This window comes from Falco rusticolus, chromosome 4, assembly GCF_015220075.1.
Source record: "Falco rusticolus isolate bFalRus1 chromosome 4, bFalRus1.pri, whole genome shotgun sequence".
NCBI classification, from domain to species: domain Eukaryota; kingdom Metazoa; phylum Chordata; class Aves; order Falconiformes; family Falconidae; genus Falco; species Falco rusticolus.
In genome coordinates this window covers 111,040,843-111,112,001 of record NC_051190.1, presented here as the reverse complement: position 1 = coordinate 111,112,001, position 71,159 = coordinate 111,040,843, and the positions used below count along the sequence as shown (strand labels likewise).

The 71,159-nt window shown below is 40.4% G+C and overlaps 2 protein-coding genes across 3 annotated transcripts; both read left to right on the top strand.

Annotated features, from left to right (window-relative positions):
• The first annotated feature begins 5,923 nt into the window (after window positions 1–5,923).
• Window positions 5,924–17,043, top strand: FAM221A (family with sequence similarity 221 member A). 2 transcript variants are annotated; one of them, XM_037387131.1, is made up of 7 exons: window positions 5,924–6,071; window positions 8,178–8,351; window positions 8,826–9,016; window positions 11,298–11,504; window positions 12,339–12,449; window positions 13,106–13,194; window positions 14,921–17,043. In XM_037387131.1, the coding sequence occupies exons 2-7, from the start codon at window positions 8,302–8,304 to the stop codon at window positions 14,975–14,977; spliced, it is 705 nt and encodes a 234-aa protein (XP_037243028.1). In that variant the 5' UTR covers window positions 5,924–6,071; window positions 8,178–8,301; the 3' UTR covers window positions 14,978–17,043. The 2 variants fall into 2 exon arrangements, with proteins under 2 accessions (XP_037243028.1, XP_037243027.1); XM_037387130.1 differs by lacking the exon at window positions 5,924–6,071 and adding an exon at window positions 6,429–6,564.
• A 2,034-nt stretch (window positions 17,044–19,077) lies between these two features.
• Window positions 19,078–58,518, top strand: STK31 (serine/threonine kinase 31). Its single transcript, XM_037383855.1, is given in 27 exon segments — window positions 19,078–19,210; window positions 19,477–19,505; window positions 20,962–21,060; window positions 22,081–22,155; window positions 22,910–23,068; window positions 24,713–24,848; window positions 24,851–25,067; window positions 26,920–27,088; window positions 29,113–29,234; window positions 30,095–30,248; window positions 38,525–38,614; window positions 38,616–38,648; window positions 42,940–42,970; window positions 42,973–43,041; window positions 43,044–43,117; window positions 45,367–45,507; window positions 46,551–46,670; window positions 47,183–47,250; window positions 47,252–47,312; window positions 48,305–48,403; window positions 49,354–49,434; window positions 49,792–49,917; window positions 52,203–52,278; window positions 52,281–52,315; window positions 54,286–54,354; window positions 58,302–58,486; window positions 58,488–58,518. Coding segments are annotated over 27 exon segments (2,682 nt in total).
• Window positions 58,519–71,159: the final 12,641 nt, after the last annotated feature.

Genomic DNA, 71,159 nt, shown 5'->3' with positions numbered 1-71,159 from the left:
CTGCCTTTCCTATCAACAACAGTAGCAGGAATTCGTATGTATGTTCTACACTGCAGCCTGCTTTATAGGGTATTTTGAGAGGTGTGGCAGCCCTGCAATGGAAGGACGTCGTGTGAAGGACCCAAGGGCTGGTGAAAAAGAAAGAGAAAGCCTACAGCTCACCCCAGGCGCAAAGTGCTCAATAGTATCACAACATTTGGTTGTGTTGCCAAACATTTAAAATTTTTTTTACAAGGAATATTTAAATAGTATTTCTGCTGTGCTGCAGTTTTTATGATGCAGCTATGTATTTCCCATTTCAGATGACAAAACAAATCCCCCCCAAAGTAACCTGCTTCAGGTTTTGTGAAATACAGAATCTCCTTGAGGTTGGTTGGTTCTTATGCTGGATTTGGTTTGGTTTTTGGGTTTTTTTTGCTTTTCTTTTTCTTTGGAGGGCAGGGGGGCATATAACCTCCCTTATATAAAGAACCCCTGATCTGGGGTGGTGTTTGTTTTGCTTGTGCTCTTGAAATCTTTTGGCAAATTATCAGACTTGAATTTTTCCAGCTATAATTTGCCTCATGAGTGTTTACCAGCTGATTTCACTAGGTGATTGGTAGTATGTCTGTGCCTGTGAATGACTGTTTAATGTAGGCAGCAAAGAATGGCCAATATCCACTCCCAAACAAAAGTACTAATGAAGAAAAATGGAAAGAAAATAGTATATTGATTGCTGTCTAAACAGCTAGAAGCACCACAGTTTTCAAGTTCCACAACCAACTAACTGGCAGGAAAACATCTTAGGGAAGATTGCCTTGATTCTCTAGTTCTTTTTGTTGCTTTCCTCATCTAAATATAATTTTTGATTCTCACAACAGTAACCTTAATGTAATTAAGATATCCAACCATTGTCTCTCAATCATGTGTGAAGAAGAAAAAGTGCAGAGTGGTGCCACATTAAAGAACCTTTGAGATGAACGGATGGACAGCTAGACAGATACTCCACTGAAACACGCTGACACAACTCTTAACAAGCTGATTATCCACTGTTGGGATCACAGAAGTTTGCTGATCTGTTTTTAATGAAATAATTTACAAAAAATACAGAAACATAGCACAAGGATGTAGAGGTTTTTGTGATCAGTGTGGTGAAACATCAGTATCCTTGGCACCCAGTATTATGTCTAACATATTGCACAGTCGTCTGTTTTTCCAAGCAACTGCTAAATACTTGGTTTTCATTAACACGATCATTTAAGGAAGCTGCCTAGAAAAATCTGAATTCTAATTGAAAACATTTAATAATGCAGGGGTTTCCAAACTGCATCATGTCTGTGATGTGTGCAAGTTGCCTAAGTGACCGAGCGCCTCCTGTGCCGGTACGTATGCTGAGGGCAATCGCTGCTGTTGTGGCCTGCCTTTGTGGGAATGCAGAAGCACAGTAAATTTGGGAACTTCTAAAAAAAGTTTATTTGGAAAAATGATTACATAAAATTTAACATCTCAGTTTATTATGTTTTCTTGAAAACCTTTTAATTCCTTAAAATGCTCAAATTAATGGAATAAGCTAAATGTCTAAAACATTCTTACTTAATTGGTGGGGTATTTTTAAAGGTGATGTACAGTGTCAATCGACATCTTTAACAATCCAAATATGACCCTCCTTACCTAACGATTGTGTCCTTTCATTAGTTTGTGCTTTACAAAACAATGCAATCTGGTATCTGTGGGGTTCGATCTAATATATTTGATAGTATGCCTTCTTCAAAGGCAACAGTGAAATGGGAGACTTCTTTTGATAGCAGCTAAAAAAGAGAGTTGGACTTTTGCAATGTCTTTCATGTCAAACAATTACTGAATTGATATTTCACTAAATCTCAGTTCGTCTGGGTGTTGAATTAAGAGTATGGATTTGATGTTTGCCCGACAGAGCCCTTTCAAGGACTTATACTGAAACAGTTTTGCAAAGTCAAAAATAGATGGTTTGTTGAGGTGACAGATATAACAGATTCAGAATTGCCGTTGATAAGTACACTTACTGTGTTAGTGCGAAATATTTTAAAGCTAACTAATAATTAATAGTTCACCCAGGTATCATCCACAGTATAATGTAGGCACAATTTCTTACTGAAAGAGGTATCCCTGCTAATGGGGAAAGGAGGAGGAGTCAGACATGTCTATCTGCCCAGCAGTCAGTGGAGCATCTCCTCTGAATGAGGTGTTTGCAAGGGACCAGATTTATAGATTTATACTCTTGACGAGGTGGGACTGAGTCGTTGTGCCATGTACTGATAAGCTTCTAAGAAGGCTTGGTGTGTTGGGGGGTGTGTGTGTGTTTGAGGCCAGCGTTTGGTATAGGGGCATGGTTACTCTTCTATGCGGCTTCAGTGGTTGCTCCTCTAGCTGCACTGAAGCAGCATCGGGTCCTATGGCCTGCACCTCACTCGAGAGGTCCCTCAGTGGCTCTGATAGCCGGGCCTGGCACGTGCCGAATGTTCAGCTGTAAATCTCCATGCCTGTTCTGTGCTTTGGCCAGATAAGCAAGTTCCTCAGCTCCTGCCTTTGTTTGAGCCTGGTACAAGAGAAGCATGCTGCTTAATTCACGTTCGTGCTCACCCAGTGGAACAGTTTTCTGCAGACTCATGGTCACTCTGTATTTTCAACACAGCAAGCCTGCGAATTTTCCACTCTGGGATGATGCACACTTGGGCTTCGTTTTAAAAACCTAAATGATATTTTTAAACAGATACAAATGCACAAGTGAAAGAAAAAAATGTCACATTACTTGTGTACATGAAATTGCATCACTTACCAGCGGAATCACATGGTACTGAGTTATCTTATCTGTAAGTGATCTTAATTGCTGCAGATTTCCCAGCTAGGTTTGTGAGTACCTCCAGCAAAAACCTTTCATTATTAATTGACCCTTGCTTGCATATGAGCTTACATGTTCCCTGTGGCATTCATTCATCAACTTGTTCAGTAGATGTCTAATCATGTTCTGTTTCTCTGAAAGCAAAACTGAAGAGAAACATGCTGACACTTTTAAATGTCTATAAACTAGGGGTAATAATCAGTAAACTAATTTTTATTGTAGCATAATGTATGGTCACAGTTTATAATAAGTGAGTACTGCTTGCATTTGCCTTTAAGTATATCAGAATATTGATAACAAACGTGGAGGAGGAAACAATTTGATGGAAACTGATTCCATTATTCCTTACACCAATTCTTCTTGTTTTCAGAATAGTTGATCAGAGATATTCATTGACCAAATGCATGGAGGTAGAATAACTGACTACTACTTCAAAATGATGACTTGAGGTCTAAAATATTAAAACAGTTATTTCTAAATTATTTATTCTTGCATTAATAAATTGGCTATCTGCAATTTACATAGGTATTTCACTGAGATGAATTTTAAAGCACTTGTCAGAAAGGGCTTTAAAAGACCCTTTACGGGTCACACATTTTATTGTTAACAGAGGGTGTTGAGGGAGACTGTCAACACCCTACGTAGCATTAAGCTGTTGCCTTTGATGTGTAGGCAGCACCTTAGGTCTCACAGAACTGTACTGTTAGTGAGTGTCCATATGTTCAACCCACTTTGGTGTGTTCGGAGATCTTGGGCCAGCAGCATCCGTATGCTACATCACAGCCATAGGAGGTAAAACATGCCATCTGGATCTCTGTTCCTTTTACTTACCTTGTGGCATGGCCTCTTTACAGTAGCAGAAAGCCTTCTTTTTTTTTTTTTTTATTCCTGCTATTTAAAATTATTCGATAGTTTCCATGGAAAATCTGGTTTGACTCAGTCTTCAATGAATTTTATTTTGGATGTCCATTAACAATGTCTTAGAAGGGATGAGAGACAGGAGAGGGTTTTCTGAACCTAAAATGTATTCCAGTACTCATGCTGTAACAGTAAAACAGCGAGTGCTTTAAATACCTTTATTAGCTAAGAACTCAATTGCTCAATTACAAAGTCTTTCACCTTTTCTATCTGTTCTCAAGTCTATGAGCACAAATTTGGATCTAAGCAGATGCTGGGGTGCTAGTAAGATGAACCCTGTCTCTATTGCAGAAAACACTTGCTGTGATCAAATCCAGGAATAAATCCTCAATTCTTAAGATGTGAGGTAATTCATAAGACAGGTCCCCCGCAAAAAATTACTTTTGGTTTCCCTAGTCCCAATACCTTCTCGCCGACTGCTCACAGGTAATCTGATACTGAAGTACAGTATAGACGAACATTGGCAGCCCTTGCCAAAAGCTGCCTTGTTCAGAAACCTGGCTCTGCTCTCCAAACCCAAACTGTATCTGAGGACTGTTTTTAACAAAGATCTTGCACAGATGAGGTATATCAACCCATGATGTGGGAGCTCTGTGTGAACAAAGCTTGCCAGAGCTCCCCCCAACTTTGTTGGCAGTGCAGGGATCTCTGGCACCAGGGAAATGTGCACACAGATAAAGTATCTCAAAGATCTTCAGTTTTGTGCAGCTCCTGTGCAGTAGTGTGTTCCTCAGTACGTTCCAGGTCCCTGCCTGCAGAGCTTCTTGTCCTGTTTTCAAGGTCCCCTTTCCCCCATCTGCTTCTCTTTGGAAGTTTTGGTCACAGGAAAATTTTTCTTTTCCCTGGAGAAACAATCCTGACTTTTTGTGTGAGGTTTTATTTTCCTCCACCAGCTTCCTTGAAGATGCAGTGACAGCTTGCTCCCATCTTTTCTGCCTTTAAGAGGAACCTGTTTGTGTTCAGACCTCGGTGTGACACAACATGTGTGTTGTATCGTGGTGCTGCCTGCACTGCTGAAATTTCTCATACGGGACAAATGCCCAGACCATGTGCCCTATCACCTTATTCAGATACTGCTGGAAACCCACAAGTCTCCTGTTGTTTCATCTTTCTGGGAGGAGAGAACGCTGCTTTGGCCCTTGTGATGCTTCTTTTCATCTTCTGCTTCGCTGCTGGTGGCTTGTCCAGTGCAAAACAACCCAGAGATTTCCTTGAATTGCTGTACCTGTTTTGACAGGTGCCTGTCATTTCATTGATGAAAAATCCTGCTCTCTTGGGCCTCACTTTGACAGTCTGAGGGCTTGTAGCTTATGCTGGCACGCAGAGCATGATTTAAATACCGATTTCCCAAAGCTAAGACAAACCTACTAGAGCTTTTGCTCACCTGTGCAGTCACCCACCACCTTGCTTTTATCGAGAGGAAGCAGACTGTTTACACAGTGCAGTATGATTTAAAGAACGAAGTCAAAATTTCTTAGTGACTGAGTATCGTTTATTGGCAGCACTGGATGCACGGGGGATCCTTCTGCCTAACGTGCATGTTTAAAGTAACGAATTATCTTATATTTATACAATAAAACAACGAATATTCAGTTAATACATATACATATTCATTACCTAATCCCGCCTACTCTCACTTTGTATGTTAATTAGCTTATCAGTCCTTTGCGCTTGCGCATATTCCTCCAAGAACTGTGGGCAGGGGTCTTTGGGAGGAAGGCCGTAGGTCTTCCTCATGGTGTACTTTTCACCTTTTGCCTGGTATGTGATGATCTTGCAAGTTTGCAGTGTTCTTATGGGTCTGAGCTAGTTTATGTCCTTGTTGACCATCTGTTTCTTCTTGTTTCTTTTAGTCGCTCCCTCTAGACAACTTATAAACAGGCCCCTTGTTAGAGAAAGTTAAAGAAACAGACTCCTTTCATCAGTTATTTCACTAATTATTTCTTTCAGACTATGGTTACATGACCTAATGACTATACCTACATTCTTTGAGTAAATATAAGTTCTTAGCCTTGGTACAGGGCTGTACAGAGAATTTCATAGCAGCTTCTGTTGTGCAACTACTAGTTTCATTAGGATAATTTTTTATATTCATTATATTTTAACTACAAGGCTTACTCTATCCTAAAGTGAATTCATACAATATCAAGTGTCAGAAAGCAGCCTGTGGTCTCTTTACTACAGCTGCACCCACGCCAGGGGAGCTGTTCCAACCTGGTGGCATCGTTTGCGGCACCGGCAGAGGAACTGGGACGTGCCGTGGAAGAACCACCTTTGGTTACAAGTGTTTCCCCAGGTTGGCCGCCTTTTGTCTTCAGCACTGGACACAGCATGTGTTTGGTAATGGACGTGCGCCAAGGAACGGGGTACGCGCCCACAGCCGCCCCTCGGCTCCCCACCGCGCCCGCGGTGGCCTGAGGTTCGGGGGGGGCCGGGAGCAGCAGCAGCAGCTGGGGTCAGCGCGGGTGCGGGGGCAGGCGGGAGGGCTTGGGGGGGCCGTGCCGGGCCGTGCCGGGTGGGGGGTGCGTGACCGGTCGCCGTGGCCGCCGCGCACGGTGCTGCCGTGGCCGCCGCGCACGGTGCTGCCGCGGCCTCGCAGCTGCGGGCACGTTCCGCGGGCGCGTCCCCGCTGTGCCGCTGCGCTACGTGCCGCTGCGGACGCGCAGCCGCCCCGCCCGCCTCCCGCCGGCCCCGCACGGCGCTGCAGAAGCCCTGCCGGCGGCGGGGCTGGGCATGGAGCGGCTGCGGGTGGAGGCTGCGGCCTTGGAGCAGTACGCGGAGTACCGGCGGTGAGCGGAGCCCCGCGCCTCGCCCGCCGTCGCCGCGGAGGGGGGAGGGGGGGGCGGGGGCCTTTCCCTTCCCCGCGCCCTGGCGAGGAGGTGGGATCGCACCCCGCGCTCCCGGAGCCGCCTCTTCGGGGTCTGCTGCGGCTTCGTGGTGCCACACGCCCCCACCCCCGCCATTTGCTGGCGAAGTCGGAAGCGCGTTGCCGGCCTGCGCCCGGTGCCCGAGCGGCCCTCGGTGGGGGGGGCGGCATCGCCTCGCCAGGGGCAGCCGCGGTGGCCGGTGACCGGACCAGCCCAGCGCGCCTCGCCCGTGTGCGGCGGCTGGCAGGCGCTGCCTGCCGGGGAAGCCTGGGCTCGCCTCGCCTCGCCTGGCCCGTCGGGGCCTGCGCACCTGCCGGCCTGGCAGCGTGTCCCTGGTGTGGCGTGGGGGGGTGACGTGTCAGCTGTACCGCCCTGCCAGGGAGCACAGACTTTTGCACGTCGTAAACCAAGTTTTACAGCGTATAAACGCGTGTCCTTAGACTCGCGTGTGTCTTTGCTAATCTTGTTGTTGCTCCTCCTGAAGAGTTGAGCAAAAAAATAACCATGAACTCGGTCGTTATACTGAGATGGGGTCCTAATTTAGCTTAGGAAAACCCTGAGGAGGACGCAGGAGGTAGGCACAGTGGTATTTCTTACATATGTAGTTATGCACTGCTTCAGCGTGTCGGCTGGATTGACGTGCAAATGACAGTGACTGTTGACACGTTATACTGGTGCTGTATGGTACTGGCAACCTACAAATTCACAGGATATTTCACAAAGAAGCGCTTCTGAGGTATGTTTTAGTCCATCCAACAAATAACGACTGAAATATTTACAGACTTTAATAAACTGACCTTCAGCATAGTTAAGTGCTGCAATTAAGTCTAAATTGTATCATACAGATTTTTACTTAAGTGTCTTCAGTTGTCTCCATAAATGCAGAATTTGGACACTGCTCCAGAGTTCTGGCTATTCAATGACCTTGAATTTAAACCTGCCTGCCTGAGGTGTGGGGCACAGCTGCGGTCAGCTTTATGTACAGAATCTGGCTTAGTCTTCTTCAAATTAGAAGACAGCTTGGCTGTATTGTTTATTACTTTGATGGCAGTGTGGTTATCTATTTGCAGTTAAATAATCTTACGGTAGGCTAAGATTAGGTAACTTGATAGAAGTCTGCAGTACAGTTAGGTGTAGGTGGGTGAAATGACTTGCCAGAGGTCATGCGAGGAGTCTGCGGCAGTGCTGGCTGGTTACACAACCCTTGATGCCCATTGCTTTTTCTGCTGTATGAAAAGGAGCTTGGTAGTTTGCTTTATTCATTTTTTCCTTCTCTTTTACAACACTTGATTTTCAGTCTGTCAGAGCAGATTTTTGAAAAGAGCAGCATTCAAAAAATTTCATTAAAGATCAGGTATAGATCTGTTAAATGTATATCACTAGAACAGTATTTTGAAGTATTAGATTACCTTTTTCTGCATTTATAACAGAAGTGTTGTTACACATTTGAAAAAATACCTTGAGAAACCTACTTTTATTGTCCTCATTTTCTTTTTTTGGGGGGTTTCTTTTATTATGTTATTACATGTTTACAGAATTGTGGGTGGTGATGATGGAGGAAAGCTCTTTACCCCTGAGGAATACGAGGAGTACAAAAGAAAAGTATTACCAGTTCGGTTACAGAACAGGTTGTATGTGAGCTGGAGATCACCAACTGGCATGGACTGTAAGCTTGTGGGGCCAGAGACGCTGTGCTTTTGTACTCACCGGTAGGCATCTTTTCTTTTTTTGCACTGTCATATTTTTTTAAATCAGGAAAATGTAGAATGTTTCCAGATACATCACAGAATGGTATAAGGAAATTAATTTAAGGTCTAAGGGCTGAGAAAATTAGGGTTTAAATCATAAGAACTGTTCTTAAATCTAAATCTTAGTACATTTTTTGAGACCAAAATGATTTTGTAGTCTTCAATAAATTCAGCTTTGAGCCACGAGTTCCTCTGAGTAGACCAGATTGATTCTGATAGTGCTGTCAAAATGAAACATAAGGATCTGTGATATTTAGTAATGAATGGATGTAAAGGCACCTGATATTATGCATTTAATTGAAAATTAACAATTACCAGTAATGAATATGATTATAAGATAACACAAAACAGAACTTGTAAGATAAATTATAAGACTTTCAGTTTTCTGATAAATACTAGCAAGGTTATAAGAGTTACTGGTTTTGCCTGTTCTAGGTACAAACAACACAGAACGGACTATGAAGTGATTCCCAAAGACCGTCCTATTTGTGTGCCTTGTAGAGTGAGCCGTTGCCTGTGCCAGTCCTATCACTATGTCCCTCTAAATGGCACGCAGCCCATCCGTTGTAGATGTAAACATTTTGCTGATCAGCACAGTGCAGCACGTGGATTTTCATGTAACTCCTGTAAGTTACTGATGTGCTCGCAGCATTCTTTGCTAGGAAACTTCACAGGACCAGCATGTTAGGGATCTGTATTCTCCCCAAAGTATTAGGTATGTGCTACACTTGTCACTAATGCGTATTTTGGTCCTTGCGGAAGGATGGGAAATGGGAAGGAAGACATTGCCTTTTGCACGGGAGGGTTTAAAACAACATCCTTAGCTTCCCCAAGTCCTGTGAAGGAGCGTAAGTTTTTGAATTATTTGGTTAGGTGCATATGGAGACAGCAGCCTGAAGTCAGGCAGTATGAGAGCACCCCATGTGCGGTTTGTCCCTTCCAGTGCTGCGTGCACGTGACTCTTCTACATGAAATTGGTAGTTTGAGAGAGAGAGGTGATGATCTTCATTCCTCTATTGCCCGGTTGAATATAACGTTAATGTATTTTTCTATCTTTTTCTGGACTCAATAAGAATTAGCGCTCTGTTCCCAGATAGTACTATTGTTAGCAGGCTAACAAAGCAGTTGCCAAGCATACAGAGTGTGAGTCAAGAAATGCAAATGGAATGGAGTTTCAAGTAAAAGGTTTGAGAAGGCATTAAGAGGAAGCTTTTTGCTTCAGTTGTTCGAGTTTATTGTAATGGAACAGCGGTAATTATTAACCATAGAGGATAAAAAAAAAGTGCATAAAGATGTTATAGCTTGCAACCTCAAATTACATAAACAAGATTTTTTTTTTCTACAGTTTCGTACCTGGAGGTGGCTCTTCATAGAGTTTAGTGAATTTCTTTTGTGAAGTTTGTCTAATTTGTGTAGGAAAAACCATAAACAGCTTTTGCTGGATGAGAATCATATCCCACAGAATAAAACATGAAATATTTATATGACAGCTTTTCAAGGATTTGCTCAAAGTAGTGTGGAATTCTTAAATGTGCAATTGGGCAATTCAGACTGAATCCTGAGAAGAGAGTGTTTTTAATAACCGTTTACATTATGCACTTTTTCTAGCGTTCCTCAAAAATACAGACACTTCTGAGGGCTTTACAGATCACACAGAGAAGTACCGAGACTTCTATTTTGAACTTGTGTTGTTTTAGTGTACTCTTATTAGTCTAGCCCAGTGCTGTATAAATGTAATGTGATAGATAAATTATAATTGAAAAAATACTGCTGTTGCACTTTGTATAGTCTATATACTTTATTCTGTATCTAAAGACAGAGTAAGAGCTTTGTTATTATGAAGTGCCCAAAATTATATGAAAAAGCCTTTAACATTTCCAAGAACACAATCCTTGAACATATTACACAAGACTTAAAAAAAATCTTTCTTGGGGCTCTGCAAAATGGACTGTAACTGGGAGTTGGAAGCAGAGTAATTTGTGTAATGAAACATTTGCAAAATCAATTCCTCAATTTCTTGTCCACATCATTGCTCCAGCAGGGCTTTGATGAGAGTCTTGGCTGTAGCTAGGGAAGATACATCACCTCTCTGTGTTTCTGAATGCCACATGCCATTTGTATAACTATTTGAATTACATCTTGTGGCTATGTAAGCTTAAAAAAACCCCTGAAAGTCGGTCTAATGGTACTCTTATGTAGAACCCATTTTGCTGTTGCTGCGGCCTCTATTTACTACCAAGATAATTTTGCTACTTGTAAAAGACATTTAAATTGTTATTTGTACCATAAATTGTGATTTGAAGTTTTCTGGCCATGCAGCGTTGACATGTGCTGCACGCCTTTGGAAGTAATACTGCCAAAATGCTGGCAGGTTGCCTTTGTTACCCAGTAATAGATACGGGGTTTTTATTTTTCTTTTTTATTAGGGGAGAGATAGAGGAGGGTGTTGCTAATGGCAATGGACACAAGTTGCAACATAGGAAATCCAATTAGATACTAGGAAAGAAATGTCTGTTCTAAGAGAGGACCAACATTGGTCCAGGCTGCTCAGAGAGGTGGAATCTCCATTCTTGGAGGTACTCAAAACGTGACTTAATGAGACCCTGAGACTGGGCAACCCCTATGATCTAACCCCCACATTCATCCTTTCTCGTGTTTTATACAGCATTTTCATACAGCTGGATGCTTTTGCAGTGAAGGAACTTGAGATTTTGAGAAGATCAGTTTAGGGAAGCACTGTTTTGTCTGCAATGAGGTATAAATTTTGCTTAGGGACATAGTTTAGTGATGGACTTGACAGTCCTGGGTTAATGGTTGGACCTGATGATCTCAAAGGTCTTTTCCAACCTATATGATTCTAAATTCCATTATCATCTCACTCATTAATGTTATTTGTTTGTTAATTAGGTTCCAAGTGTTCGGGCTTTCATAGTTGCTTTACCTGTGCATGTGGTCAGCCAACATATGCTCATGAAACAGTCGTGGAAACTAAACAGGAGCGCTTAGCCCAAAGGAGGCCCGTGGGGCAGGATGTTCCTTATGCTGCTGTGGGAGGACTGACTGGTTTTAGTTCACTAGCAGAAGGCTACCTGAGACTTGATGACAGTGGAATAGGTAAGTGCAGCTGACCTGAGGTGAAATTTTAATTCTCCAACTAAGTAGTTTTGAAAAGTAGTAATTCAACACAGATTTTCGAAGTTCAAAAGCGAGCTGGATCAATAGCAGTAGGTAGGACTTAAGACAGATTCCCCCTCCACCCCACCCCCCAGCAGTCCTTAGGTGCAGAGAGATCACTGTGACCATCTTGTCCAACATCCTGTAGTGAATTGATACTAAAACTCTTTGTCAACAATTCTGGTGTTCAGCCCAGTAGCTTCTGGTTGAATTGGAGCATATCTTTTAGAAAGAACTCTGTAACTTCTGGGTTTTTTTCTCTTAATACTTCCATGTTATATTTATGTTAATCCTTCAGCCTAATACTGCCCATTTTTTTTTCCCAAACTCAAAGGTTAGTAGCTGTTCAGCATAAAAAAAAAAAAAAAAAGGAGGTAATTTGTAGAACTTTATTTTTGACAGGCATGTTAGTTGGCCTTGATGCCTCTGCTGCTCTGTGATTTTGTGTTGTTTAGTAATGGACACTCTTTGTCCTGAAATACTGTTTTATTTATTATTGCCATGTACTCATTATTTCTTTTTTAAATTCTGGGCTGGTTTCCTGGATTTGTCTGAAGTTTAGAAACTATATCATAGCTGTAGTAATTAAAGAAACAAAGCTTTTAATTTCTTTTGAAGCCATCCTCTCTAACACTTTTATTAGCTCAAGTTTCTGGGGTCTGCACTGAGTGTTGTGGATATGAACCTGTAGCCTTGTTTTGACTTCATCATGTATATTCTTAATACATCTTGTGAAGTTATTTTTTTGTTTTCATTCAACTTCTTTTCCCACAGGGGCTCCTTCTGCTGAACTTTTAGAATCCCCCGTTACCAGCATGGATCATCCATTTCTAAAAGCATTTGAGGGACCTTCTAGTTCTGCTCAAACCACCTCACAGATAGCAGGTGCTATATTAGTAGTATAATACTGATTTACAAAAAGTATTTAATATAAAATTAATCAGCTTTGTTTATGAGTTGAAGCATGCCTAGGGCTAAAATCAAGGTTAAAATTAGTATTGAAGCCTTGTTATGTGAAAAGTTAGTACAACATTCATGTACTTGAAGTGCTTAGAATAACTGTTTTGTTACTGCTTGTTGGTTTTGCTCATGATGTGCTTTTTAACTTTTTCTAGCGTTTGGTATCGTCTTCATTAATGGTGTCACTCATTGGATTAGTTTTTTAAATTTTCAATTCCTACTAGAAGCTCATCATATCTGAATGGATTGTACATGGTCAGCACAATCCTGTGAAACTGCTTTCTGTCAGAAAGTCTTTTCTGCATGGAATTATGGATCAGTTATGCTTATTTTATGCCCCTTATTTAGTTGTAAGAATTTAGGAATTAATGTAACTGTTGAACTCCTCCAAGACTATTTATAATAGCTGCTAGCCTGGACTGAGGAGGTTACTCTTTGATCCCAATTGCTGGGCTTTGTTACTTGCCTGTAAAGGTGGGTTCTTATTTTAGATGTGTTTTGCCAAATGTAAAACATAAGTAATGGAGTAGCAAGTATCATTAATGAAAAAAGTTTGGTGGTGTTTCCCTCCCCCCCCCCAGGTGATTCTGGTGCCACAAGGCAAGTTTCTCATGGAAAGCATTCAGAAGATGATGACATGGCTTACTTTGAAAAACGTTATCAAGAACGGGCAAGTTACTACATTTATCTTAATTCAAATATATTTTCACAAGAGGATGTCTAAAAAAGATACATGTATGATTTAAATGGCATATAAATGCATTGTATAATTTCTGTCTGAAAAATCACTAGCTTCTTAAAGTTTGAAATACAATTATGAGCTATCACAGGACTTCAGAGGTCAGTCATGTCTGGGATGGTATTTACCTTAACTGGGCAGATTTTTATTGAAGTAACTCACGATTACAAAAAACCAAAATATTTTACATGCGAGAAAAAGAAACAAGAAGATTCACAGAAGGTCTCCTGTGACATTTAGGAATGTTTGTTTGCTACCTTGTTTATAAAACTTTTATTATGTTCTTTTCCTTATGAGTGTCTGAGTAGTTGGGCTAAATCTGGTGTGTCTGTCTTAGATGATCTGAATCACCCCCTTACAGGTGCCTCCTCCACCCCACTGACTATCTTAAATTTAAATGCCCTGTGGTGTAGGTTACTTAGATGTTTAAATACCTATTCTTTCACTGCATTAGCTTCTTAGTTCCACCATCCTGGCTGGAAGTATGTCGTGACTGTTTATGAATTCTTTTGTAAGGCAATGTTGCATAATTAAATTCCAAAATCTTAACTGCTGTTATATTTGCTGCTTGCAGCCAGGTGTTTGTTAATGAGAAAGCTGTTCTAGCTTTATGAAATTTTAAATTCTTTATTTTGGAAACTATCACAAAATATGGTAGGATGTTACAAATGTAGTATCAGTTTATAAGAGAAAATATGTTACTTTCAAATCCAAATTGCTGCATTTCTTTTTTCCCCCAGGATTTTGATTTCTTTGCAAAAGGTAGTAGGAATGTCAGATAAAAATGTCAAGCCTGCCCGTATGGAAAAATGTTTGAAAATGAGTTCTTGTGTAGACCAACAACAGGATTGCTTAGCAGAGAGTTCATTTGTAGACATCCAAATCAGGACTGGGACCTTGCTTCCTTCTGACACTATTTTATGGGGGAAAAAAAGCATGTTAAAAATACTATTTTATTTTCCCTTGCATTGTTGGTAGCAACATGATCTCTTACGTTAGATGAGATGCAAAAGTCTGTGCATCCTTTTTATATAATTGCTCTAAATAGAATTTCATTCACTGATGTAACAATACTTGAGAACAACTGTTGCTTCTAAAACCAACAGATATATTTGTTTGGATTAATAGTCTTACTGCAAAATGGCAGAGTTAAATGTATATGTGTTGGTAAATCATACCATGCTGTAAGAGCCTACTTTGTAGAAAAAAATTGTATGAGGGAAAGACACTGAGATGGCTGTTTAGCATCTACCTCAGCAGCAAACTCCCTATCTGATTTTGTGCATGCTGGTTAGTCTGTGTCTGTTACATGTCTGTAATAAAAGTTCTTTACCTTCAATTGACATAAAGATAAACCCATGACCATTTGTGAGGCGTGTTGGCCTTGAGGGATACATAGATACCTAGATTGCCGTTATCAGAGATAAAGGCAACCCTGGTTTGAATAGGGGAGGAGCTGTAGGGTTCTGGAAGTGCTCCTATGCCCTATGATGCAAAAGTAAGCAACGCTAGGTTGGGCTGGTAATAATCTGTAGCTCTCCCCACTGCATGTATTACTCTGGAAAATTTGGGACTGGATGTAGAGATTTAATATCACATTGGTAGCTGACTTGCAAATTAATGTTTGAACCATTGTTGGTGTCTTTCTTTGTTACAGCTGAAAAAGGAGAAGGCTGCTAAACGGAAAAGTCCTGGGCCATCAAAGAAGCCATGAGATTAATAAATAAACATTTATTATATGGCACCGTGTTAATCGTTGTATTGAAAGTATTTTTCACTGTGCCTACCTACATACTTGTATTTCTGCATTTCTTTATTCTGTTGTTTTGTTCTATTGCTGAAATTATTATTTTTTATTTTTTAGTTATCTTCTAATAAAATTGATGCTTTAATCAGTGTGTTTCTAATCTCCAGAATTGTTAACAGATACTCCTTTGAGAACGCAAAATCATATTTAGAGACTTACAGAACTCTTATTTAAGATCTGAGAGAATAACCATGTATTTAAGTATTACATTGTGTAAGGGCAAAGAAAAATATATCTTATTCTTAGACTTTTATTATTTGTCCTTAGAACTCATTAATGGATTTTTGCTTGGTGGGATTTGTTCTGTTAATACTGACATTTTAGTCTTTACTTTAAATCTTTTCTTTTTCTGTCTGTTGGTTTCACTGCCTTTACATGAAACTCAAACATACCCTTCTTCTTTCATGCTTCTCTAGGCTCTCTTCTTGCTATTGTATAAATGTTTTTACATGTGATATTTTGTACGCTTGTAAACCCCGTTTCCACACGTAGCTCCTCACTAGCTACTTCGAAGGCATGCTGCTTGTGTACTCTATCCCAGATTTCTCTGGCGGTACCATTCTCCCGATTCCGTTTGTTGATACTGTACATAACAATGATTCTATTACACTAAATTTCTGAAAACATTAAGTGGAAATGGATATGGTATTTATTGCATGTAAACAAATAATTATATAGTGTGTAATACAAACTTATTTATCCAAGAGATTCTCTTTCATCATGTCTAATCCAACACAGAGTCCCTCAAGAAGGGAAATGTGCTTTTGTATTCTTTGTCCATAATCACAGCTGTGGTAGCATAATGTTGTATTAAAGGTAGTGGACAGGGAAATTTAAAATTTGATAACTTTGTGTGGTGGTTTAAGTCTGCAAAGAGCAAGAACTTGGTACAGAATAACTGGCAGAGGCTGCAGTTTAGGAGGCAAAAGCAGAGCCTGAGCTGGCTTTGTGAGTGCCCTTTGAAAACAGAGAGGTATAAGGCAGTTTGTCCTTAAAAATGCTTGAAGGCATCTCTTGGATTGAAGACTTTTCAGGCGGTATGTGTGTACTGAGTCTTTATAGCAAGAGCTGGGAGAAGCTTACAAAGCTCTTCATTCCCATCAGGGAGAATGCTTCTATGTGCCAGCTTAGCAGAAGGGGTAAGGCTGAAAGCGTTTGGTGCAGGGCAATACGCTTTTTTGTTTAGGTATCAGCTGTGAGAGGGTAGGAGAGTTCTTGGGAGCGCGTGCAGGTCATACAGTGGCTGATGGAGACGGCTGGAACCCCAGTGAGAAAGAGATGGGTCTGTTGCCCAAATTCAAAGATTGAAAGAGGCCATTTACCTTAACTCTGACCTGTACTGCCATTACTACAGATGCCAGTCAGAGAGGTTGTAATCTGTTACTTTAATTTAAATGCATAATATATCAAAGTGTCTAATGAATGTTTTAAAAGTACTTTACCTTTAAATTCTATGCTCTTACATACTGCTTTAATTTAATAAATAAAAAAATTAACGTTAGCTCCCTCTTCTGGTCCAGAAGCAATCATTTCTACAGATCCTCTGCTTAGTCTCATAAATAAGTGGGGATTTCACAACAGAATTACAAGAAACAAATGTAAATAACATTGTTAAAAAATTATAGTAAAAATGTTCCTATTTCAGTTTTCTAAGCTTGTAATAATCTCTCTGTAGTGAAAGTTTATTTGTCTTTCATATTTATCCTCATGGCTATACCCGTTGGGCAATACAGTTCCAGAAATGTATGTGTGTATTTCAGAGATGTAAGTTTTTCACAGCAAAATACTCTTATAGACAGAGGTTTTACTAGTTACAAAAAAACCTGTATTTTCTGTTTCTTTTTGTACTGATAACTTTCACTTTTAGGAAATAACATATTGTGCATTTAATGACATTTTGAGTTAAAAATACTTGCCAGTTTTAAATGTTTGCTTTGCCAAATGTAGTCTTACTAACTTGTACTTTGATCATCGTGAACTGGTTTTATAAGTCAATTTTTAAAAAAATTATTCTGAGTTTAAGCTTATTTAACATTTCCACCTAGGTGATACAAAAAAAGTTAATATATTTATTTCATGGTATTTCTTTTTAGTTGGAAAACAGGTGGGATCATAAAAATATCAACTGCATTAAATATTGCTTAAGGGCTTGTGACCACTTTTCACCCATGTTGATGATGTCCAAGTAAAAAAACCTAATTTTCCTTAATAGAAGATATACTTTTGACTTCTCGGTATTCATGTAGTACTTTTTTGTAGCATTTTTATTTGTACATATACATGAAAAACCAGTTACAATATATCTCACAATGTTGCTGGCTGTGAAAACTGGACACTGATGTCACATCTTAAATTTGGACTTAACTGGAATTACTCTTACTTTTATGCTAAAAGAAATAATCATAATTTTGTAGGATCAAAATTGCAACCTCCAATTCTATTGATAAATCTCTTTGTACTTTTATGAAAAAAGAACATTTGTGTAAAGGTAAAAGCGGAGACCAAATGCTAGTATGTTTGCCATTAACAGTGGTCATTAAAGAGGTCATTTTAACCTGTACTTGTTGATGGTTTGTTTTCCTGAGAGCAGTTGTTAACTTTGAACATAGTATCATGGGACAGGTAAGTTATTGGTTCTTCTGGATGAGTTATTTGTGGGCGTTCAGCTGTCGTTCAGCTAGGTGCATTAACTGTTTCTGAGTGCAATCCAGGGAATCTGGCGCAGGGGAAATGGTTTGCTGTCATACACATGAGTGCTCTAAGCTGTTAAAGCCTGATTGCGTAGGTCTTAGGCAATGCTTAAGCACTTCTAATTTTAAAAATAGCTGGCTTTCAAATCAGTATTTTGCCATTATTATAACACTCCTAGAGTGTAGAGCAGCATTTTTTCCCTAGTTTTAATCATTCTATGAAAAGGCTTAGGTGTACCTTGGCTATTTATGATAGAGATGGGTCAGTGACCCTGAGTGGAGGGCAAGGGGCTCTCCTTCCCCTTCCGTGCCTTTCTGAGGCTAAAGATGAAACGTGCCTGCCTGCCTGCCTCAGGCCTGGGAGGAAGGGGGATGTGATGTGCGAATTCGCAGCCGGTAAGGGCAGCCGTGGTGAATTACTTTGTCAAGTTGTCAGTGCCTTTACAGCTTGTTGTGCATGTTAAATGCTTTGCGGTCTTGTGTCTGTGTGTCCCTGAGGTCTCTAGTGTAGTTTTGTCGTAGCCATGTGGCCTAACAAAAAGAGACAACTCTGCGGGTAGTGATAGTCTTTTTTTCTCAGCACAAATATAATTGAAAACAACAACAAAAGTTTTCCAGTCTAAAAGACCTTGCATAGGTGTACCCGTTTGTTTTTTTTTTTTGGTAGCAGAACATACTACTTCTGTCTTGAAGCCTGTTCTTGCTTTGGAGCCCTTAGCGTTTGTCTTCTGGTAGTGTGAATCATTATTTGCTTTACGCTGGTTTTAGCTCTAATTTTACATTTGCTGTACCTGTGCTGCTGGGCCCTGCCTGGGCCCGGACCCGTGTGCTCCTTCAGGAAAGCCCAGGCTCGGCCCGTTGCCGGTGTAACGCTGGCGCCCACTCCTCACCGACAGCTTCATCAGTTTTCCTTCTATTAAGCAAAATTGTGAATACACCGTATATGAGACCAAAGCTGAGTGCTGACATCGGCCTGAGGGGAATGGGGTGAGCAGGGCTGACTGGAGCGTGGAGGCCAGCCGCCCCGGCTGCGCTGGTGGGGACGGGCCCTTCTGCCAGGAGGCAAGCGACAGGACAGGAGGGAACGGCCTCAACTTGTGCCAGGGGAGGCTTAGATTGGGTATGGGGAAAATTTTTTTCTCAGAAAGGGTGGTCAAGCACTGGAACAGGCTGCTCAGGGAGGTGGTGGAATGGCCATCCCTGGAGGTGTTTAAAAACGGTGTGGATGTGGTGCTGGGGGATGTGGTTTAGCCATGGGCTCGGCAGCCCTGGGCTGATGGTTGGACTTGACGATCTCAAAGGGCTTTTCCAGCCGAAATGGCTCCATCATTTGTTCAACACCAGGCTTACCACACTCACCAGGCCTCCAGTAGCGCCGGGGCCGCTTTGCCTGGGGGAGGCTGCCCCCGGGCTCTGCTGCCGGGGGTCCCCAGGGGCGTGGGGCCGCGTGGTGAGGTGGGGGCCCAGCTTTGCCAGCCGTGTAGGGTGGCCTCGTGTTAAAAAAAAAAAAAAAAAAAAAAAAAAGGAGTTTTTCAGGAGCCCCCGGGCCGTGTGGGGGCCGAGCACGCTTGGCTGCAGGGGAGCCTGGAGCGTGTCAGAAGCTGTTGGCATGGCTGGAGAGGCAGAACATGGCAAAGGTAACGTGAGGTATTTTTTGAAACAAAACAAGCACATAAGCTCGAGAATTAATATTTTTTTTCTTTCCCCTCCCTGAAGTTGAAGATGCCATAACATTTTGGGCAGAGGTGGGTTCAGGGAACTGCTTGGTTTTAACTGAGGTGTTTAATCTGCACATCCACCCACCCAAGTTTCTGTAGAAATAAATGGTATAATAGAATAAATAACAGCATTTGATAATGGGTGGTGGTGGGGAAGTTCATTTAGATTTCAGAATTGTAGGTATTGTTGTTCCCTTTTAAACTGCAATGAGTTACTCTTTTCTGAAATACAAAAAAGATTTTTTTCATCCATCGATTTGAATTGCAGCAGAGCTTTCTTGAATATTTGGTAGGCAAAAAAGAAACAAATCAGATATTGAGGGTTAAAAGTATTTGCTGTTGGCTGAAGAATGCCGCAGGAGGCAGCTGGAGCCCTGCTGGGGGTGGATCCCCTACACTACTGACTGCTGAGCATTTGGGGGAGTGCCAGTGAAGCTTGACACCGAGATGGTTCAGAGATGTTTGGTCCTTTCAGGTTTTGTGTAGATGGGCAGAAGGGTGTTGGATGGGGGGAGTGAGAAAAAGTAAAATACCCCAAACGATGGGTAGTTTTCATTAAGGTGGGGGATACAGTAAGGAGAGGGGAAAATCCAGAATGGGTACCAAAGCTTGCCTTCTCTGTTTGGTCTGCTGGCTGATTGGTGTGTGCGTTTTAATCAACACCTGGGTAGTTTTGAGCCGGTTGGAGAAGGTAATGCTGCTTGTCCCTAGTAGGAATACAGGGATGGGAACAAACCTTACCCATTGTGTTTATGGAACAGTTTTTTCTAGTAAAGGGATTTTTTGATGCAGTAGTCATAGGTAGTGCTCCTTTAGGTTCTTACCCTGGCATTCTGAGACTCAGTGTTTTAATTAATATTGTAAGGTACAAAAGTTAGGAGTGTATTTCTAAAGTTAACAAAATGCTTGGTTGCACTAATGTTTTCTTTCCTGCTCAGAGCTCTGGATCCATTCCTTTGAATTACGAGTAGAATGTTGTCTAATAAATGCCGTGTTACTGGAATTGACCCAGTTTTGCAGTGGTGCAGATACCAAGTTGTAACTGGAACGACTGCTTCTCTCAGCCAAACCAAAACCCAAGTCTTGCATGTAAGGAGAACGGGGAGTATGCCAGAGCTGTTGTTTCCTTGTATTAAGGAGAGAAAAAAAAAAAAAAAAGCCAAATACATACTAAAATTTGATTGACAAGTAAGAACTGCACACTGCTCGCAGAATCTGGTAATTAAATTGTTAAAAACATTCCTTGCAAACTGTTTCTCTGGGGTACGCTACCTGCCCTGATCAGTTTGATTAATTTTTGGATGAAAGTGAGAGCAGGCTTACAAATGCAACTAAAATCATGAAGTTTGAAAGCTTAAGGTGGGGTGTTACTTGTCTCAACAGCAGGGCCACTGCTTTTATTTGATTTTTGGCTGTTATAAGCCATCAAGTATCTATTAAAAGTGACAGTTAATAACTCATACTCTCTCTCCACACTTTTTAGAATGTCAGTAGATGTAATGACCTTTTGAAATTAAGCTGTGCACTGGCAGAAGCTTGTCCTTGAGCTAGCGTAGGTTTTGGCAAACCTGATATTAGTAAGGTAGGTAAGCTGTGTATGTGTGGAGTTTGTTTTTCACTTGGATGTAAAAGCCTTAATTTTGTGAAGCCATTTGCTTAGGTATTTTCTTGATCTTTGATTATTCTGTGGGCTATATTCTCTTAATACGTCTTTAAGAATTGCTGGCTTTCCTAAAGAAGGTGGTTATTTTGTGTGAGTAAATTTTAAATCTTTCTGCATTTCAGCCTTCCTGCACTTCAGTCTTCAGTGCTCAGAAAGTACTACAAGAAAGGGTGTGTGTGTGTATATATACATACGTAAGAAAATATATATGCATACCGAATGCTGAATTCTCTTTCATTGTGCAGTATACATTATAGCTTATCTTTAACAGGAGAGCAGTGCTTTTTCAGAGAAGCGATTCTTTGCTCCATGTCAAGTGTGGAATCAAAAACCTGTAACACTAAATGTGCTGGAGAAAGTACTCTTGGGAAGATAACAAGGACATATTTAACAGCAGTTCCATGACAAGCATACAAAGAGTGATGACAGTTTTGGTTTTGTTTGTGAACTAGTAGTGGCTTATTGCAACATAAGGTTTAAAGAAAACTGTTTGTCTGAACTGTTTGTGTGCGCAGGTAAATGATCTTCTACATTCCTCTTCAAAAGGAAGAAAACGCACCGACAGCAAACACGGTATGTTTGTGGTGTGACTGGCCTGTTTCTTTGTTGGGCTTATTAAGCCATCAGTGCCAATAAAACACTGTAGCAACACATTAACAGAAAAGCCATGGGAGCCTACTGTATAAAATGTTAGTGGTTTTGTAGCTGCAAAATTTTCTTTGAGCTATTGTTTTTAGAGTAGAGGATTATGTTTTTTAAGCATTAGCATATGTTGTTATGAGAGAGAGGATATCAAATGCATTACTTTGTTTTCATACTGCTGATGGGATAATTATAGGAAAGTATGAAAATATGATTTGTAATGTATTACAAATACCATTTTGAGGTATACTTCTATTTTCAGAATGCTATTCTTGATCCTTTTTTCCTAATTTCCAGATTTATGGTGGCTGTTTTTCTGAAGTTGGATGTTGGCACAGATGCATGGTACAGCAAGTGATCGAAAATGAAAAGGCAGGAACCATTTTTAAAAAATCTTTAATTGTGTGTCAGTTCTACATGCAGGATGATAGGAATAAATGCAACTCCTCTTTCTGAAACTTGCTGTGTGAATGCATTTAAAAACAGTGAATATACACGGGACACAAATTAAAGTGACCTGTAATTTTGAAAAGTGCGGATGAAAAGACTGGCAAAACATGACATATTTGCATAGCACTGTTTGTATTGCTTGATAGAGATTTAGGAGTGGTGGTTGACATTGTTAAGCAATGTAATTGAGTATCAGAACTTCTGAGTGGTGAACATGGCAGCCTTCGTGTGACATGTTAGCACTGATGCAAATGACCTGAAAGAGTTGTTAATCAGCTTTAGGTGACTGATACAGAAGTCTAGTGGTTCCTATTTAAAATGGTAATTCCTAGACAGGCTGGTTGGCATGGAAACATTGGATTACGTATCTCTTCATTGAATAAAGTCTTCTGTAGTGCTTCTTAATTGTAGCCCTTAGCTAGGGAAAAAAAAAAATGCCAGCAGAGATCTGTTTTGTTACTTAAAGTTTTGTTGCTAAGCTTTCAGACAGCAGCCAACATAAGAGATTTCTCTAACTTGGTTCCTTCCTCTGAAGGGTGTCTAGGCTTAGTATGGAAGATTCTAATCTCTGCAACATACACGTGTTAAAATGCTTATATTCTAGTAGATTTCAGTGCATATTTCTGTAGGAGATCTGTGTAACATCTGCTGATTTATATTTTATATTATTTTTCAGTGTCAGGTACTGCACATTGACTATGGAAATTCTGAGGTTCTGAACAGATCAGACATAGTTGAAATTCCATCAAACTTGCAATGTCCGAGTGTTGCCAAGAAGTACAGACTCTGGGGACTGCGGATACTAACTGATCAGAACTTAAGCAGGTTTGACCAGGTGAGTCACAGATTTTGAAGCATTTAGATGATGGGTTCTGTAGCAGATGCTGGCAAATAGTGTCACCAGGAGTCTTCTTCCAAGAGCTGCATGTTTAACTGTGAAGGCAGGGCATGCTGGGAGGGGCTGTCTGAACTGTAGCCCTTATCACACTCTAGAAACCAAAACAGTTTTATAAGAAATGGTTCAGGTTGTGCTGGCTGGTGATTTTTAGAGTATGCTTTTGCTATTTTCAGAGCCTCAGGTCTTTTTTTGACTGACCCAAGTTCTTTCTGGCACTGAGGTAACAGAGTACTACTTCTGTTTCTTTTCCTTCAGGGGGAAAAATCCCTCCCTTGATTACAGAACCTGCAATAAATTCGCTTACATCTGTGAGCCGCTTGAACTTGGTGTGCCAGGGTACCGTACAAACTTTTGTACAATTTGGTCAGGAGAGAGATAGTAACAAGTAAATGTGAGTCATTGTTGCTGGCTGGCAATGAATGTGAAAGAGTCAGGAGCTGATGCTAACAGGACCGGTATTTGAGTCTTTCTGAGTGGCACTAGTGGCAGCCTCCCTTTCTAGGACATCACTTGCAGTCTTGATGGTGTGCTGCTTCAAGGCTTGTCACTGGCACTGCCCACGCTTCACCAGCTGGTGGCTTGGGACCAGCAGTTGCCGGAGGAGGAGGTGGCAGACCTGCTTGCCTTATTGTATCCCTCTACCGTTTAGGGGTCCCAAGACCCTTTGTATATGATCTCATCCCTGTGGTCCTATTGACGTTGCTTAATGTGATTCCTTAAGACAGAGAATCTCAGAATAGAAATATCTGTTCCCAGTTCCCTGGGGTGTTATTTTGTTTGTGTGGTGTTGGATTTTTTTTTTTAACTGTTCTTGTTGCTTGAAATAAAGCTTTATGCTCTGTGTAGCTTTCCTGCCCCCTTCCATTCTTAATTTTCAGCAAAATCAACTTACTTCTAGAAGCAGTGGGGCAAAAGAAAAAAAATCCTTAATAAAAGATAACTTTCTCCCAGATGCCATGTGAAAGTCTTGAGTGCATTCCCCAGTCTTTCAAAGCTGTTTTTCTTTGATATTATTGATGAAACTGATAGCTGCCAATTCTGGAATTTCCTAGTTTCTAAATGAGTATTTTCAGTAAGGTAGATTTCGATAGGGCAGATACACGTGATGATTCATTTGTCACTATTTTCTGTTTCAACTTCTGGACCACTTATTGAAAGGCTGTTAAACAATGTAATACTTCAAATATTTTTTTCATATTGTTGCGTATAATGCTGTTAAATAGTTGGTTTAGCATCCTCTAAAAGACTTGGATAACCTGGTTGCCAACTTCTAGTGAGAGCTGATGGGACTTTGGACTTCTGTCACTTGTGTGACACTGAATTCCTTGAAGCTGAACAGTGAGGTAGAAGTATTGGTGTTGAAGTCCAGTCTGGCATTGACAGTGATTAGATCAGGTGCATTTGTAGCCGTACAGATAACAGCATTGTTCCAGAATAAATGTGTTAAATATAAGTTTTACCTGTGTGGCTTTTTGGGTTTTGGTCTTAAACATGTCCTCTCTTTCTTAGAAGAAAGATGGCTGATTTCAGCTAAAAGTATTCAGTGTCCAATACACAACTTCATTGTATTTTGTATTACAGGGGAAGAAGTTCTTGAGCAGCCTGGTTTTTGAAAAAGAAATAAGAATACGTCATAAAGCCAAGCACAAAGATGGTACCATTATTGCCCAAGCAAAGTATGAAAAAGTAGATATTGGAGAGGAGGTGGCCAAGGGGGGGTTACTGAAAGATGCGCATCTCCAGGGAACACTAAAAATGTGGAAGAGAGAGAAGTAAATGTTGTGAAGAATCAGCATTGGAAGATAAAAGTTTCATTTCCACTGTGCGTAAACAGATCTGATCACATGCTGCACAGCACCCTGAGACAGTGTGTGGACCCAGCAGCTGCCAGCTCAAGGAATCAGAATTTTACTGGAAACTGTATATTTGCCCCAAAGTAAGGCAGTGGAACATCACAGAAAACTTTATATGAGTGATCTGATTAGCTTAGTTACTGAGATATGGGTGTATGAGAAGATTAAGGGGGAAGTGAGTATCTAAAATACGAGGTTCAGTTTCTGTCTTTCTGTCCAGTGAAGTAATACAGGCACGCAGTGGAAGTGAGTATATGTGAGTCTGTGTGCATGCTACAGTAGTGGGAATTAGGACATTAATCTGTAGAAACCTGTTCATTAATGTTGTTGAGGAAGCACAGGCTATCTAGCCAGTGTTTGATTTCCAGAGACAGACAATTCTCATATATCTTAATGCAAGATTTTGAAAAAGAAGGAAGGTGTAGCAGCTAGTAAGCAGAGGAGAACATAGTGGAAAGCTTAGTTGAGAGCGAAGGTTGCAGGACATCGGGCCTTTAGGAGATTTTGCAGTGACAGGCAATGCAATGTTTGTTTTAGCATCTATGAATTTTTCATAGGCTTGTCCCTGAGTCTTTTTCTAGTTATCCCCTATTTATTTAACTCTTAAAAACTCCCTGGGTGCGTAAGTGGAATGTAAAAGTACACTTACCTAGCAGGACAAACATATTTTGGTGATTTATTTGTGTAGGAATGTAACAATGTGTCCTTATAAGAAAGAAAGCCAGCAACCACGGTTTGAAGTAAGCTTTAGGGGATTACGGTGTCTTTGCAACTTGTAATTACATTGACAAGACATGGTGGTAAGTTGGCAGTTACAGTTGTTCTAAGAAATCTTTTTAAAGAGACTTGCCCTACAGTTGCTAGAATTGCCATGGCAACAGGCTGCTGAGAAAAATGTTTGTGGGTGGGAAAGATGGTACTTGGCATTCAGAAAGTTGAGATGGTGTAAGAAGTAATGTTCTCCAAAAAAACTTATTTAGAATTTGCTAATGTTCCATAATTTGAGCTTCTTAAACATTGTAATGAATCACCTGAGGGGCATGCCCTTCCACATACCAGCATGTTATCCAAATACATTTTGCAATTAGATCGTTTAGGCAAGTCTATGCTGTTAATAAATACTAATATGAAATGAGGTGCTCTTCAAAAAAGTCTAAAGTACCTCATCCTGAATTATTTTGATACTCTGATCTGCCCTGTTTTCTGAGTTATCGATATACTCTGAATCTGATTTTTAAAGAAGAAATAGCCTTTTGCTGTTGTGGCACGCAGCAATGAGGTATCCTGACTGGCCTGAGCAGCCAGCAGATTCTCTATTCCATTTCTGTACGTTCTGGCATCTTTTAACTTTTTGCACATTGCAGGCATTTTTGAGTGGATGCCTGCAAAGGAAATTGAGAAGAAAAGAAGTTAGGGTGTAACCAAAGCCATACAGGTGAGGATGAAGCTGATGTGGGTTCTAGTGGAGCTTTGGTACCATACAGTATTGTCAGTACTCTGGGGCAGATGGCTTCACATCACTTTTCATTATAAAAATAACTTTTAGGTTATAGATCCAAAACACTAACCTTAAAGTGCTTTGGCTTATTTGGTAGATAGAGGACTTGAATTACAATGGATCTTGACTTTTCTGGATCTGCAGTGTGGTATTGTAAGGGTTTTTTTTGATGGGAAAGACTTTTGAGTTGGTGAAAACATAGAAAGGGTTGTCTTCAAATGATGTATGTTTTTCCTTTGTGTTGTGTCTTTGTGAAGACTGGTATGGAGAGGGATGCAAATTCTGAAGTTGTAAAGCATGACACTGGGTGCTTCTATGGTCTTTTTGATGTGGTGGTCTGTGGTCATTTCTGAAATTACTATAGCATGAAAGAATGCACATTATGTGTGGTTTGTTTTTTTTTTTTTAATTAATTTATCTTAATTAATTTGTAAAAGGGAAAAAATGCTAGCTTCTACCTTGGTGTCAGACACCAGTTTGGCACAAGTAGGACCAGATCAGAAGCTGTATGAAGACAAAGAAGTTCTCGGAAGGGAGAATGTATATCTCTTGCAGGGGCAGAAGGAACTAGAACCAAGGATTCAACAGCTGAAGTGTGAGCTTCAGGTATGTGGAAATGCAAAGAGGGTGCTTCCCTCCCTGTTGTGTTTCTGACAATGCTTTTGTCTTACGGTTTCATTGTACTGCAGTTCAGCTGTGCACTGTTGTTTGGATTAAACTGGTTGAGTGGAGATTTGTCTTGCCCTGGTGCAGGGAGATGCTGTCAGTGTGTGTTAGCGCATGTTTTGCAGTCCAAGTTGGATTCTAGCTCCCCTTGGTGTATGTACTGGCTTGCCACCACACTTGATGAAATTGCTGGTTTGGATGTAGGTGTTCAGTTTGAACACGTAGCTTTGCACTTTGTGATTAAAAACATGCTTTGTGTATAAGGATGCAATTCTTGGGGGTTTGTTTTTTCTTTTTTTTTTTTTTTCTTCTCACTTAGAGGGAAAAAGGCTTTCTATGTGTTGGGCTGAAAATTCCTAAGCCTCACAGAATCATAGCAGCTGTGGAATAGAACTGGGTAAGAATTAGTATTTCCTTAATTGCTGCTTAATAGAAAATATGCTTATGTTTCTTTGCAGGGGAAGTTCCTTGCACTATCTGAGAGAAACGCAGTACTTAGTAATAGTTACTGGTAGGCTTAAAAATGGTGTGAATGGTTTTAAGTGTGATAAACAGCAGTAGTAAGAAGAGATTGTGTGAAAAGCTATTTGCATGAATTCAGAAAAATGTTGTGCAAACACTTATCTCTACAGATACGAAAGGAAAATCTGCCATTGTGTAAATCCCTTTGAAACCTCCAAACCTGAATTTGCATACGACTTCCTTGCAGAATAAAACTACTCATAACTGGCTTTGCTACTCTGTTACCTCTGCCTAGAACACCTGTGTTGCTATGAATGCTAATCCGTTGTTGCACAGATTCTCCATCCACTGAAGATAGGATGTTTGTGTACTTCTATGTAAACTAAATTGACAAGCAACAGAATACATGTCTGCAGCTAAGAAAAAAATACTTGAATGTGCAAGGAATTCTTAGAAGCATTTCTTATATATAGCCTGATTTATTTACTTTTTTAAACAGATTTCTGCAAATTTTAATTACTATTTTGAGTTGAATGCAAGTAAACTGCTTTAAAAGAAAAGGTGGTGGATAGCCTTTTAAGTGAGATAATATTTGCTCCCTGCTAAAACCACTATGGTACACAATGACTTATTTTAGAAAGGTGTTGTGTGGTAGTAGCTTTGAGGGTTACTTCAAAAAAAGACACCCTGCAGTCATGAGACTGGATGCTCATCTGCAAATAAAAAAACCTATTTAATTCTTTCTATATTTGTTTTTCTGTTTGGTGGTGGGTTTTTTTTGGTTTGTTGGTTTTTGTTTTTTTTTTTTTTTAATATGTAGCAAGTCTGAAAGGCTGAGAATATTTAAAGACTGTTTCGTTACCTAAAGTGGAGTCTATAAGGGCACCTCTGTGGTATGAGAGCAAGAACTCTGAAATTCAGGTTGCCCCTTGAGGAATATAGCCTGATGTGGTGTGTTGGCTTTTTTTGGGTCAAGAATATTCCTTAAGAACATCCCTTGTAGGAAGGTCAGGGTGGTTGTACATACAGCAAGAGTTCTTGTTTTGCTGCACCACTTTGAGGTGTGGTAGTGATGAGACTAAGGAGTTTCTTGAGGTACTGGACTTGGATTTTCTTGAACTAATGGGTAGGAACTTTTCAGCAAGGGAAGAAAAAAATCCTGTGTTGTTTGAAAACTTGCTAGCAAATGGGGAGAAATACACTTGAACACATCACTACTGAAATGAGAGGAAGGAAATGAACCGTTAACCTTTAAGTGTAAATGTTTAAAATGTTAAGTTTAAATGGACCTTTAAGGAGCTATTGAAGAAAATAAAATTGGTTTGTAAGTCTTTCTAGGCATTTTATTGGTGTTTTGAAGAGGGCCATCTGTGTCTGTGTGCATATCTGTAGTTTTCAAAAGTCTAAATTGTGGTCTGCATATTAGTAACTCTGGCTAACTGTTGTGACTGTCTTTACCTGTCTTTGTTGAAACACTGCTGCAAAAATGATAAATAATTCAGAGAAAGAAGGAAGCATTCAGGAAAACTGCTGAAGGTTTTGAGGAAACCCTACGTATGTATTTTGGAAAGAAAATGAGAAGTTTGGCTGCTAAGATGAAGGCACTGAAAGAAGTTAGGTATGTATTTTTTTTCTGAAGTAGTACTACGTCTCATTGCCCTGCTTATTTCTTGAAGTAATGCATGCTTCTTTGTTTCCCAGAAGTTTTGTTTTGTTAATTTTCTAAGAAAAATATGGTGTTGTATACAGAGGGGAGTATTTTCCAAAAGCAAGGCTGAAATGTGAGCTTTTTGTAAGCTCACATTAGAATTTGCATTGTCTGCTTCTTAGTCTTCATCAGATGACTTTGCTTTATTTCTGCTCCTTTACCATAGCTGTTGCAGGAAGAGCTTTCAATTCAGTCTTCAAGGAAGATGCAGCTAGTTGTTAAAAGTAACTGGGTAGTCAGAGTTCCTTGGGTATCTGTATGGCTGTGAGAGGTGTATCTCTTTGGGTAACCCAAATTACTCTTCTGGTTTTAAAAGAAGAGGCAAAACTGCAACGGGAAGAAAACTTGAAATAGAAATGATCATCAGTGCCTTTAAGAAAGAATGTATATATTGGTACATGTGTTTGTGGAAGATGAATAAAAAGAAAAAAACAAAACCAAAAAACCCCAAACAACCAAGGGAGGAAATAGGACAAAAGGGAAATCAAGAGCAGGAGGGAATTTTGTACACATACAGCCTTGTCAATACTGAGGTATAATGAATGTATTGTATGTATTCTTGGTCCTTCCTCAAAAAAAAAAATAAAAATTAACAGCTGAATGAGACAGACTGCTGCTGCTACTTTTTGAAAGAAACTCGGTTATTAACATGGCAAGTGCTATCTCAATTCATATGTTTCAGGAGTCCGAATAGCATTGATTTTTAAACTGCTTCAGTTCTGGGGAGAAAAAAAATCCTGGTAAAATATTGTTTCCTCCTTACAACTTCGGTATACAAATAAGAACAGTTGTTTTGGGGAGCAGCTCTCTCATACCATAAAAGTGGTTACAGAAGGATGTCTCACTGTTCCGTGTTCCTTGGAAAAATTGCAGAAGATTTGGACAGAGTATGACTTGGCTCAGGAGAGGATTCAGTTATGCAGAAATGTGGTAGGTTGGAATTACTTTTTTTTTCTCGAGCTATAATTTAACAGCTATTGATAAGAGTATGCATGGAAACATCTGCCCTTTGCTAGATAATGTTGGAGGCTTTGCTCCCTTTGCCACAACTGCTGTATTTGTGGAGCGTTATTTTTTTGTGTTAAACCTAGACTTTTTGACACCCTTGGTTTTTGTAAAGAAATAGAAGGAAATCAGAATATGGTACTTTAAAAGCTTTCTGTTCTGTGATAGTTAGAAACTGCTTCAGCTGTGCAGCTGAACTGTCTCTTCAAAACCTTTTGTTAGAGCAGCATGCCGCTACGTCCTATGTGCTTCCCTCACCTGGGAGGTGTAGGGAGAGCGGCGTGCAGAGGCGTGTGTGGGAGGATGGACCGCACGGGGGAAAGCTGCCATCTAGTGCAGCTCCTCTGCAACCACGTCGGGAGAAGCCTGCCCGCGTGTGCAGGCACGGCTGTGTCCGTAGGGGTGGCTCTCTACTGTGTCTCTCCCGGGCAGCAATGCTACCTTTGGGAATGGGAAGGTTCCCTGGTCTATGGCAGGCATTGTCGTAAGGTAGGGAAGGGATGGTGCATCTGGGAGAATGACAGCAAACGTGTAGTGACTATTTTCAAGTATAACCTAACACATTTTAAGCAGGCATGCTTAAAATGTGTTGTTGTATTACACTGAATTTAACAGGTCATCAAATGGACTAGAAAAGAATGAGTGATTAAGAGACTCGTGGAATCATAGAATGGTTTGGGTTGAAAGGGACCTTAAAGATCATCTAGTTCCAGCTCCCTGCCATGGGACAGGGACACCTTCCACTAGACCAGGTTGCTCAAAGCCCCATCCAACATGCCCTTGAACACTTCCAGGGATGGGGCATCCACAACTTCTCTGGGCAACCTGTCCCCGTGCCTCACCATCCTCACAGTAAAGAATTTCTTCCCAATACCTGATCTAAATCTACCCTCTTTCAGTTTAAAGCCGTTGCCCCTCGTCCTATCAGCACATGGCCTTGTAAGAAGTCCCTCTCCGGCTCCCTTGTAGGCCCCCTTTAGGTCCTGGAAAGCTTCTGTAAGGTCTCCCTGGAGCCTCCTCTGCTCCAGGCTGAACAACCCCAACTCTCTCAGCCTGTCTTCATAGGAGAGGTGCTCCAGCCTCTGATCATCTTCATGGCCCTTCTCTGGATTCATTCCAAAAGGTCCATGTCCTTCTTATGTTGGGGGCCTTAGAGCTGGAATGCAGTACTCCAGGTGGGGTCTCACAGAAGTGGAGTAGAGGGGGAGAATCATCTCCCTCAACCTGCTGGTCATGCTTCTTTTGATGTTTGCCTGTGGGTCCACTCCAGACTGCGCTTGGAACCAGCTCTCTAACTCCTCCTCAGCCTCCCTGACACGATGCATCCTTCTCACTGCCTCCTGCAGCTCAGCTGACTGCTCCAGGAGCCCCTCCGCCTGGGCACACCTTCTGTAGGCAGCTCTGCTGCCTGTCCCTGCCCCAGGAGAAAGGTCTGGGCACTGCCTGCAGCCTGAGGTCTGCACTGCAGCCTGTCTCCTCAGCAGCTCCAGCGGGGTGGGGGCACTGGCCACCACCGGGGTAGATGGGGCAGACCCATCAACCGATCCCAAGTAAGTTATGGTTTTGTTGGCTGTGCAGGAAAAACTATTAAAACATCTGTAGCATGGAACACATTTGATTGCTGTAGGTGAAAACAAAATAAAGTCAAAGTTTAAACTGGGCAACATTAAGATAAGTGTTAATAAGCTGATGACGTTTTAGTGTTGTATCTTGTATAGGGGAGTAATGTGTAGAACAGCTAGGCTGCAAGGTACTGCCTAGGGATTCCCTTGTACAAGCTCTTCTTGGGTGAATTCCTGATCTCATGTGAAATAGTAGCAGTTGCAGTTTTCGGGAGATTACATGGGATGGTTGAGCTCAAGTGGGTCTGTAAGCCTCATTGAACAACAGCAGACAAGTAAAGCAAAGCTGTCTTAGAACTTGTTTTTGCCCCGTCCTCCAGGTTTGCTTTGACCGAGTTGGACTGGGGGTAAAGAAAAATCTTAACATGGGCAGGATTTAGGACAGGACAGGTACAGATACAGTGGTGTGACTGGGGAGTCTCGGAATTGTTTATTAAATAGAGGAGATGGTTTATTTAGTGTCATTCAGGTGGCAGTGTGTGTGAGGTGTTTTTTGAGGTTTTTTATTTTGAGTTGCAAACATGAGCTAGCAGCATTCTTCCATGAGAAACATCATGAAAAGACGTTTCATTCTAGAAGCATGCTTGAAGTTTTTCTGATGGACTAATTTGTTGGAATATGTTATTCTGGACATTGTCCTCAGTTTTAGTTGTGAATGGCTAACAAGTCATGTTTGCATGATGCATTGTAGTGTGTTACACTGCCAAAATATTTGAAATACCGATGAAATGAGCTTACAGCACTATGCCGCTTCTAGTAGTTCCACATATGTTTGTGTAGCCTTCAGTTTTTTGTTGACAAGGTGTTGGCTTCACACCTGGCTTGAAAACCAGTTTAATTTGGAAACTGACACCCCTCTGCTTCTCCCATGCCCATTCTGACATTGTTCCTGGTTGCCTAAGCTAAGGTGTAAACGAATGGTGACATGAAATCTTATGACTTTTCAAGAGCATCCTGCTGTAAAAAAATTTCCTGCTCTCTGAAGAGGGGAAATTGTCATGGTAGTGTCACAAATATTTTAAATGGGGAAAAATAAAGACAACAGGAGTTCTTCTAGATGTCAGGTATCCCACAGAGTGCTTGAGTGCTGCAAAGGGTATGCAAGTGGGAATGTGTGTGGAAGTGTAGAGCTCCCTGAAGAATTAATTTACTTTTCAAGACGGATTGGTAGCAGCTGGAAGCAGGACATCTCAAGGCTTTTGTGGAATTTAAGTATTTTGAAGACTTAGGTAGGTGAAATGTACAGAACAAGAGTTTTGGGGGCATCATGGAGAGCTACAGTGCCACAAAGGCTGTCCTGTCTTAATGTGCAGTGTAATGACTTAACTTTTTTTTGTTATTTCCTGAGAAGCATTTTGATTTTTGAAGATCTATTTTATGTGTTGTAACATGCCACAGGATCTTGGCTACTATATTTTCAAATACCAGAAATGTCTGAAGATGCACACAGTAAAAGGGCATGCTTAATATTCTGCTTCTCAAACCTACTTAAATTATGCTGACTGTAGATAGGCTAACAAATGCATTGATGTTGCTGACTTTGTTTCCTGCTCAGTTGTAGTGAGATACGTGTAAATCCAATGTACAGGAAGCCCAGTGAACCCAAACAGATGGATGAAATAGTTGGCTATTAAACTGTAGCAGACTGTTTAACTCTGTTTGCTTAATTTGTCAACCCAGCTGTCAAAATTGGTTTTACTAAGTTAAATTTTGCTATTCAATTGCCTAAGCAATGTGCTCTTCCTTTAACCTCTCTGGCGTGCTGATGCCCTCTCTCACTGTCACAAGCCTTGTTTGTAAGCTCTTGGGAACGAACATCTTGTTTTGCTTTCAGGGAAACCTAATGCATCTTGAATACCACAGGCGTGGGTAAACCCCATAAAGTTTGAGTGCAAAGTAAACGGCATTATTTTAGTTTTCATTTTCTATGCTTTCTTAGTTGATTTATGCTGGTTTAACTGGGTCTTTCTTAGATACTGCCCTAAAATGAAGATGGGCAACTGGAGTGTTTGTTCTTAATAAGGCATTTATGTAATCACAGAGTGGTCAGACTTGGAAGGAACCTCTGGAGATCATCTAGTCCAAGCCCCTGCTAAAGCAGGCTCACCCAGAGCAGGTTGCACAGAATTGCATCCAGGTGGGTTTTGAATTATCTCCAGAGAAAGGGACTCCTCAGCTGGGCAGCCTGTTCCAGTGCTCTGTAACCCTCAAAGTAAAAAAGTGTTTCTTCATACTCAGATGGAACTTCTCGTGTTGCAGTTTTTGCCCGTTGCCCCTTGTCCTGTCGCTGGGGACTGCTGAAAAGAGCCTGGTCCCATCCTCTTGACACTCACCCTTAAGATAACTGATTACATTGATGAGATCCCCCCTCAGCCTTCTCCTCTCCAGCTACACAGCCCCAGCTCTGCCAGCCTCTCCTCACCAGGGAGGTGCTCCAGGCCCCTCACCAGCTCCGCAGCCCCCGCTGGGCCCTCCCCAGCAGCTCCCCGTCTCCCGTGACTGGGGAGCCCAGCGCTGGGCCCAGCACTCCCGGTGGGCCTCACCAGCCCGAGCAGAGGGGCAGGATCAGCTCCCTGCACCCGCTGGCCACGCTGCCCCTAACGCGCCCCAGGCTCCCACCCGCCTTCTCGGCCACAGGGCCACCGCTGGCCCGCGGGCAACCGGCTGTCCCCCAGCACCGCCCGGCCCTTCCCCGCAGAGCTGCCCCCCAGCAGCCCACCCCCAGCCTGTGCCGGCGCAGGGGCTGTCCCTCCCCAGGGCAGGACCCCGCGCTGGCCCCTGTGGGACCCCATGAGGTCCCCTCCCCCCGGCTCTCCAGCCTGCCCAGGCCTCGCTGAGGGCAGCACGGCCTGCTGGTGTCCCGGCGGTTCCTCCCAGTTTGTGCCATCGGGAGAGCTGCCGAGGCTGCGCCCCGTCCCCTCAGGTCACCGATGACCCAGCTGAACAGGACGGGACCCAGCGCTGACCTGGGGCACAGCGCTGGCTACAGGCCCCCGGCTGGGCTCTGCGCCGCTGGTCGCAGCCCCTGAGCTCTGCCCTCAGCCCGCGCTCAGCCCATCACTGCCCACCCGCCTGACCCACGCTCCTGAGCTTGCCCGGGGGCTCTGGTGGGGGACGGTGTCAAGAGCCTGGCTGAGGTCAAGGTAGGCACCATCCACCGCTCCCCTCATCGACCCAGCCAGTCATTCCGCCGTAGGAGGCTGTCAGGTTGCCAGGCATGGCTTCCCCTTGGTCAATCCACGTTGACTGTTCCTGGTGACCTTCTTTTTCTCCACGTGCTTGGAGCTGACCTCCAGGATGAGCTGTTCCATCACCTTTCCAGGGATGGAGGTGAGGCTGACCAGCCCATAGTTTCCTGGGTTCTCCTTCTTGCCCTTTTTGTAGACTGGAGTGACACTGGCTTTCCTCCAGTCCTCAGACACCCTCCTGTTCTCCATGCCCATCAAAGATGACGGACAGTGGCTCAGCAATAACGTCTGCCAGCTTTCTCAGTGCTCGGGGGTGATCCCATCAGGGCCCACGGGTTTGTGGGTGTCAGGTTTGCCTAAACGATCTCTAACCCGATCCTCCTCGACCAAGGGAAAGTCTTCCTGTCTCCAGACTTTCTTGCCTCCAGCATTTGGGGTTCCTGAGGTCCGGCCTCGGCAGCAAAGATTGAAGCAAAGACGGCATTCAATAACACCACCTTCTCTGTATCATGACATGATGTATGTCTTGGAAACATAAGATAATCAGTGAACTGAGATAGTACTGGTGCATGGTGTGTATGAAAATAACAAAGATGGTTCTTCTGGAGTGGAAATACTTAAAAATATATTCAAAACTAGTCCTGGAATTTGATGTAAGTTCAGTGTCCCAATAGGAAGGTGGTGGTAGCAATCACTTACCAGCTTTCCTATGAAATGTTACCAAGAGGACAGCAGCTTTGCAGATGAAAAAACGGGGATAATTAGAAGTTCCCTGCTTGCAGTGTGGGCAGATACTCTTAGTAATGGGGTGTAATAGAACTACTGACTTTTCAGATACTGTAGATAGTGTTTTATGGATGTGTCGTTTAATTTATGATTTTGGTTTAGAAACTTATTGGAGACTCTAGTGTACATATTTAGAATTTTTTTCTGTGAAGGATGATAAAAATAATCACACCGATGTTTAAAAAAAAAAAAGTGGAGGAGGGTAGGATAAATAGAGCCGTTTAATGAGGATGCTGATGCCAGAGGTAGCTTTAGCTATTCTGTATATCAAAAAGTAGTAACTTGCACTAAAGGGAGCAAAAAACTTGGGCCAAAAGTAGAAAAAGGCTCTAAAAAGGGATTAGAACTTACCTATGGAGGGGGATTATTTTTTTTCCCCTCTTGCTTATGAAGTCATTAAATCACACTAAAGCAAGAATGCATTGATGAGGTGATTGCACTATACATAGTCGTGTTTTATGGACTTTCCTAAGCATTGCTATAGTCTGAAACAAGATGGTAAGATGGTTTGGCATTTGGTCTGACAGTGTCTGATGCTTGGTTGTGTGAGGTTGTTTGTGGAGCTGTTTATTAATTAATTTATATATTTATTTATTTTGAAAGGTATAAGATGGACCAGACACAAACTAAACTAAATTTTGTAGTTTGAGAAGCCTTTAGCCTGTTCTAAAGAAGTTGAATTCTAATGTTTGCTGTTGTGATGAGCTTACATCTTTATTAAGCAGACTATTGATATACTGCCTGTGCACTTAATGCTCTGTGAGGTTATTGAACAGGCATTGTGTGAGCCATGAAAAGTCACATGTATCTAATTACATGGCAGACACAGGGAGCAGACTTGTCCTGTGGCTCCCAAGCTGTATGTTCAGTCATGTGTAGACCGTTCAATTTACTCTAGTGCTGAAACTGGTATTGGAGTTTGGTTGCCTGGTTGAATCTTCTACTATGTTACGTCTCTACGGCTTTAGTTTTTGAAGTAATATTCTGCAGAAGTCTTGTCTTGGAAAGTGTTCTTTATGGCAGGGGGTCCTTACTCCTTTTTATGCAGTGCATTACAGTATTCTTTTACAAATGAGCTCCTGTCTTGTGGGAAGAACAGCCCAAAGTCTGTAAAAATTGTGTGTGCTTTTGGTCACCAGAGATGCCCAATAATTGCAGAAGTGCCTATTAAATATTTTTTTTGTTTGTTTCTTGTTTTTAAGTGCTGAAGTAATATGTTGTGTTCACTTTCTGTAGTAGAACTTATTCCACTGATTTTTATTATCCAGGCCACTAATGTCTGGCTGAATTACAACATCTGTGTAGCTGCTAATCTAAGTTTTAAAGCAGTGTATGTTGCAACTTGGAGTTACACTTCTGTTGTGTTTTGTCCATCTTTCAATTTCCAGCCACTGGATCTTGTTCTGCCCTTGTCTATTTCTAGTCTATCTTCCCTGGATGCTTAAACTGATTAAGTCGACTTCTAAGATTTCACTGGATAAACTACATTTAAAAACACTCTTGAACCTGTGTTTGTGTATACATATCTACATTACAGATATATTATATATTGCTTGTTAGTAGGAAATGTTCATTTGTTCTTTGGCTCCATGTGAAACTGATAGCAGTGCCCTGGTTAACTCTTCTGTTGTTTTCTATTTCTTTACTAATTGCCTTCCACACCAGACTTCCCAAGATTTTTTTGGGGGGGAAATGGGGAAGGGAACATGTGTCAGGACAATGTGTTATAGCATTTCAATCTTTTTACTTACTTTTTTTATTTTTGGAGATGGATGAAGAAGGAAATAGCAAATTTTTACAATAGGTCTGTAAAGCTGTCATTTGGTCTTCCATATTCATGTATATTTTCATATTTCTGTGGGCGTGTTGGGTTAAATCACTGTGAAAAGAACACTGCAAACATGCTTCTGAGTATAGTTTTTTTATCTTCCTTCATCCATTTCAAAAAGTTTGGTTTTGGTAAGTCTGTTAGTTGTCTTGTCTGATACGAATGTGGGATTCCTCTCCCAATAGCAGAACTAATCCTGCCAGTCATCCAAGGGAAACTTTGATTTTATTTCTAGAAAATTAGTTTAGTGATCTTACTGCAGATAATCAGTAGGGAGCTTACAGGTCATCGGTCTTTCCTGCTAGAAGGCAAGGAAAAAATTAATAAAAGGATTTTTTTTGACTGTAAAGCATTCTTCTCCAGAAAGAAATCTTTTGCAGTTTGACTTTATAGATGTAATTTGACATGTATGGAAATATGGATAATCCAAATTCTAATTTCTGTAATACAATCAAAAACTGTAGGACAGTTATGACATTTTAAGTTTACAGCGTCAGTTAGGGCTCCCACTGTTATCAACAGTCATGCAGAAACTGTTTCTTTAGTTGTCTGATAAGGCAATCATATTCTTACACTGTAAAGGATGCTGTATTCGTGCAAGGTCATCGTGTCATAGGAGCAAATGTTAAAACCAAAATTTGCTTTTTCACTCATTCCTAGTCAGGCAGGTATTGTGCTATTTGTACTTTGCAAGGATTAACGCTTTTTTGTATCACTTCCCACACTGTGTATGTGGTGTTTGGTGTGAGTGGCTGACTTGCTTTTCCTTCTGCGTAGGATGAAAGAGATGAATTGATTACCAGGAGCGATGAGGTGCAGCAGAACTTGTATTCAGCAGTGGAAGAATTAATTTTGGAAGTGGATAAACTTGCCCCTCTCTGAGTGCTCAAGAATGTTACAGGTGAGGATGTCACTTTTATCAGTATTGATTCTGAAACACTGAGAACTTGTGGAGGGTGTTTCTTAAATGTTTAATGTTTTATAATTGGAGACCTCAACAGCAGCAGATGAAACTTTAGATAACATTTCTGAGTGAAGTTGTACACCTGACACCTGTAGTTCTCAGTGTTACTTGTGATCGTGGTCTCCTAGATGTTTTGTTTCTAGAGGCAAATTATTACCTAGATCCTTGATTTGAGCAACAGTTTTGGTTTGTGGTTTTTTTTTTTTTTAATGGTATTGCGTTTGGTGGCTAACAAGACTTCACAAAGCACAGAATATTTAGAAGACAGGTGTTAATGAGAGAACCTACAATTAAAAAGTCAATGCAGTTACCCTGTAAATTGTGGTGGTGGGTTTTGTGGTTGGCTTACATGCTTTCCTAGCCATTTCTCTTCAGGTGGCTGTGTACTTTGGACGAGTGTAGCAAAATGGAAAATGTTTAAAGCTTTTTTTTGTTTGTTTGTTAAGGTGAGAGTTAAACACTACAGAAGCACATGTTTATACCACGGCTCTCCCTCTCAGCCAGTCCAACAACAGAAAGTGGGAAAATAGACAGGGAACTAGGCTCTGTAGAGGCAGTAAGAACTTTTGAAGAGGACTTTATCACTAGAAGTATTACCAAATTGGCATTACTGGCCTTTGCTATTAGAAATAATTTCTTTTCTTCTTTTTAACTTCAGAAATATAATTTGCTTTTATTTTGACTGTGCAAGTGTGCTTGGAGAGGGTAAAAAGGTTGGCAGTAGTATCAGCTTGTCTGTACAAATTTAAGAGATGTATTTGTCCGTGCAAGTATGAGACCGTTCTTATGAAAAAGTATTAAGATTACAGACTGCACATATGTTTGTATAAGGTTGAAGCAGCATTAATAAATTGGAAGCATTCAAATTTTCATGGAATTACTCAATTTCTAATGGAATTATTTTTCAATGCCATTAAAAAAATGTTTTGGTACACTTAATTTTTGGTTCTAGTCTGACTGGAGATTGGCGCGTGATTAGAAAAGATATTGGAAGGGTAGCATTTCATGGCTTTCTATCACTAGAGGCCCTGTGTGGATCCTGCTTCTTCAGACAGAGGAAGGTTGTGGTGGTGTAGTGTGTGTTGGTTTTTCTGGTTTAAGTTTTCGTTTTGTGGTTTTTGGGGTTTTTTTTTGTTTGGGTTTTTTTTTTTTTTTTTTTTTTTTGGTGTGTGTTTAAAGGTTATACTGTGCTAATCCACTAGGTGGTAGCCATTAAGCATCTTCTAGAAAATTATACTGCAGTGAAATTTTAAGTGTTTTGAAAATATTTGAAGGGGTACTGACATGCTGCTAGGTGTGTTGAGTCAGTTTTAGGCTTCAGCTTAACTGTCCTCTCTTATATTAAGGGCTAGAAGGTGAAAATAGTTTTCCCAAGTAGGGAAACGGAAATAAGTTTTTACCAAATATCAGTGAGAACCTTGGCTGCAATTTTATAGAGCTGAAGAGGTCACGCTGTGCTGTCCTAGACACACGAGTATTTTTCCGGTGTTTCTCAGAAGAACAGGAGCTTGGAAGCTAATGCCCTTTGGTTGGGGCTGTGTATTGCAGACTTCTTTTCTGCATCACAGAGCTCTTCTGACTTATGTTTTATAACTTCTGGTGAGAATTGTTGTTGTCCTGAACTTTAGAAAAATTCAGACAGCTTCTGTCCAGCCAGGGACCTGGGTAAACAGTTGGTGAGCTCCATGCTTTCCAAGTGATAATACTGCATTGGTTCAGAGGAAAGCAGAGTGTGGGCCTATGCATAAGCTGCTCTAAAGCACGCTGGGGTTTGAGCTGAACAGTTGTCAGCTGCTGTGTATTAGCTGTCTATAAGAATGTTTCCTTTGCCCTGTGGATAGTGTGTAGTAGCTTGTTCTGGTGCCTTTGAGTTACCACACTTAGAGATGGCAACTGGGACTAAGCACATGTAGGCTACTGAGCCATCTTCATCTGGTAACTTGTTATCCTTTTGGATCTGGCTTCTGTATCCATGTGCTGGTGAAGTTGCTTATGTTTTATGGAAGTGTGCTCATAGCAGAAAAACAAATGGGAAGAAATAGGGCATAATCTACGGGATTTATTCCTTGAGGACAGCCTGATGGAACGCATGCAGATGCTCTTCTGGTGTGACTAGTGCTATTAGTTTTGTAAACAGGATGTAATATTGGTTATGAAACTGTTAGTGTGCACTTTTCTTGGCTCTACTCCTCACTTTTGGCTGCTGTTAAATGGGCTGATTTTTTTTCTCCCTCCAAACTGTTCTATTTGAACCTGGCTTCTACCTTGCTGTGCCACTTTCTATCCATGTGTATTCTGGTATATGAAATTCCAGTTGTTCAAAAAAGAATGTGAGAAAAATCTGTTGTGCACTTGAGTGATTTGAACAGCCTCCATAAATTTAGCACAAACCTCCTTCGTGAATTTGCTTATAGACAAGCATATTTGTACAAAGCTCATGTCACTTGGCTGTTTTAAATAATCTATTGTACTGAATGTATGCTGTTCACTGTAGTAGCTATTGTTATGAAAGTGGTTTTATAATTTTTATAAAATACTGTTTGGTGGTGTAGTGGTTTTTTGTGTGGTTTATTTTTTCTTTATTTGTTTGTTTGTTGGTTTTTTTTTTTGGTGTGTTGCTGCATCTAGTTAGTTATAATGCAAGGAAATTCTTATGTTTTTGGCCCCAATCTGAACTTTGCTGTGTTGTGCCTGTAAAGCTGGGGCCTGGTTGTGGTATCATCATATGTAGTTCTACAAAATTGGTCAAGCTCACTTCCACACCTCTGCAGTACCTTCAGTCCTCAGCGAGGGAAGGCTGTTGCTGCCATGTTCTGGCCCATCCGTCTGTTTTACTTGAAGTTATATTTGTTTGCTCATATGACCTCTGCATTTCAATTATCTAAAAGGCTCCTGACAAGTTCTTGTGTGTGACTTGAAGTTCTGTCACACTGCTTTTTCCATTATATTGGCTGTTGAGTCTGAAGGGATGAAACCCCCTGGCTCAAGAGGAGGACAGAGAGGTGTTTTGGTGTTTTTCTTCATCTACATGACCTAGGTCTTGTTTGGGAAAGTCTGTGATAACTTCACTCAAATGTTCTGGGATCTGAGAAAAGGAAAAAAGTGAAAGCCTGTATGTAAGTGAACTGTCATAAAAAAGGTTTTTTTTTAATCAACTTGTTGGGAATGATGTGGGTAAGTAAAATGATGGATTTTGAAGGCTGAAGGATGCTAGTTATTACAAAAGCACAGGTTTGTCCAGTCAAATCCTACTGTTCAGAGAGAATTTTCTCTTTTTGAACTACAGCAAATTGTAGGCAAACACCAATGTAGCTCTCAAGTATTTTTCATCATGGGACTTTCCACCCAGGTGCAAGGAAGGCTGTTTTCTGTCAGGATGTTGTCTCCACTGGTAATTGACTGATACGTTCTTCCCTGACCCTACATGTTCTTCAGGTCATTTAACAGACTGCACTTTGTTTAAAAGTGATTTCTGTTTGCCCTCAGCTTTAGCCTCAATGCCTTTCCCTTATGTGTAACATTTCAGTTTCTTCTCCAATACAAGTCAAAAGGAGGTGGACCCTGTGTCCTTCATATAGTTGGCTTTTAGGTGGAAATAGACATTTCCAGACAATAAAACTCATTTTAGAGGTATCAGATGTGTAGGTAATTGCTGTTCCATCTAGGAGTCAGTGTGATGACAGAGGTACATCAGAAGAGATTTGACTAGTGACTTTTGAAGGGAGGGTTCAGTCCAGAAGCATTCCTTATGTGTCTGGCTGCTCACCTTGTTTCTTAGAGGTTCACTTTGTTTTCTGAATTTGAGCAGCTCTATGAGGAGCATTATAAATTGAACCCCATTTTGCCCTTTATCCTGATGATTGGACTTTAAAGTCCAATCCATAGGAAAAAGAAACTAGAATACAAATGAATTCTTGTGACTTGTTAAGCTTTTTGTTGTCTTTTCCTTCCATGTGTTTATGGGAAAAATAAGACTGTGATCTCTCTGAGATACTTTTCTGTATTGCATTTTCTGGTAGACATATTGCCACTAGATCTGAGAGGAAAGTGGAATATAAAATATACTACTTCACTGCATATAGAAAGAGGCTTTTGTAGTAGAGATGATCTTATGCCAGTGGGTAATGCTAACTCTGTGTTAAAATGTCTTGATTTTTATAGATAGTATATGGTCACAAAATTCTTCTGATTTGCAAATCTATTTTTGTTTGATTCACTTTATGCGTAGAAACTTTCTGCTTCTCCAGAGATGGTGTATGGGTTGGGTCTGAAACAGATGACTCTGAGGAGGCATTTCAGCAGTTCTCTAAGTGGGAGAGTATTAAAATGAAGAATTAATTTGTGTCAGAAATGATACAGACACAGCTCTGCAAATTTTTGCTGACTGGTTTAGTGGCATCTTAAAGGTAAGGCAAACAGTCAGTTGTTCCTGTTGATGAAAAAAGTGAAGTATGACACTGTGTAAACTGCGCCTGTGAGGAACAGGCATTAGTAGGGGTGACTGCCTGCGGCAGGGCGGTTGTGCACATCAACAGTGGCTCTAGCTGACAGTGAGTAATGCATTGAGGAACAGTGTTAAATTTACCTTTATTCTTAGTGTAGCTTTGCAATGAGCCAGAGTTTATGCTTTCTTATGAAAGGACATCTTTTGTGTAAAGGCTAGTACTTTTATGCAAGTATAACTTTTGTATGGGTGTGCTCTGGCTGTTCATTGTGTGACTGAAATGTTTTAATTAGTCCTTTTCAAGTGGCCTTTGGATAGAAAGACCAGATTTTGAAAGGTTCTAGTTCCTAAATGCTGCTGAAAGAAGTGACGAAAGATCACTGCAAAGGAGCAGCCAGTCTGGCTTGGCGTGATCTAGGTAGAGGTTGCAGCCAAATATATAACAGGATTTTTTTCCTCATTGAAATGCTGAGTGTGGAGAATTTATGCAAATAAAGCATCCACTTCTATTTGCAATGTCCTGCAGTATTTCTGGAATACCATTCTGATGGTCTGTCTCTCTCAGTCCGAGTTGTAGGGGGTTTGGAGCATTGAAGTTGAGTATGTTATCTGTCTTAAAGAAATGGATGATGGAAGTGGATTACCGTCAAGTTCCGCTTGTAAAGAAAGCGCAAAGTAGGGAGGTAACTTTGCAGCTTTCCTGTTTCCATGCTTAATATCCATGTTCTTGATCAGTTTAGGACTCCTAATCTTCCTGGAAAGACTGTAACCTGCTCTCTCTCCATTCCTGCAGGCCCAGCTTCCTTGGTCTCCTTCTTGTTGCACTTGTGTGTGAATTTTCTCGGTTTGTGTCAGCATAATCTTCCTGCTCATGTGAATTGTACATAATCCATAAGGGATGTGCCTTTTCATAGTGAATAGGTTTTCTGCCCTTGCATTTCATTGTGCCCAGAGCACTGTGGCCAGACAGGGTTAAGAATAAGAGTGTTCTTTGACCTGACAATAAATGCTGTTCAGCAGCAGTGTAGACTTGTTGCATGTCATGTGCGGTACAATGTTAATGAATATAATTACTTGCAGTTATTTATAATCATGTCATTTATTAGAGGAGGTAAACAAACCTGCAGGTGGGTTTCTGTGATTGCTGGGTGCAATTCAGAGTGCTATTCTGCATGTATGAAAGTGACTAAAGTTGTTAGTGTAGTGGTGAATTTTGGTTTACCTGTTTCAAATTAGAACTTTTCTGCAAACAGTTCAGAGACACAGGAAATGTACAGACTTTTGGCATGGGTTGGTAAAATACGAGTAGGTATTATATATATATATATAAAAATATAAAAAAAATATATATATATATAAAATATATACCTAGGAAGAAATTTTCAGTTATCTGTCTTAATGATTTCAGCTTTTGATATGCAATTATTCTATTGCAACTTAACTTTTACCTCCTTTTTTAAAAAAAAAAACAGAAGTGTGAGCAATTGTGTAGAGAAAATGTTTCTTTGAAGTGTTTCCCTTCCCATTATTTCAAATAGATACTCCTTTTCTTTCTGAATCCAAATTAATCTCGGGTAGGATTGTTCAGAATTTACAAAAGGAAATGGGTCAATAACATACAAGAAAGTTTTCAGAGACTGGATGGCTTCTCTCTAGCATGCAACTCCAGGCTTTGGGGAGCAACATATTGTTGGAACTTGCACTATTAAACTTCTTAGTTCCTTTAAGGTTAAGGCAATAAAATACTTAGATCCTAGGATTGCCTTTGTGTCATACTATATAGGAGTGGGAAGTCCAATTGGTAGTGAAATTGCTGTATTGAGCATCTTGTGTATGACTGTGTGGGCAGCACACATTGATTTTTGACATGAAACTCATGGGATTTGGATTCTTCCAGTGTTTCATTTTTGGTAAAAATCAAAATGAGATTAGGAAAATAAAATCAACTAAAGTAAGAATCAACTTCCTTCTTGCCTGGTGCATCTTAACAGTTCTGGAAATCATTGTATCACTCAAATGTAAGGCAGTTAAAGGTGAGATCTGGCGCAAATCCTGATTAGATTTCCAGTAGTGCTAAGTCTTTGTATTTCTTGCTTGGTTTTGCTGTCTGCTCCCTAACAAGTTACTTTCAATAAATAAGTAGTTATTACTTAAAATACTATCAAGTATTATAATCAAGGCTGATTTCTTTTTCTCCCCACCCCTGCTGAGTGTTTTGACCTGATGTCAGAAGCATCTTCAGATTTAGAGGAGGTGATAGGCAATGTGGATGACATGCTCAAAAAGGTTGAGTTGGCTCTTTGTGGGGAACTGGATGCCAACTTAAATATAAGTTCTATTCATGCTTTCTGTGTTCATGACTTCTATTTATGTTGTACATCTTTGATTTCAGTTTAAAGCTTTTCTTAATGTATGGGGTGAGTTCATGCACTACAGTAAGGCAGCGTCTTTTTTTGTGGAAGTATGATAGGAAGTCACTCGGGTTGCTCCCCAGAGAAAAGAGGTGTTTTCTAGGCAACAGGCAGAGGGCGGCTTTGCATTACAGGAACTTAGCTGTATGTATGGCTGGCTTAACTAAGAAATACTGGGAAAACTGGTTCTTCCCTCTCTGTGTGCAGAGAAGCTTTCTTTCAGCTGTATTGAGTTTTGGTGCTTGTGTTGAAAATACAGGTGATAGAAAGTAAGTTTCGGTTTAAAATAATGGGATTGCTTCTCTGGATGAAGTGATATGGATAAATTTAATTTTTCCAGTCTTAAGAGAGGAATAGTTTTTCATCACTTTCGTTTTGCCTGGGACAAGTGTTCTTGCCTTACTTGTAATTTTTTTCTATGCTTATGTTAGACTTTTACCCTGTTGTTTACCTTTTCTGATAAGCATTTTCTCCATTCTCGTTTGCTAACTCTGAGGTACTTGAATTGGCAGCACAGCAGGGACTCTCATTGCAGACAGAGAATGGTCATGTCAGCAAAAGTTGAACCTGTCCATTGATGTAGCATCATACTAACAATAAACCAGTAGTTTAGTCTGCTTGTAACTGCTCTCTGTGATAGAACCAATGATTCTTATTTGGAAGAACAGTTGCATGCTTTAATGGTTCATATCTATTTAACTGTGCTATCCTTAAAAAAACTCTTTCATAACATGTGGAATATGAAATTGGACGTCTGCATAGAAGTGCCAGTCAGTTTTACTCTATTGAAACTATTAGATGAACTCTTAGACTTGCTAACTTTTAGAATATTTATAAGAAGAGAGAGAGAAAAAATCTGATAAATGATTTTTTTCCCCATTAACAAGGGAATTTCTCAGTAAAGGTTTTACATCTTAAACGTTGGTGTGTATAAATGAAGAATGACTCTCAATCTTTAATCTCCCTCTGTGTAATTCAATCCAGGAGCATGATGAAGCAGAGAAGGGAATAATTAGGAGTGCTTACAATGAAATTATACATAAAGTTTGTCAGGAGCAAAGTACGATCACTGTCATACAGAACAGACACTTGGCCAGTGTTGAGGTGAGTTTATGTCTTCCTTATTTATTTCTGTTACACTGATATATACTAGTAACCCTTTCTGACATAACTTGTTTTTGAAAAATGTCTTTTTATCTTTTTATCATGAAATTCTGAGAGCATATTGGTGATGAGAGATTGGTTGCGTTAAAGTTTGAGAATTGCAGTTGTACGTTACCTCAGCCAATGCTTCATTTCAGTTACTTTGTGAAGATACTTTTTTAAAAAGTGGTGCAATCTGGAATCTCTAGATTCATTACATATCAGTATGTAACTTTAAGTTAAGGGATTGAACTTTAAGTTAGAATGTTTGTTTTCCAGAAGGTTGTTAATGTAATTAAAATTAAATACAACAAAAACCCTCTTCTGTGGGGAAAGACCCTGAAAAGCTGAATTCAAATAGGCTTCAGGCAGGTTTTCTAATGCATTGGGCTAAAGCATATTAAAATTGAATGCTTGAACACTTTGCGATTTTTTTTCTTTCTTTCTTTCTTTCATTTTTCTTTTCCTCTTAGTTCAAAAAACAGGCTGAGGAATGGTTGAATAGAAAACCTGATATTAACAACTTATTATCAATTAAGAAAATTGAAAAGCTTAAAGGCCCAGTTAAGGTGGAAGCTGGTTGAAAAGAACAATTTTGAGAAAGTATGAAAATGTTACACTGTTGTTGTTTTTGTCTGGTTTTCAAATTGCTTTAGAAACATTAAATTGGTCTATTTCAAGTAAGTGGTAACTATGTAGAACACATTGTGTTTTCTGACCTCAATTAACTGTGGAAGTGTTACAGGCCCCTGAGACCAAACTTGAATGGCTTAAAAAAAAAAAGAAAAAAGTCAGCCACTTTTCGGTTTGAGTCCCCAGTCATGGCACTGTGCTTTTAACGAAATCCCTCTGGTGATGGTAGCTGTTCACAGCACAAGCAATTTTGTCCAGCTCTTCACTGTGCTGGTTGTGCGGTTACATTTTTACTTTGTTGACAGTGCATGTTCTTCCTCTTCGGTGGTAGAAGTCAGTGGCTGTTCTCATTTTCAGGGTTCCCCACTACCCCACAGAAGTCCAAGGAATGTAAATGTTATCCCAATTTCAGTGCTGTTTGTTTGATTACATGTTAATTATTCTGATGATGCTTAAGGAAAAAATGAACCTGCATGTGTGTGTCTGTAAGCGTTGTAAAGGGTCAGTAAGCTTCCAAGAGGATTTAAAATGAGACACACTAATGAAACCCACTGGGAAAAGGATTCTTGAATAATGAGGTGACATGAGGAAAATGCCTGCTTATGGGTGGAAAAAAGTGAATGAATTATGGAGCCTGGCATTGCTGGTAGATGAATGATGTTGCTAATATGATTATTTGTCATCAGCTAATTAAAGAAAAATGCTCTTTGATTTAGGAAACAAGTAGGCAAGAATCTAGAACATTTGGTCTGCCACATGAATAAAGGGAATGCCTTTCTCGGTGATTAGGTTTAAGAGATTCTCATGGGTTTCCAGGAAGAAGACTGAGTAAAATATGCTTTTGAGAATATGTTCAACTCCAGAACTGTGATACGGAAGCTGTTTTTTAATCCTGATATAGCAGATTACTGTTGTTTAGTATAATAGAATAAGAAATACACACTTTGTTATTCCTAACGTAGTCTGAAGATTACAGTGAATTTGAAATAAGAATAAAAAATGAAATTGATGATCTGCAAAATAGGGTTCTTGAGGAAATATCCAAGGAAAAAGAAGAATATGTAAGTATTAAACTACTTAGGCAACTTAAACAAACCTGTATGAGGCACATGTTCATTTCAGTTGCTTTAACTTGTGCTCTGCATAAAAAAAAAATATGTGATTTTTATACTATTGAATATTAAGATGGCTCTTTTTTGGTGAAACCTATGGGAGAAGGCATGGATGCTGATCAGTTTTATTTCTATTTTAACATAGTTTCTTCAGGCCTTCTCTTCCTTCCCCCCTCAGTTTGGGGGTGCAGCTCAGTTGCTGAAGAAAGACTGTATTTCTTGCAAGAAGGGGAACTGTTTCCTTACGAGTAGGTTAAAACAGGCTTTTATCCTGAAGTGGAGATTGCCCTTTCTCCAAGTCCTCTGTATGGAGGGGAAAATTAGAAACCATTGCCTTGTGAGTGAGTTGAAGGGCACCAGAATTTGTGGCAGTGGTAGACCTTACCTCTGCAGGCGTAACGTTTGTGCTATGTATAATGTTTTGTAAAATGTGTAATAGTTACACATTGCAGCATTACAGCTACGTGGGATCTGGAGATGCATGAGATGCTGGCCTGGTCTGTGTAACTGTTTGGTTTCTATCTTCCTCCACTTACATGTAGTGAAGTTGTTTTCTTTTGTTTAGGCCTACCAAAGCCTCTTGTAGCAAAGATTAAATGTTTTCTGTGATAGGGCATGAACTGCTTGGGGCCTTAACACTACCCACCCTCAGATATTTAAAAAATTCTGTCCATATTGAACTGCTGTATTCATGTTGTGTATGGTTTTGTGTGTTGGTGGTTTTTTCCTTTTTTAAAAAAAGCAAATGGCATCGTTACTTTAAATGATGTTATTAAAAGAGGTGCAGTCATGGTCAATGTACGTTTGAATGTCCTGGGTATACATTGCAAATGTCAGTGTATATTTATATATGTTAAAACTAGTGATCTGGAGCTGTGAGCCTTGTTTTCTTCATTTAGGAGAAGCTTACGTGTTTGGTACGGAAATGGTTCCCTGAGTTACCACTTCTTTATCCAGAAGCAGGAATTCTAAACTATATGGTAAGCAGCGATGTGTTTGAACGCACTGTCAGTTATTGCTTCAGGCACTATCAAGGCTCTGCACCAACAACGCTCTGCACAGTCAGTCCATTTGGGGGACATATACCCTGATTATTGTTTGTTATGGTCTTCCTTCTCCCCCTCTTTGGGGAGATGTTCAAGGAAGGCATTTCATTAGCTGCCTCATCATGGCCAGCCTCTTGGTAACAGATGCTGTAACTTCTTCATATACCCCAGCTGGTTCTGCGCTTTGCTAAGTTGATTGAGGAAGAGGAGAGGTAGCTGAAGCCACTGAATCTTACCAGCTGTTAAATGCCATGCACTTACCCTGAATATCTGCATGTGCATGTGCTTCAGAACTCTGGTGGACGTCTGACGTGCAGCCTGGAGCGAGACCTTTTGGATGCTAAGCCCAGGAAAGAACTGAGCATGAAGTGACCTTTAGCGTGTTCAGGAATTCTGGGCCAGAAGGTTCTTTTAAAGGTAATGTTGGCACTGGCTTTCAGCTGGTGCTGCAAACGAAGCCTTGACATATTAGTGTGCCGATTCTGAATGAACTCTGCTGTTTCTTTCATGCCCCTGTGTTTAACAGCCTTTTTCTGATAGCAGATTTTTTTCCTCAGGGCCTGTAGAACATGAAGCATTGTTTTGCTTCTTAATTGCTTCCATGTTGATATTTTTTTTTTCTACACCCTCCCCTCCCCGCTTCTTTTGAGGACTGCTGTATTGAGCAGTGCTTCCCCTCTGTCTGTTCTTTCTGGTATCTGGTGGACCTTTTATCATGTTTGTTACTCCTGTCTGTTTTTGCAGATGTGGGTTTGTCTTCCTGATGATTTCACTGAGAAATTTCAGGAACTGCAGTTTTTTCCCTTGCTCTTCTTCTCTACAAGTCTGCTAATAACTGGGGAAACCAGGGGAAGTAGTATTATGACAGGCAAAGTTGTAAATACTCTTCTTGCTTTTGACTTGGCTTATTTAGATCTCAAGTTAAGAGACATGCTTCCCGTTTTGCTGGTACAGACTTTGTAAGAGTTAATCACAAAATATGGGAACAGGCTATGACAGTTGGAATTGAGTTTTGTGTGAGGTAGAAGAGGAAGTTATTTGATGGTACCTAATGATATGCATTTATTTTGTTAAAAAAACCCAAGTTTAATGCAGTAGTGTTACAGGCATTAGGAATAATAGCTTGGGTATATAGACACAGTCTAATCTTGGAGAGGAAAAAAGCCATTACTGGGTGTGGGCTCTGGTTAAGCAAAACAGTGGAACAAAAAAGATGGAGCAGTTGCAGTAATTGTTCGTTGACTGGCATCATCAGAGGTGAGAGTAAGAACTTACGTTTGAAGAAGGGCTGGTCAAGCTCATGTGAAGTCTTTGCCTTTCTCTTTGATAGGTAATGGGGTTCTATTATGTATTTTAATCTGTTGCAGCATTTGGTAAATTGCAGGATTTTACGTGTTGTCTACATATAGCTGTATTTATATATACTTCTAATTTAGTCCTCTTCTATAATAAAAATATCATCGTTGTTCTTGGGGGGAAAAAATCTAATACTCTTTAAGAACACAAGTTATTTTCTTACTATTCATTGTGTTTACATAGCAAAGTCTCCAGTAATGGTATCTGTTCTGTAGTCACCTTTTGAATTCTAAACTCAAGTTGTTAGAGCTAAAACATTTTTATGCTAGAGGTCTGTGTCCTGCTTATTTGATTTTTTAAAATAGTAATATATATTATAATAATGCATCATTATATTAATATAATAAACATAAATGAAAGTAAGTTTGGTTGAGAACCCTAATTTCTGCTTTGGAAACACACTGTCTGTTAATCTCAAGCATGTCAAATGTTTGGACAGCAAGGTGTGCTTCCCTTGAAATAAATGTTAATTTTTGCCATGGTAAAGAGAGATGCTTTAAAAATTTTTCACAGCTGAGTTTTCTGAAAGGTCATAATTGGTACAGATGGTGCCATTGTGAAAACTGCAAGAGCTGAGGAAGACTGTCTCTCTCTTTACTACTGCTTGCAGGTATGGGTTGTGCTGAAATGAGCAGTTCATGTGTATAGAGCGGGGAAGTTCAAAGCCTGGATCCAGCCCCTGTCTCCTCTCTGGGGGTGTCAGTACTGCTCAGTGGTTGTATTTTCCTCATGATCACAAATGCATGAGTAGAGCTGGTAACTAATGTGTTACTGAGTACTCTTGGCCGTTGGGGGACTACTCTTCTCCAGTCTGGCTATAGCTGTGTGCTGGCTGCTGTTATGGAAGGGGATAGAAAATCAGAGTATAGCTTTTATTTTGACAGTAGACAGACCTAAAATATGCTGGAAACCAGGAGGGAGAAAGCAGCTAGTTTCAGGTAAAGACAGAAAGGCAGAGAAGAAAAGCCAGGAAAGTTGGCAGAATTGAACTTCAGAACTAAAGTTCTCCAAAATAGTGCCAAATGTCTTTTGTGATTTTTTTTTTTGTTTGTTTGTTTGAGAAGTTTTGCAGTTTGTATTCTTTACCACCTTACGAGCATTAACAGTTCTATTGTGGAGTAAAATCTGCCATCCCTATTCTTCTGTTACAGTTACAGATGATGGATGCGTGACTATCTCTTCTTGCTTTACACACCACTTTCTTTGGATCAGTGAGGGAGAATTTTACATTTCAGTCTGGTTCAGCACAGAGCTTTCTGGTAAAGCTGTCTGACACATTGAAAGGGAGAGGGAAATAATCTGCTTCAGTGTGCTTGAAGTTACGGGTGCAGTTTTTTCCCCTGTAGGATCAATGTGCTACTTCAAACACTATGGTTGTCAGTACCCTAAGCTTAGTTTCTCCTGAACTGAGAATGGGACAGCCTCTGATATGTATGCTTACGGCTGCCTTCTGTTCTGGGTATGTTATGGCTTGTGGGAGAGTTTCTAGTAATATTATGGAACTGTAGGAGGCTTACAAAGAGTAGTAAATGTTATCTCCAACTTTTGCTTTGAACTCTTTTGGGAAAATAAGTGTTCATGTTTTCAACTGCGTGGAAAGTTTGGAATGAATGGGCATTACAATTATGGGCAGACGACTGCATTTTTCTTTAAAATACACAATGTAATTTGCATAGTAATATGAACAAAAATTATGCTTTTGTTCCTCATGCTGTGGGCTGTCAGTTCTTACCGCACATCCTGTTCATTCCTTGTGAGCCTTTTTTCTTCTTTTTTTGTTACCCTTGCCCCTGAGGAATTACCCATACAAAGAGAGAGGGAGGATGAAGGCAAGGATGGGGCTGTCATATGTTTTGTTACTGGCAACAACACTTAGATAGGTGTGTTGTTTCTTAGCGCACGTTATGCCACTACAGGAGGAAGCAATCAGCTTTCCTGTGTTAGGTGGAATGTTGCAAAGCATTTCTTCCATCTCCTTTTTGTGTTCTAGCACTGTATTTCTCCCTCTCCAGCTCAGGGTGTCAGTGCCATGTGTTCTGAATGGGAAAACTTCAAATCTCCCAGACCTGAAAAGCCACAAGCTACACAGCAAATACTGATCTTCCCAGGCAGGGATTTTTGTGTGAGTACTTGTTATATTTGAACTGGTTCACTGAGTACCAGTTGGAGCTCCAGGTACATGGAGATCTTCCTGGATAACACCGGCAGTTCCATCAGATGCCTTCAATAATCCCTTCTGTGCCACAGCATTTTAAAACCGCTTCCTAATACAGACGTAAACTGCAAGCATATATGTAGCCACTGTCAGTTACCTGTGCTGAGAAGATGAAGCTGATTCATATAAAAGTCACTCTTCATTATGTTTTATTCCCAATTTAGGAAGCAGTTGCTTAAAATTAAGTAATTTTTCTACTGGAATAGATGAACTATACTGTAGCTTAATATCATAGATGTTTATAATTTATTAGCATGGTACAGTTTAGTTAGAACACTTTCAGTACCACTATTCAGATCTTCATCTGTTCTAGAAGAAAGGTTTTTACAAGTTAAAGTGAGTAAAGAAAAACACAGTGAAAAAAAGATAAAAAGACAGTTTTATAAATGTCTGGCTCTGCTTGAAGGTAATATCTGGGAGGCAGCAAGATCAGCATTCTTCTGAAACCTCATCCAAGTTTGCCAGCTGAATTCAGTTTAATCCACATGTAACTAATCTCCAGCTCAGACTTGTATTGATCATTTGATGGAAAATTCTAGCTCAAGTGTTAGTGTTATATTCAACAGTTGCCAGTTTCATGTTGGACAGCTGAAATTGTGTTCTCCCTCATTAAACAGCAGTGCCGCTTCTAAAATTGAGACAGTGGTTTTCCAAGTTCTCTGCTGATCTCTGTCACAAGAGCCCAGTGCTGACTAAACGCATGCTTCCTTTTCTTATCTATGTAATTGTTCAGAAGAGAGGCATTTTCAGCTTAACCTGCAGGCAGGGTTTTGAAAAGTGCTGTACTCAGGCAGTGTTCTAGGCAATAGTGAAGGCTGGAGAAATTTTACATCGTTTATGGGTACAAAGGTTCACATTTGTCAGTTAAGAGTGCGCTTACCCCTCAACATTTCTTAAAGAGAATTATGTAATTAAACATACAGCTTGGGCATGGACTTGGGCAAGGAGTCATATTTTAAAAAGTTGTTTCTTTTGACCTCTTAACAGCTTTTGCTAATATTACTTTTTTCCCCTTGTTTCTGTGTAAGAAGAATTTGATCCTCTTGCATATTTTACCTACTGTGAAATCAGGAAAAAACCCTTTACCTGCCATTTTCCCATAACAATCCATTTTTACTTGAAACCTGGACTCTCTTTGACTGATGTTTGGTTTTGTTAAAGTAAAGCGAAAAAGAACCACCAGTGTTATACATTATGTATCTTTTTGTTTACAGCTTTGTGTTCAAAACCAGAAGTTTGGCATAAAAGAAGATGGAACACCTGAGGTGCATATGGTTGTCATGGTATGTTAATTGTCAGATGAGGAAGATGAGATCGCTTTTGTTTAGAGTGGCTTAATTTTTTATTTTAAAGTCAGACCTTTCTTTGTAAGTGCTGGGTGGAGAAAGTGTTCTTAATTGACTGGATAATTCTAAATAATATGCACAAAGAAAACTATGTTTGAGAAGGTAGAAAACCCCAGAGCTTTATTAATATTTCATTCCAACCTTAGGAGGAGCAGCTTCTTCACAGATAACTGTTGACTGAATGACACCAAGTTACAGACTTGGAGAATAAGTCATTGAGATTCAGCCTCAAGGGAGGTATTTGCATTAGCAGCCTATCTTTTCTGAACTCAGGGAAGCTGACGTTGTTCGTTGTCTTCCTACATAATGATTGCCCAGTGCTTGAGCATTAATAAAAAAGCCAAATGCAATTTTAATTACTTAAATGTAGTTGTAGAAGTGTATTGTGCCCTCTGTTCTTTGGTGGGGTTTTTTTTGGTGTGTGTGTTTTTTTTTTTTTTTAAGTGAAACATAAACTTTCCTATGCCTCTGAAATGTCCTCAGGTACATGGACACTGCATGACACAAATTTGTGTTGCTGCTTTCATTCTTTCTACTCTCGACTATCATTATCTGTCTGCTGTGTGCCAGCAACTGTTCTCCCCTCGAACTCCTATTTTCAGTCCCTTTTTTTGAAGCTTATCCTTGCCCAGTGTCTCAGTGACTCTTTAAGAAGTAGACTGGTGTGCCTTCGAGTTTCCCAACTTAGGTCTCCAATTTTGAAATAGTTCCTTTACTGACTTACCTAGCTCTTGGTGGTTAATCATAAGCAGATAATTTTATGGTCTTCTCTCTGTGTGCCTTAGTTACCTGAGTGCTTGTCTTCCTTTGGGTCTATTTTCTTGTGTAACTCTTTCCCAAAAGCTTTCAGCCTTCTGGCCAAGATTTAAGACCTTTTTTCTTGCCTGCTTTCAACAACTTCTATGTTTGCTACAGGCGATTACTTTTCCTCCTTATAAAAATTGGAATAACAAAAGACATGCCACCATATATAGTTTAAAGAAATTCACTGGGAGGCTTATAGACCTTTTTCAAATCATTAGCCTTCACAGACTAGTTTCTGCTTCGTACTTTTTGGGGTGCCTTCGGCCTGTTTAGTTACTGACTGTTTGCTCTTGTCCTGTGTCCCTCCCATCTCCCAAGGATTGCCCTTGTGTTTTTTCTCGTATCATGCTTGTTGTGTTGATCTTGCTTTAAGTGATGCTTTATCTAGATTTGAGAAGGCCATGGAACTTGCTAAATCAAGCCTTATACTTTTTAGAAATCTGCAAGCAGGTGACTTAAGCTTTTAAGTGAAGTCTTAGTTTATGGATAGAATTTTCTAAGGAATATAGGGAAGAGTTAGAGGTTAATCCTCGTATCTTCCAGAAAAGTAGAAAAATAAATGGAAAAGTAGAAAACAAAGCAGTGGAGTTGCTGTTGGTCAGATAAATTTGGGTGGTTTTGTCAAGGGAAAAAGGCAACCCAAATAATCCCTCTTTATTGGTTATACTTGTATATTAATGATTTTCCTGCTTTGTGGAGATAACTATTAAAGCATGGGGCTAAATTACTGAAGTTTTGTTCATTATGAGCTTGGTGTATCCTTTTTTACTGGGTTTAGGTTAAGAAGCTGTCACAATACAGTACCAGACTAACACAGCTGTAGTGGTTCCAGTGTCAAGGCAGGGTAGCTTGTTACTGCATAACACAGTACTGTAAATCATCGTGTTTTATTAGATAACTGTTATCCTCTACAATAGAGTCTTTTAATAACTTCATTTCAGCAGTGTTCTCCAGTGATGAAACCATTACTGATAAAGCACAGGACTGTCTACCAAAAAATATTTCCAGTGTGACACTACCATGCAAAATAAAAGAGTAAAACATGCAGCATTTGAGCAGGGAGGTGATCTTGTAAATAGGATTTCTTATCGCTCATTATAGTTGCTTGGGTTCTTTGGGTTTAAAAATCAAATGAATCTCATGAAACACACAGGAAAGAAGATTCAGTAATTCACAATTCATCATTAGGGCTAACTAGGGTTTTTTAAATGTATTCCACAAAACTTGTACGGAACTGTCTGCCCAGTGTGTCATTCAGGATTATACATAATAAACCTTGGATACTGAAAAAAACAACTTTCTCTTATGCATAAGGGAAACTTAATCGTTCAAAGAAGTAGAAAAGATTTATTGGGACATAAAAAATAGGAGTTGGTTTACTTCTGTTTTCCATAACAGTTCTGCTGTGAGCGTGTTTTACAAATACAGTCTGCAGTATGCAAATCAAAGTTTAAATGGCCAGTTTCAGGGTGTTACACTTTTGTGGTCTTCTGTACCAGGTATCTTCTGAAGTGCAAACAGCTGCCTTTATCACAAGGACAAATAATTAATTTAGCCATTATTGTTCTTAGCAGGAACCAATTCTTTTTACAGCTTTTAGTAAGAGCAAGTGTCTTTAACTTCTTTCCCTGATCAAAAGAAACAGCATTTGATTTTGACCTTGTCAAAATCCTAATCAATATATCATTGTGGTAGTTTTTAAGAATTCATTCTGCATGTGTGTGCATGCACGTGCACCAGCCACCAAAGTCCACTGGAAAGCAATCTGTGCTGCCTGCAGTGCTCAGGAACACACATGAGGATTTTACTAAGGAATGTAATACTAATAAATACCTTTCAGCTGTTTCTTGGGGAATCTTTTAGACCTCGGGCTATTAATCCTTGTCCCAGTTCTTGGGGAAAATCTATTTTGCTTTTAAGTGCTTTATCTATAATCAGCTTATTCAGAATTAATCTCCATACCCATCTGCAGGCTCTTGACAGACTGGTAATTTCCCTTCTACCTCAGTTTTGTGCCCAGAGGAATTGCACACTTGCAACTAGGAAAATTTGTGTTGTTTTCAGCAAATATAAAATTGTCACAGGAAAATAACATGAAGCTTTGAAACAGGGGTATGGATTTTAGGTAACTGTTGAGAAAACACAAAGTTTAGAGATAAGGTCTTGTAGCCTCTCATTTAGCCATGCCAAGCTCAGTGTTCAGTGTGTTTCAGCATCCAGTTTTGTGTATTTGAAAAAAAAAAAAGTAAGAGCACACACAGTGAAATGGAATAAAAATATTGAAATGTGTCCTACAACAGTATTCCTTGTGGAAACAACATTCAGCTTCCTTAGTGCAAGAAGATGGTGAGAAGGGGATATTTGTTGTTGGCAGACATTTGATAGTATCGTGAAATGCAAATATACAAGTACAAGGCTTTTTAAATGCTCTTACTTTCTTCACTTAATTCTGCAGAGGAAGTGTGTAGTCATGATTCTCTCCTGTATTTCATTGCACATTTGAATCTTCTTAAGTGGAGATTTTCCTTTGAGCATTCAAAACATTTTATAAACACTCAACAATCCTTTATCCCTGTAAGAACAAGTTTTCAGATCCCATCTTTTCACTTAGATTTCAGATTATTTGGGGAGTTGCTGATTCTCCAGAGTCACTGATAATTAGTGGAAGAGTTGGAAATTGTCTGCTTGTTCTGTCTGGAAGTTTTTGACTACTTGTACATTCCTTTGCATCAGAGTTTCTTCTGTCTGGGTGTTTGTCTGTCTGTCAGCAGAAAGACCAGCTTCAGTATTTCTCTAATTTATGGTAGTTCAGTGATTTGGTATTTTGAAATATAATCACTTTCGCTTTTCTGTGAAATCTGCTGGCACTAGGTTGACAGACCTGGAGCTGAACACTTGCTTTTATTTTGTTGTTAACGAGCTCTATGACTGTTGAGTGTTGCTGACCATTGAGAATGCTATGGTAGAACCTTTTGTGAGGGCTTTGGGCCCATAGCACTTAAAAGATGTGTTCATCAAATACTTGGTTATTGTTTGTAGTAAAGTTTTTTTGCTTACTGATGAAATCCTTCTCTCTGTAGGATGATAAAGTTAAATCTCTTTTCCTGAATTCGTTCTGCTGTAACAGACTGACAGCTGAGCAGGTGCTGAGGGGTGATTGCTTCCTTGTAGCTGATGTGATTTCAGTTTCACCAAACCCAGGTGAAGAGTATGAGCCACATGAAGAACATGATTCTGAGAAGACAGATAAAAAAAATGCTGTTACTTGAGGAGAATGGAGCAAACCCTACTCCGTAGATGAGAAACTTTTCCATCAGGTGTCTGATTGATTTCTGTTTTTGTTTTGGTTTTGAAATCATTGTCCTGATCTGAAATCTCCAATTATAAAAGGTTTGGTAGCTGCAGTCATGTTTTGTGGTTGCACAGTCTTCACTGTGTTTTATTTTAAGTACATTTTATTCTGAATAAATGTTTGGGGGTATAAATGTGGAATTACTGACTGTACTCTTCATTGGCCAGCCCTTTTCTTTGTCTGTTATGTAGGCGTTACATTTACAGAGAATAGTCTTGTTAGGTGCTAGAGATCTTTATGATGAAGCTTTAGTGACTTGTTTTTGTAGTTGGTTTTCTATCCCTCTTCTTGCTGTGATTCCAGAGAACATGTTCCTCGTAAAGATGCTCTAGGGTATTACCTTTTTGCTGGAGATTTTTTGTTATTGCATAGATAAGTTGTTCCTACAGCAACTGCCGTCAAGATTTAACTAAAAAAACCCCCAAACAAGTACTGCTTTGACAACTAGGAAAGGAAATAGAGAGCAGCATGCCTCTTTTCTGTCTTTCTGCATTTGAAAAATGCAGTTGGCTTTCTAGAGAGCAGGCATCCTTCTAGTTGCTCCTTTGCAATGCTGCTGCATTGCAACCAAATACTATACACACACATTTACAAAAACGACTTATTTCCTCTACAGAGGCACGTGTATGTATCATCTGTTCTCAAACGTTCGCAGTAGCTGTAAGGGGGTGATTTTTCATGAGAGTATTTGTTTGCCTGCAACATTTGATGTTAATGTTACTATTGAAAGAATTTTGTCAGCTTTTTAGTTTTAAAGGAAATTGTTGCTTATCTTTCTGGAGGCTTTCCTTTCTTCTCCAAAAGGAACAGGTTGAAATGTGCAGAGTTGCTGTAGCAATATATTTAGCCTCTGGGTGTTGCTCTTGGACAGTTGGCAGACAAGTGTTTTGTAGAGGAATTGGTGATGTTGCTGTTTGCCTGATGAAGAATGTAAAAATGCAGAGTGTAATGGACAAGAAGCAGCACCAGGGGAATTAGGGAGCCCTCAGGTACAATGATACAGTCCACAGTGGTCAGAAGATAAACCACCTTGGCAGATCCACCTCTGATACTAGACTTGGTTTTCCATCATTAAACCAATTATTTTTTTATATGGAACAGCATGTAAGATGCTTCATCCTTTTTTTTTGTTAACTGATAATGATTTTTTAAATTTCTGTAATGTGTATATAACCAATGACAGCAAAACCTTTGTTAAAATGTATTTTTTATGTAAAGTTTTTTGTTAGTGTGGTAAGTGTTTTCATGAAAGAAATATGAGAAGAATAAATTTTTGTCAATAAAAATAAAAGGCTTAGTAATTTTGTGGGATACTGTCCAAATACTGATTGCAGTCTCTCATTGTTAATAAAAGGGTAACTTTTAATCTAAGTAATGTTAAACACTTAATAGAGGTTAGAAGACTAACCTGATGGTGTGTCATGTATATTAAAATAAATTTTTGCTCGGTTTTCCAGCTCCAGAGTCCGTGCACCCTAAAGTGTACTTCTTAAATCCCCAAATTGCTAACCTCCTTCATTTTCTGAAACAAGAAGTGCCTGTGTGTGCTTGATTAAAAAATTGCAGTCTCTTCAAAATCTCTTCACCAGCTGTAAGTAATACGATTTTTACATGTGGAACCTAGCATGGGATGGAGATAAATATATATATATATATTTTTTTTTTTTCTTAAAACTGCAATAAAACTGCTTAAACGTTTTGGTAGCTATGAGTGTCGGGGTATGAGACAGCCTTTCCATTTGAATTGAATTTCGATTACAGTCTTGGTGTCACTGGTTCTGTTTGTTTCTACTTCGACCTTTTCTATGGTAATTTTGTAGCTCTGGCTATCTCTTCATTTCTTACTTGCCAGGCTTAAGAAAATAGGTTGGTTCAGGGTCATGTTACACAGCTATCCTGCTGAAGCTGCATACTAACCTGTTGTTGTGGACTGCCTGCTGTTTAGTTTGAGAGTTTTGACAGCTTTCCCAGCTGCATCTCTTCTGGTTAGAAGATGGGTGCTGGGAAGATAGAGAAGGGAGGTTGAAATGATCCTGTGGAAACTGTCTGTCTCCTTACTCACTTGCTGCTGTTTCTAAGAAGCCCAAATACCTTACTCTTCTTTGATATCAGTGTTCTGCAGTTTTGAGCAGTGTCCTTGCACAGACCAGGTTAGTGGGGGACCTTCAAGGGGTAGTACTTCACTGGGAGGTCAGGAGGTCAGCTGCTGCCCAAGACATTTGTATCTTCTTGTAGCCTTTAATGGTAAGCCTGCAGTTCCAGGTCTTGGTGCTGATGATTTCCTTTCATAAGGGTGGGTTACTTGTTCAGATTTGTGTTGTCTCTGCCCTGCTCACCTTGGTGTCCACTGGTCATGTGTCGGTATCAGTCTCTGCTTTTGCTCAGGACATCATACCCAAGTCAGCTACTACAATCCCCTTCTAGGCTGTAGATCTGGTAACAGTCACTTAAGAGGAGATGCTTTCTTCAGGCACCTGCAAACAATCACTTCCTCTGGCTCTACCTAACCTGGCTTGCAGACTTGGAATAGGGCTGGTTTTCTCTGGGAAGAGGAGTTCCTTCAGCAGACTGGGAGAACATCAGCATTTCTTATCTTTATGGATTGGGTGGAGCCATGGGAACTACTTTCTGAATGCTGCACCACTGGTTACTTCTGGAGACTCCTGCTGTTCTGTTCACCGCCTTTTCATCTTTGTGCCCACCCTAACATCCATAGTAACATTACTATGTTTTTTCCATGTAGTTTGCTGCTCACTCCATTAGTATTTAACACTTCTGCCTGTGTAGTTTAGACAAAGGTGGGGGGTTTTGTACTTCAGAGTAGCTTTCTGCTAGCACAAAGTCCTTCTTGGCACTTGCTAGTTTTTTAACATTTTTTTTTTTCCTGATGGTGGCTGCAAGTTTATGTAGCCTGCAAGTTAAATTATATTCCTTCATAGGCAATTGCCTCAAGTACTTTCCCTAAATGGGCAAAAATTTATTTCATCTGCAGTCACTTCATTTTTCCAGCTTACAAGGAAATTGTTATGAATTCATCCTGATTTCAAATCAAGGGTCTAGTAGCTTGCAAGTTGATGGCTTTCTAGACTGTAGTGGATGTTGCAGATCTTCATTAATATAACTTCAAACATTGATGAAAACTTTCATCAGATTTCTGGGTGTGTACTGACGGGCACTAAGATTGTGCACCATGCACTTCACTTGCAGCTCCTGCAGCACTTGTCTTGAAACAAGTGTTTTTCACAGCAGACACACCATGGCTAGACTGAAAACAATTGTCAAATTGTCCTGTCCCTTCAGGGTTGTGGACAGATTTGCAGTTACAATGTGGAATTCTGTTCTGTTGGTGCCAGCCTGCACTGTGGTGGGAGCATATGGGCTCAGGTGCTGGAATTGGGTTTTGGCAGCTTCAGAGTCAGGGGCTGCAATACGTCAAGATCACACCGTGTAGAAGCATCTTCATAAGTTAAACCCATTTGAATTGGAATGCTGGTTTACTATATATTTTCTTAGTCCTTTTGCCTGGCATCTGTGTTACAGCTGCAAGGTATGTTACCATTAGGTGGGGAGAAACAAGACTTGCCCTGCTGTGTGAAGACATGGCATTGGTTTGTGTTTGTTACCCCCCCCGTTGCCAGTTAGCTGGCTGTGGCCTGGGGGTGGGACCCCCTGTACGGCAGAGCTGGGGAAGCTTGCCAAAACTCTGACACGCGTTTCTTCACTGTGAACTTCCAACTGTTCAACTTCCCTGCAATCTTAACGACTGGTGGCACGGTTTCAAGCAGACTGGATCTGTTCTGTCTCACCTCGACAATCCCCGTGTGGACCAGAAGTTTTTGATATCCCGGTATTACATGTTCAATCTGCCAGTTTAGCAGCCCTCTGGCTTTGTTACGATCTCCTTTTTCAACTCTGTGGCCTGGTGTTTCAGGAAAGCCAAGAGCTCTACTGCCTGGTGGCAGTGTACTGGATAACGGAAGACTTGACAGCTACAGAGAAAAGAGTCCTTGCTTGAAGTGGAAGGTGATGGTGCCTGTGAGCCTTGGGCCTTTGAAATGCAAGATAAACCTCTAGATGACTCAACAGCAGGTTTTGCCCTCACAGGTGTGTCTTGGATTTTCTGTTCTCCCAGATGTATAGGATGCCTGTGCTGTTAAAGCACATGTTGTGGCCTTGCACTCGGTATATGGTTGCATGTAGTTAGTTCCAAGGGCTGAGGGAACATCTATAATGTCTCCTCTCCATCACTTACAGAGTCCTCCATGCATTGCTGCAGCTTCTGTTGCTAACCAGCTTCTTGAGAACTTTTCTTCTGTTCCCTGTCCTCACTCTGGTAGTAAGGTTTCTCTGTTGCTCTCAAGGACAGTCTGTTGTGATGTTACCAGAACCTGAAAATCCATAAAATTCAAGTTCTTACTAGTGTTGCCTTACGTACCCTGTGGTGGGTTAAGTTATGCCTGCTCCCTCACCTCGCCCTGCAAAGTGGGATTAGAGTAGGCACAAGGGCAATTCTTGAAGGAGAATGTAAGAGTTATGTACCCAGTAGAAGGTCTTTAGAGTGTCTTGAAGGATTTTAGGTGGTAATGAGCACTCTTCAAATTTTTAAGCCATGTTTGCATGAACTGTGGTAAATTGCAAGCTGTGCAAGTCCTACCAGCTGCAACACTGAAAAAACATGCAAGAAGCCTTACACAGTGTAAAAGAAATGTACAATGTAAGTGTGTATAGCCAGCACAACTCAAAGGATTTCTTTGTGTACGAGTATCTCCGTTTACAGAATTGATTCAGTCTCCCTCTGGAGAGAACCCAGGATAATTCCTTTGGAGTAAATAGACTGAAGATGCTTTGATCCAGATACTGTCATGAAAGCTGGATGAATACTCCAGAGTAAAAGCCCTGCTGACCTCAGTCCTGGGAGGTGCAGGTGGAGGCTGCTGGAATTGGAAGTGGCTTTATTTGAAATTATTTTTTTTTTTTTCTCTCATAGGACTGTGTTTAAAGTTGAATTCTGCTGTTGGGAAATATAGATCTGTTCCATAGCAACCTGTCTTTGTTCTCCTAATTTAAGATAACTATCAAAATGATGATTCCACAAAAGCAATGCCAACTGCTTTTTGAAGTCTGGTTGTTGCCAGTGCTCATGTTTCAGGTGTGTAGTTGTCATAAGCTCATCAATCTGCCTGCAACTTTCATCCTCTGTCCTTGTCAGCAAGAGGTGGAGCTGTCGTTCATTTGTTCTTTTGTAAAGATTTTTTTTCTTTCTTTAAACCTAGTTAGAACCTTTTGTTTGTTTGTTGTTAACTTCTCTGTTGGCCTAAGGATTGGCTGCTGTGGCTATCTGTTTTCTCTGTACTTTTGTGTAGATTTTTTGGTGGAACGATCCATTTTTGTACTTGCATATTGGATTTCGTAGTGTCTAGATAAGTTTCAAGTTAACATAGAATGGTTTGGCTTGGAATGGACCTTTAAAAGTCATCTAGTCCAACCCCCCTGCAATGAGCAGGGACATCTTCAACGAGGTCAGGTTGCTCAGAGCCCTGTCTGATCTGACCTTAAATGTTTACAGGGATGGGGCACCTGCAGCCTCTCTGGGCAACATCTTCCAGTGTTTCACCACCCTCACTGTAAAATAGTTCTTCCTTATATCAAGTCTGAATCTAGCCTCCTTTAGTTTAAAACCATCATCCCTTCTATCATTACAAGCCCTATGAAAAGCCTGTCCCTGTCTTTCTTATAAGCCTCCTTTAGTTATTGAAAGGCCACAGTAAGGTTTCCCCACAGTCTTCTCTGCTCCAGGCTGAACAACCCCAACTCTCTCAGCCTTTTCTCATAGGAGAGGTGCTCCAGCCCTCTGATAATTTTTGTGGCCCTCCTCTGGGCCCACTTTAAGAGGTCCATGTCTTTCCTTTGCTAAGGACTCCAGAGCTGGATGCAGTGCTCCAGGTGAGGTCTGACCAGAGTGGAGCAGAGGGGCAGAACTGATGTGCTGGCCACGCTTCTTTTCATGCAGCCTGGGCTATGGTTGGCTTTCTGGGTTGCAAGCGAACATTGCCAGCTCATGTCCAGATTTTCATCCACTAGTACCCCTGAGTCCTTCTCCACAGGGTTGCTCAACTCTCCCAACTGTTACCCGTGCATGATACTTCTTGATAGTAATAACTTCTGTCGAGGTAATGGGGAAGAGACAAGCCTGTGGCAGTTCTTGTATGCCATCTGTTTTCCAATGGTTTCACACAGAACAGAGAGCAAGTTTTTTTGACTAGGATGGTCTGTGAACCTCTTTGGAAAGCACATGGACAGTCGTCACCTTTCCAGAGGCGGCTCCTCCTCCTTTTACTACTGGGGAGCATTGAAGAATTGAGGCTTGCTTGGGCAGGCTCTGCCATGTGCGCCTGGTCACGTAGGATGCTCAAAGGAGCGGGGGAAATGTGTGTAGCTTGCAGATGCAGCTAGGACTGCAGTTTCTGACACTTCACGTGAAAGAAAGAAATGTCTCAAAGTTGTTGTTTGATGACAGTATGTTTACATTAATGGTCTTTTCCTAATATTCTTTTGAAATATTTTATTAACTAAAGCTTTACTTAGTTGTGTTACACTGGTGTATCTGTAAAGCTGTTAAATTCTTGGGTCTTTTGCTATCAGGACCTCATAGTTCAGTCACTATAACTCAACAGCTTTTGTATTTTAGTATTTAATTCCTTACAATGGTGTTGATAGAGACAGCGTAGAGGCCGAGAGTGGTTTGGTGCTGATGTTCTCTTGGAGACGCTGTTGTTTGCTTCAGGGTGCCATTTGCAGGTAACATGACTGCTAATGTGCATGAACTGTGAGCCTGATCATTTGGGTACGCTGTAGTGACTTGTCACAGAGCAGCCTTTTTTCCTCCAACTTCATAACAGGCTTCCAGCCTCGTCTGGATGTGTGCTGCGTCTTGTTCCACTGTTTTATTAGAGAAGCAGCTAATCTTTAAAGACAGGATCAAAACCCTCACTCTTAATTATAATCACCTGCTTCCACTGCTGGAGACAGAAATGGTGTGGGGAGCTCAGGGAGTTGCTGGATACCAGTGACTTGGGTTTTGAACATTTTTTCCTTCCTGTGTATTTCTGTTTTGGTGAAAGTCCCTCTAAAAAAAAGGACAGGTTTTGATAGGAAGCTTAAGAAATGTGCACTGAAACTTGTAAGCAGTACACCTGAAGAGTACTTGATAGTGGCTATACGTACCACCTGTATGCTATTTCAAAGCATAGCTGGCAGTTTTATTTCCTGCTGGTTCTAACTCTATAGGAAGTTCTTGCTCTAGTCCTTTGCAAGAACACAGTGGCAGGAAAGAACCTCTAAGGACTGTTAGATGGGCCAGAATGCTGAACTTGGTTTATTGAAAATGTAAAACATTTTCTAGTCAGAGCAGACTGAGAGATCAGCATGTTGTGTTAATACTATGCCTCGTGGCATTTATAAAGTTAATCTTTTGACATTTTTATTTGCTTTATGGCTCAACATCACGATTCATTTTTTATCTTTTAGAAGTTCCATTTATGACTGTCATTTAATTGATGGTAACTACAAATTATACTAGTTGCAAGGGAATAAATAAAAGAAATGCAAGTAGTATAATTTGGAACATGGTAATCTTAGTAGCCTGAGTCATGAATTTCATCATCCACTGCAGTTAGTATGATTTTATGATTCATAAGTCTATTCGTTTCTTTTTTTAGTGTGTCACCAGATAAATAGCTCAACAGTAAGGTCGCAGAATTGTCTTGTCTCACCCCAGGCGTAGGAGACAATGCAGGTTTGATTGTTCCTACGTATACGTAGTAAATCTGTCCCTCTGACCTCTTAAATCTGTGAAACAACTTCCCGTGCTTCAGTGAAGTACTAGCTGATTGAGTCATTCATATTATCAAATGACCGCTCCCTCAACCTAAAATTTATATTTTGTTCAAATTGTTTTGAAATGCATTTGTTCATTTACTGAAGGTGACCTCCCACCATAGATCACTGCACAGACGCTTACAGAGTGATCTTGGGCTGAGTTAAGCAGGAAGCAATCAGCATTTTCTTAATTTTAAGTCAGTGCTACTACAGAAGTACTCTCAAGCCCTTGAATGGTTGATGCTTCTAATTTAATTAGAGAAAATGTAATCTTTTCATTACTCTCTGTGGGTTCACTTTCAGTTTAAAATTTTTGAGTGGTGTGATCTGTTTTGGAATATCCCTTCTTTTTATGTGCCGTGCCAGTGACGGTACCTGCCACCTACTAACTTCATTTAGAAGTTTGAAAAGCTCTAGAGAAAGGATTGGTCTTTAGAGAGGTAGTTAGAGATACATTACTAAATCAGAACTTGCATTATTCAGGAGAATGAACTTGCTTTAGTAATGTTTATTGCTTTTTCAGGAACCAGTGTGGTGAGGAAGAAAAAGCTACAGGCCTGTAAATATATGCCCAGCATCTTTGTACCCATGGTCATTCATTAAAAAATCGGTATCCTCAGTTCTTGTTAAGCTTCCAAGCTTATGCTAAGGTAGGTGTCATATAAGCTTAAAGTGCTGGAGTATTTGCTCTAGGGACAGACTTGACAGAGTAATGATATAATCATTGTGTGCCACTAAGAGGTGGCACTTTTCACTGGAACAAAGCTTGTTTTTATAAAATGCTTGCAGGCTCCCCTTCTGTACACATCTGTCCAGCGTTCAGGACAGGTGAAACTACAAACCTGTACATACCTGCCTACCTGTATGCACCCTAGTGTTTGTCTTTAGATTTCTCTAGGACTGCTGTTTCCCAGCTTTCATTTAATTCACTCATGTCTCTTTTTTGAGGGGCTCTGTGAATAAGTGGTTTAACTGTGCCATTAGAAGAGCTATGTTAATTCTGGAACAATCCATGAATTTTTAGCCACTGTTTAATATTTCTGCTTTTTCCATTGTTTTCATAAGTCTTAGCATATGAAATGCTTTCATTTGCATAAGTTGCTGTGCAGGGTTGGGTCACTTCTAAAGAATATGCAGAATCATGTCTTTTGACCATACACTGATTATCCTAGTAGCCTCAAAACCAGGTTAAGATAGCTTTAGCGAGTTAAATGCCAAGCAACTCAGAGTAAATCAATTGGAGGAGACAGGATTTTTGGAGACTTAAAACATCTCCAGTGACCTCAATGCTACTATTGGTCTTTTCAGTAAAATAATGGGGATACCCTTTATCTCAGCTGAGGTACTTTATCCAGACGTGGACATCATGCATCAATGAAGAATGAAAACTCATCACAGACATATGAGAAAGTCAAAGGTCTACAACCCAGGATCTACAAGCTAGAAAAAACACTTAGGTAAAGAGAGGACAGGTTTTAAGTCTTTGAAGAGGTAAAAGCCTAGAGCAGGGTTGAATAAAATGGAGTTATTGCTGCTTCTGCCCTTTGGGGATTAATGGGTTGATTTTTACAACAAAGGAAGTTAAGGTTGGATATTAGGGAAAGGGACTTTCCAATTCAGCATAGTTAAGCACTGGAACGTATAGCTTACGGGAAGCTTCAAGCCTCCCTATGGTAGTGAGGTAAGGCAGCTGTCTGGCAGGAATGATGTAGGTATGTGTAACTACTACAGGGTGGAAGATGGGCTGGATAACTCTTTTTCTGTTCTGCTTGGCTCTGTCTTTTGTGATTATTTTTTTTTAAATGTATCACTTTGCCTTAAGCCATCGCTATTAAATAGGTTGGTTTCATCAAGAAAAAAATGCATGAATCTGGAGAACCTTAAATTGGGAAAATTAAAAGGTAGAAACCTGGGTCAGAATCTCTCTTTTGCAGATGGTAGAGAAAGGAGACCTGGGTTAACTGCATGCAGTCAAGATGTGTCTGCGGGTCCAGCCCTAGGAAGCTTAGAAATTGGCTGGCCTTGTCACTTTATTGGAAGCTGCGCACGATTTGCTCTGTGCCAAAAGCAGCTTGATGTTTGCAGAGACCTGCAGCACTCAAAGTAATAGGCTCTGCCTACAGGGATTACTTCAGCAAAGACTGTCAATTGTAAAGTCTTGTTCGGTGCATCTCTAAATCAGTTTTAAAGCATTTTAATTTATTTTATACAAAGGCCTGTTGTCCTTAGCTAGTTGACTAATGCGTTGCTGCAACCAGGAACTGTCTTTTGTGGCCAGAATGTTATGGATATATGATTAGTAAGATACTGAGCTTTGTTTGGATACAAGGCTGAAAACACCCACGGATGTCTCATCCAGTTGGGAAACATTCTATTTAGAGTATACTGCCTATATGTCTAATTTGCCATGGGGGAGGAATTGCCAGATAACACACTGCCTGCTGGTAAATTGTCACTGAGCTGGGCAGGGGGCTGCATTTGCATCGGTATTCATATGGGACCCCCCTGCATCACAAGTATCTGCTTCGAAGTAGGACTGACTTTGTCCCTTAAGAGAGGTTACCAAAATCCTATCTGCTGTTTTTATACCTCTTACTTTTTTTACAAATGGCGCCTGATGATGAAAACAGGATCTCTTTCAATGCAGGTCATCATCTGCTGTTGCTCCCCTGTCTGCTGTGCTTGTTTGGCGTATCTGCTGTAGGAGTAGTTACGATGATTTAGTCACAGTTGCCTTCAGGCAGAGAAACAGGCAGCAGAAGGAGGTGAACTTCTGAGAAATACACGTCCTCCTTTTGTTCAGCTGTTCCTGGTAGGAGTAGTATCCAAAAAACAATAATACACAGAGCGTGGTGCAAGCAGACTTGTTTTTTAAAAGGAACAATGTGCCAAGTATTCCAGAAGAGATTCAGTTTGTAGAATGTTTCAGACCATTAGCTCATACTGGATTTTTGCTATTAGCCTCTTTCTTGGGAAGCCTGAAAATCGAAGGTCGAGGGGGAATCCTGACCCAGGAGAAGGTAACCCCCACCTCACTCTTTGCACTGATTCAGTTGAGTAAATAGAATCTGAAGTGTCCCTTCACTCACAGTTCTTTTGTTGAGACAGTATTGGCAACATGCGTTCTGTTCGCTGCACCTGTGCAATCAGGGTAGTGTTTATCCTGGAAGAGTTTTCAGTCATGTGATGTGACCCTAGAAATCATTCTGAGTTTAGTTAGAGTACGATCTTAAGTCCCCCAGAGGCAGTGAGCTCAAGGTGTAGACGAATCCTTCCCATGTCTCCCAGCTCTCTGTTTCTCAATGTGCAGTGTTTTCCCACCTCATCAGTAGGATTTTACATCAAGAAAGTGCTTAAGTCTGTGTCTAATGCTTTGTTGGGTGGAGATGGATTAAAACAGCTGTCTTAAGTGGTTTGATAAACTTGGACCAGTGTCACCATTTCCCCTCCTGTGTACTCAAAGTTTTGCAACTCTTCTGTGATGAGAAGGTGGTGTAATGCCTAACTAGCTTCTGTTCAGCTGCCGTTTAAATCGTGTTGACATGCAGTGTGTGTTTGGTAGAGGATATAGGTGTTGGGGGTGTTTTGATTTCTGCACAGGAATGGTATGCATCTTGTGTTGCTGACCCCGAGTGGAACAGTATGGATAAAAGCACGTGTGTTTTCTTTTAAGCTACAGATTTAACATATGCCTCCTGTAGTAATTCCCAAATTACATATGCACAAGAAAGACTTTGTTATTTCCTGGAAAATACAAAAATCAGTTTCTCCTGAATTGTAGAAAAGATGTAGGTCTAGCATGTGAACTTGGTGGCTTATTGTTAGTCACCCAGTGTTTCTTGGTGGGGACTAAAGCTGAAATGGTATTCTTGTAAAGTTTCTTGTAGTCTTTTAAAACAAGTTTTACTGAAATCGTGATGGAAATTTATATGCTATTAATGGAAAACAGGAGGAGGAGTGTATGTTTGGAGTGAGAGGCAGGGCGCATCTTGTTGAGGACCGAAAGACTCCTCCTCTGAATTCGCTACTGATCTAACTGTTACCGCGTGATACGCGTTGAAATAGGACCGCCTTCATCAGGCACGGAGAGGTCTGCGTTATTACATGACGTGGAAAAAGATCATTTAAGATAAGCCAAGCATTTGAAAGCATGAATCTAAAGCTGAAGAGAAAAAGGAAATACGATGCTACTGTTAAATTTGAGGCAGATTTCTGAGAGTTTGCTGTTGATGGAAATGGAGCTTGATGGACCAGTGACAAAGGTGAAAGGAAACAGGAGCGCATCCTTGCAAGCGTGTGCTATCGAGGTTTCTGTTTGGGAGCAACAGTGGGCACTCCACTCCCAAGGAGAGCTGTAGTAAGCCTCTACGGTAGGCTCAATTTTGGTTTCTTCAGAGTTCCATGTAGGTATGACGGATTTGGATCAGAAGTAAAATTTTTCTTCAGTGTCTGGAGAAATTCTTGAGAGTTGGTGTTCCTGCAGTCACCCTGACAAACAGCAGTTGCCAAGATCTAACTTCTTGCTTTTCATTGGGCTGCCTTTCCGCAGGACTGAGGGCCAGCCGTGTGGCAGTGGAGCTCTAAACTGTGACAATCACTAAATGTGAAGAAGTGCTAACTCGAGATGGCAAAGTGCAATGCAAATGGTTACTGGAAACCAAACTCTTTCCCTCAATGCAGCTGAGCTTATTGCTTGTGGAGAACTGCC

Bases quoted from the DNA above. Each gene is read 5' to 3' on its own strand.
- FAM221A (XM_037387130.1), top strand. From the start codon at position 6,509: ATGGAGCGGCTGCGGGTGGAGGCTGCGGCCTTGGAGCAGTACGCGGAG. The intron at 8,352-8,825 runs GTAGGCATCTTT...TGCCTGTTCTAG, and splicing joins CTGTGCTTTTGTACTCACCG to GTACAAACAACACAGAACGG. The intron at 11,505-12,338 runs GTAAGTGCAGCT...CTTTTCCCACAG, and splicing joins ACTTGATGACAGTGGAATAG to GGGCTCCTTCTGCTGAACTT.